Source organism: Impatiens glandulifera, chromosome 8 (assembly GCF_907164915.1).
Source record: "Impatiens glandulifera chromosome 8, dImpGla2.1, whole genome shotgun sequence".
Classification (NCBI taxonomy): Eukaryota; Viridiplantae; Streptophyta; class Magnoliopsida; order Ericales; family Balsaminaceae; genus Impatiens; species Impatiens glandulifera.
In genome coordinates, this window is record NC_061869.1 from 21,675,971 (window position 1) to 21,748,059 (window position 72,089).

Sequence of the window (72,089 nt, forward strand, 5' to 3'; positions counted from 1 at the left end):
CTCTAGGATTTTTGAGGAGCAATATGTAGAGAATTAAGGGTGAGACCCTTTTGCTCATGGTGGAAGATAGGCATGAGTTGTTTAGATCCATTAGTGTTTCCGCCATAATAACACATGATGGGTCTTTGTTTCCCTTTCGCATGTGGTATGCTGCCTCCAGGACTTTTGAGGAGGGTTTAACATTTGCTGGTATTAGGAAGAAGTGAGATAGTTGGAATGTCATCGTCATCATGGATGATCCTAGAGTTAAAGGAATTTCTCCATTCCTTATTTCCATCTTTATACATATTTGGAAGTCAATGTACGTCCTTGCAAGGATGGTATCGGATGTTACCTTAGAATATATGTACTCCTCCTGTAAGAACTTCCTTAAGGACATTGATTCTATAAATGGCTTCAAACGTAGAACATTCTTGTTGTCCATCTTGAGGATAGCTCGGAACTCCTCTATGGTTGAGCACATAGACCTTTCACCCAGGATTAAGCCCGTTTTACAAGGTTCTACCTTTGTTGCATTTCCATCATGAAAGTGGAGTTTACCTCGAAGTTTATGTATCTCATTATCAGAATGAGATCATAGGACCGATAATTCCACCCATTTGAGTGAAAATTATCAATCCATAAAACCAGCTCGATATCTATTAGCATGAACGTCGACTGTGATTGGAAATTCAAAACATTTACAAACATGTGTTTGTTTTGAAAAGAAGGAACATTCTTGAGATGCTCTCTTAGACTATACATGCGTACACATAATACATATATAGTATTCACATAAAGGATTATAGTGGCGAGGTTTTGGTTGTTTGGGCACGACAAATAATCGGTTTAGTGATAGTAACCAGGTTTTTTGTTCTAAGGGGAATCAAAAGAGAGTATCATTCACCGATAGTGGAGGGGGTAAAACACCGACATAAACCAGGGAATATCAACTCAATTGGGAATTTCCCTCACCTCCACAATGCCTACGTCTCGGACTACTCATCGCTAAAGGGTGGGGTCGATCCCGTGCATTGTATTTTATCCTCTCGCCACATCACTCGGTTTGTAACAAGTTGTCATTCCTCATTGACAATCTTTACACATAGGTGTAGAAGTACCGATCACGGTCGTGTACTTCTTTGCAAGTAAGTAGTGTCGTTCTTGAGATTTTTTTGGCCTTAGGCGAAAGCACGAAATTGGGGCCCTACGCATAAACTTCACTTGTGTTTCACCGTTGATCTTCAATAACTTTCCAATATCTACAAAGATGCAACATAAATTGTCAACGAAAGTGACTTCTTCTTGCATTTTTAGATGCAAAATCATTGATAATTGTAACGTAATCAATATATTCCAAAAAATCTTTTTCAATACATAAAATAGCAAGTCCATTCAATCTATCTTGAGACATCGAAGATCTTAGATAATTTTTCAATAATTTTAACTTAGAAAAACTTCTTTCAGCAGAAGCTACCGTAACAGGCAATGTTAGTAAAATTCGATATACAATAGAGACATTAGGATAACAATCTATTGACATTACAAAATCAAGAATTTCAGCAGTGGGCATATCCAAACTAGGTAAAGCAACTTGTAGTACTTTTAGTTTAGAAAACAAATCACTCAAATTAACATCACACGTACCTTCATGAGAAAATACATTACAAAATGTGCTACACTTTTCTTTCAATTTGCTTTCATTCAATGCCTTCAACTTTCTAGAATTCATAAGGAACCCAAATAAGTCATTAAACTCATTCAATTGTTCAAACTTATGTTTTAGGGATGCAAGAGACATATCAACCAATACTAAAAAATAGTTGATCCTAAAAGATTCTTCTGGCGATTATTGTTCAACATTAGAAGTATTATCATCAAAATATTTTCTAGGGATCTTCTTAACAGGTTTAGTCGAAAAAACAGGATCTATGTCCATTTCACATGAAATATCATTTGCAATAATTAAACTAGAGATAAACCCATCTATTCGAAACTTCTCAAAAAATGCAATTAAGCTTTCCAATTGATTAATGGCAGAATCAATACACATAGATGAGGACTGCATTTTCTTACTAACCATATTTATAGCAAACAAGATTTCATACCAAATAAGCACACAAATATCTTTACGGTTTAACCACACAATACACAATCTCAAAACAAAGCATAAAAATAAATAACAATCAAACCCTAATGTTGAATTTTCACTTTTAATGGTTAAACCGGTTTCGTTGTGAGTTTCGTTGTCGGTTTCGTTGTCGATGTAGGATATAGAGACTGATAGAGACAGACAGTGAGACAGACAGTAGAGTTTTCAATTTTTTGTTCTGATAGTGTTAGTTTGTTTCTCTATTTGGGCTATAGAGTCATGGGCCAAAAAGTCTAACATAATAAAAAAAATTAAAGAATAAGAAACTAAAAATCCTTACTAATACCTAGCATATATAAAAAAATGGGCCCCTTTTTGGTCTTAAGCTGCCTACCCCTCCGGTCAGGCCTGCAAGTAAGAAGAGGGTGATGTACCATTTACACATAAAGTCTTTTAAATATGGTAAAACCTTTGGGTCTTTTAAGTGTTGTACCTTTCAAGACAAACTTATTAAGTTAAAAACGTGATACAAATGTTTCAAAAGTCAAATTTATGTTTTTGAGTTCAACATTTAATCCTAACAGAGTCGCTAGAAAGTTGTATCCCCTGGAAAAACCCCTTTTGTAGTGGTTTCTGTAAAAAGCTCGAGGTTCAAGAATTAGAATCTCGGTTTGAATGTCAAGAATTTTCTTTTAAAATAAAATATTATTTAAAAGATTTTCTACTTTTGAAATTAATTTAAAATAATTAATTTCGGTGTTTAATTTTAAATAATTCAGAGATTTACGGTAATCAAATTACAATTTATTTTTTTTAGAAATCATTTGGATAAAATTAATTAAACATAATTTATTTAAAAGAATATTTATTTTGAAATAGAGTCGTCAATTGATTTTTGAAAATCAATAAAAATTGGCTTACGTGTATAAACGTATTGATCAGAGTTTTCTTTTAGTTTATAATTTGGTGATAATCGGGGAAGGGCTTTCGTGCTTCATCCTTCGTACATGTTTTTAAAACGGTCTCTACTTATAAATTTGCTTTTGAAAATCGGTTGTATAATGTTTGAGTTTTAACAAATTATTCTTTCGGTCCTAGTCATGCTTCTAGGTTTTAGCATTATTAAAAGTATTGAAATAACAATATTTAAATGTTGGTATATGTTGCTGATGATAACTATGGAGAATTATATTTGAAGAATATCAGTCATTTTTAAGGGTGTTAGGGTTTAGAAATAAACACCAAATAGGTCTTAGTCAAAATATTTTGTATGGAAATATCCCAAACATATTTTTAAATCAATAGGCCTTAGAACCGGAGTCTTAAGCCTCGGGTCCATTTTATCGATCGGGGTTTGGAGACCCTCAGTTTGGGTGCTATGGACTCTCGGTCATAGTCTGAGATTATCGGTCTGGGTGTATAAACCCATCAGCCTTGGATTAGCCTAAGGCTAAGCCCCTCGGTCGATGTGTATAAACCTCATAGTCCTGGGTTAGCTTTGGGCTAAGTCCCTCGGTCCCGTGTTTAGGAATTCTCGGTCTTGGATCGAGATTCCTCGATCCTAGGTTTGGACCTCTCGGTCCTAGGTTCTGGAATCCTCGATCTTGGATCGATATTCCTCAGTCCTAGGTTTGGACCTCTCGGTCCTAGGTTCTAGAATTCTCGATCCTATGTTTAGACCTCTCGGTCTTAGATTTTGAAATTCTCGATCCTAGGTTAGACCTCTCAGTCCAAAATGAAAATCCTCGATCGGATTTCTTGCTCCTAGCTCAAGAACATCGGTCAGACCTCTCGGTCTTGTTGAAATTCTCAGTCATAGGTCTCGGTCCTAAGTTTGAACTTCTCATTGCTAGGTTTCGGTTCGGACTGAGGATCCTTAGTTAGATCTCTCGGTCCTAGACTAACAACTCTCGGTCCTCAAGAACAGTAAGGTTTATTTTTTAAATTTCGGTTTTTTAGCTTGAATTCTTTGATCCAATGGTTCGGGTAGCTTCACAAAGCTCCTAGGAACATTTTGATTATTATCTCAAGGTATTAATCAACCTGGATGATGATCAATATGTTCAAAATAGTTTGTAATCAAAAATTGGGTTCTTGATTTTAAAATTGTTTTGAAAGGAAATGAGTTACCCAATAGCTTACTTATATCTCATATACTTGATTGGTACCAAAACATGAATATTGTCTGTTCGTTTTAACCAAATCAAGAACTTAAATCATTTTCATTTTAAATCAAAATCAAGAACATGATCCAAACAGTTTCCCAACATCATTACAATCATGTTAGGATGCTTTATAGGATGTGATTCAACATAATTAACCCAAGAACAGCAAAACCGATTTTTTGTTTTAAAAATTCAAATTTGGGTTTTTGTTTTTAAGACCGATTGATTATTTCTATCTTATCCAAATAGTTTTAAATGATTCTAGGATCCATATTCAACCATAAACATTAAGCATACAAGCTTATGTATTTGAAATATAAAATTTTCAAATTGTAAATAATATGAATTAGAGGGTGATTGGATCCTTACCAAGGATTGAAAAATACTCCTTAGACCTTAAGAAAGTTGATGGAATGCTTAGATTTAAGCTTTAAGGCCTTATCCAAGTTTTCAAACAATCGAAAAGTTTGAAGTTTTAATTGAGGATTTTTGAAAATTGATGATTGGAAGGTGGAGAGTGGATCTCTTGCCTTTGGATCGATTCAGGGGGCTATTTATAATTGCACAGGTCGGTTAAGGTTTCAATTGGATTGAATCAGCCAAAATCCATTTATGGTATTTTGGTTATTCCTCAAGTTGGCCGGAATAGGGATGAATCATCCTTATTCTTATAGGAGAAATGATCACCATCGTAGAGTGATCATTTCAGACTTTAAATTAGCCGAAATGGTTGACTAACGAGGGAATTTCAAAAAGAGGAGATCAAAGATGGGTCTTTGATCTTATCTGCTCTAGCGTCGCGTTGGAGACGAATGTGACACTCAAAACATCATTTTGAGCGCGTTTGGGCATTTCATCAGCGTCTAGGCATTTCTTAAGCATTTTGGCTAACGAGGCTAACGTTCAGTTAGTTTATAGGGTGTAGCATGGGCGCGCGTTCCCTCTCTTGCAGTGGGCTACGCGGGTGTGCTTGGGTCGTTGGATGAGTTCTTACGCTCATCTCATGACCCTACTTTCGGTTGTAGCTTTCTTCCTCCAGTTTCGGCTACACCCGATTGTGAATTTTTTATTTTAAAACTTTAAGGGTTTGTTTGAAATTAATTTTTTTTACTCTTTTAGCTTTATCGTTGATCTTTGTAAATACACATAATATTAAAATAAATGTGACAAATATTTTATCAATTTATTTTATTTTATTTTTCATATTTTATGGTTAAATAAATAATTTTGGGAGATAAATTATTTATTTTAATCTCTGATTTTTTTTTAAAATTATTTTAAGATAAATCAGTACAACATTTACCCCTAAATAATTTTATTTTTATTATTTTGATCATTCTCCTAAATTATTTAGACTTTAATTATTATAATAATTAGCCTAATTAATTATTTTAATTAGTTTTTGGCTATGGGGTTAATTATTTTGATTTTATTTATTCGAAATAAATTAAAATAATTAATTTTAATTTTATAAATTGGTGTGTAGATTTTTAGTGCTTATCTCGTTTGGGATTTATTTTTAAACCTAATGTTTTTAAAACTAGTATTTTTCAGGTATATTCCTCCCTAATCAACGTCATCAGCAACATGTATCATCATTAAAATATTGTTGTTACAATTTTAAATACACGAAAACGTGTGTATGTTTAGGACCGAAAGAATTATTGGTTAAAACAAAACGATATACAACCAATTTTCCAAAAGTCAAAATTTTACAAAGTAGAAACCGTTTTTAATACGAGTACGAAGGATGAAATATGAAAGCTTTTTTCTCGAGTATCACCAAACTACGAACTAAAATGATATTCTAGTTAAAAATACGTTTGTATACGTATGTCTTTTATTGATTTTAATCTAAAAATCAATTGGCGACTCTTTATTAAATAAATGATCTTTAAAATTAATTATTTTTAATTAATTTAAATATAAATTTCTGAAAATTAATTTTTAATTTAATTATTTCAAATTTAAAGGATTATTTGAAATTTGATCATAATTTAATTATTTTTAATTAATTTTAAAAGGTGGGTATATTTTTATAAAATCTTGTAAATAATATTTTATTTAAAAATATTCATAACACTCAAAGCGTTGTTAAAAAATTTCGAACTTCGAGCAATTTTTAGGACCATGATTATTATTTAAAAAAAATATATACATTAAGATGATTGTTACATATTGATCCATGAATCAATATGTATCTCCATTCAATTCATCACTATTAACTATTAATTAAATATTATTTAAGTATAAAACTTATTTAGTTTTATAAATAATCAAAATAACATATTTTTATTACTTATACAACCTAATTTAACCAAAAAGGATAAAAAAAACATAAAATTAAATTAAAATTAAAAAAAACATTCATGACATCATTCAAATATTTTTTTAGTACCATTGTTTAGGCATTATCTTTAAAATTGATACCTTGATTCTTAGAATCAATATCAAAATTTCAAGATAAAAAGAATCATGCATTCTTTCACATCATATGTTAAAACACAATTAAGAAATGTCTTAATCATCTCATCAAACTGCAATCTCTTTGTGTTAAAAGCCAAATGATTAGGTTAGATACTTATAACTTAGTGGTAAACCGAAATAACCCATGTCTTTGTTGTAATGAATTCAAATATTCACAACTGAACCATTTTAAAAAAAAGTTATCGAGGTCCTATAAATACTACATATAAAAAAACACAATCTCTTTTTTTCTCACCTTATTTTTTTTCACTAATCTATTTTCTTATTCTAAAATTACTTTAAATAATTATTATTCATAACTTAGTTGTAAAATGCAAGAACTCATGTCATCTACGTCATAGATTTAGATCTTTACACCCAAACAATTTAAAAAAACAAAAAGATGGAATCGTCTTAGAATAAACTAAATAGTTTAAATACTTTCGTCGTTTAACCGAATACTTAATTAAAACTCTAAAATTCATATTATAGATTTATTTTCAAAGATGTGTTCATTTTTCTTTTCCTTAATTTATGATTAAAAATTAGAACTATGTGACCACTCAAAACAAATATTTAATTGACTCATTTGTCTATTTTAAAATGAATTAGGTCAATCATATAAAAGAAATTTCAAACTATTTTGTAAAATAGTCCTTAATGGTTTGCTTGATTTTTTTCTTTTGTTTGTCATGGCACTAAATGTCAATCCTGATTACTTCATGCCAATTTAGAGGAAATAGTGTAGGAAGAGAAAACCCTAGTCGTATGGATTCCAGTCGCCAACCGCACTCTTCAGCAACTTCACCGGCAAGGCATGCATCGGCAGATATGGACGAGAAAGGGGAGCCAGTGATTATTGGAGGAATGGTGTTGGACATACACGCCACTCCCTCTGTTCCCGCAGACCTTTGTACCACTACTCCCGGCAAGGTGATATATTTCATTCTTCTATTTCTCGCTTTCATTAATCTTTTAACTCTTCTGAATTACTTGAAATGAAGTATGGAACCCGATCATATACTTGTAGCATCAGATCACACGTACTAACCCGTTTTTATGCATTTCCTTACTCGGGTATAAAGCTCGATGGTCTTCAATGTTGATGCTGCACTTAAAAAAGAAAGGGCATTTAACCATTTTAGTTGAAGTTAAGATTAGACCCAACGAAGTTTTAGTCCAGTGGTAAGAGTCGACTTAAGAGACCAAACACTTTGAGTTTAAATAGAGGAGCATGGCTGCGGGGTGATGTCAGTTCTCCTTTAATTTCAAAAAAAAAAAGATTAAAGAGTTTGGCTGCCAATATCTACTGTCTTAATTACAAGAAGAATGATAGCAATCAAAATAATGTTAAAATAGCTAAAATATGCTACTTTGCCTTTGTAACAGCCATAACCTTTCAAAGAATCTTTGGCATTTTTTTTATTAAGAAGAAAAAGGCTAGTTTAGATGGACTTTCAAGAAGGAAACATTGAATGTAACATTGCAAAATTATTCGCATGATTAGTTCTTCAAGTTTCTTTCAGCTTCTGAATTTCCTGTAACCAGGTGGAGTATATGCTTGGTGGTGTGGCAAGGAATATTGCTGAATGCATGTCAAAACTGCAGACAAAGCCTTATATGATCAGTGCTGTAGGGGTTGATGTGGCAGGTGAATATATTCATGTTAGAATTATGTGCTTATTGATAATCTCCTTGTTGTGTGGTCACAAGTTAGTCAAGAAATGCAGGGAGTTACGATAGACTTGGCCCTTGGGAAATTTATCCTATTTCATTAGGTTTCTCTATAGTTGTTATATGACCTGGCATAAGTTTGTTATGGCTGGGTTACTTAGAGGAGCAACACACTGATCATTTTTTAATTTTTTTTATAAGATCACTGTTCATTGGTTATGGCATGAATAGTGTGGAATTTGTATTCTCCTCCCTGTCAATCTAAGAAGTAAGATCTACCCTGATAACGAGTGGAATTGTTAGGGTATAAGGAAGGCTGAGCTGGCTGAAGTTGAGTAGTTACGAGGAAGGGAAGTTAATGGTAGAATAGTATGAATATAATCAATATATAATGAGTTGTTTAGTTTGATATGCTGAAAATTAGATGAAGTTCTATTTCCCTCCTTTTAGTTCTCTCTTTTCTCGTCTATATTTGATTTCCATGTTCAATCTATAATTCTATAACAAGGTGCATCAGAATGTTAATAAATTTCACTTGGGACCTGAGATGCCTATAGGGATATCATGCAGATTGTACTTGAGATTATCTTGGACATTATAAGCAATGACTATTGTAATTCCCAATCCAATGATTGAGCTTACATTGAGATATTTCACTCCGTTCCACCATACAAAGCCTTCACCCATTGTTTTATACAGTAAGTGTGGTGTTGTCTAGGATGGAGGTTTTCAACAGATGTCGCACAAAAGACATTGGCCAAAATTCGTTATATCATAAAATACTGAACTAAATTCTAACCTAGAAATTAAAAAGAACAATACTTTTGCATGTAAACTCATTTTCTAGTTCATATATTCCTTCCTACATACTCTAGCAAATTAGTGTAGAATTCCAAAATAAAATAAAAATTGTATTTGACCCTCTTTTCTGTTCTTGTCATTCAGAAAAGAACTTGATTAGTAAGGTAATATGTGGTATGCTTTTTGTTGATCAACATAAAATGGAAGCGTATAGAAGTATTTTGCTTAGCATATTCTCTATTTGGTTAATTAACAGATTTTGACAACTATAACAAGCTAGTAAAATATGTTGGGACTTATTCCTTACATCTGACATGTCTTTTTTTCCTTGTACCTATCCTAGGGAATATATTGCTGGACAACTGGAAATCTTCTGGTTTATCTATTGAAGGTAAACTTTATGGCCATCATATGCTTGATTTGTACAGTGGCGGGCCACCGGCTAGAATTGCGAGTTATGGCTATAATCAACTTGTTACATTAGTTAAATGTACTCACACTGACTAAAAACCTTAATTATTTGGAATGTATTTGGCATTGCTTATATAAGCCTTATTTACTTGGAATATATGCCTCAAAGAATGACTCATCCAATCATGTGCCAGTTTAGGTATCTAAAGAAATATATGTTTGTGTCCATTGGATATTCAATAAAGTTTGTTGAACACCTAGCTTAGTGCCTCATATTTAACAACTCTAGCAGGGTTTGGGACGAGAGTGGCGAGAATAATGCGAAAAAAACATAGATGTAAGGCATACTTTATATAAAATTCGAGATTCGGCAGAGAACCTAAATTATTGGGAATCGCAATTAGACCCTTGCAGTTATGGTGCTGCCTTCGTCCACTTCACTAGGCTCATGAGTCATGACCCTGAATTTTTTTCTACAGCACATGGAGAATACAATTAATTTTTTTCCCTTTTACAATTGGACTGTCTTAATATTCAACACATGGAAGAGTAAACTTCCTTCCAGTAGTAATATCTTAATAGCTTCCTTTCTCTGCCATCAAGAAGGCCCAACATTTATCTTGGATCAGGAATTCAAAGGTGTAAAAGTATTGGGACTGCTATTGTATCCAACACATTTGATGTTAAAGGAGAATTGGTTGTTGGTGTTGCTAGTCTGGAAGTAATTGTAAGTAATCATTACATTCTTCTTTATATGTGAAACTCTTTTAAAAAAACATGACCTTTCACTTAACGTCATTTGCAGGAGAAGTTTCTGACACCTGAGTGGATAAAACATTTTAATTCAAATATATGCTCTGCACCCATAATTATGGTGGATGCAAATTTGAGCCCTCGTGCACTAGAAATGTCTTGCCAAAGTATGTTCATGCTTTCAGATTTCTCCCTCCTCTTTTATAAACAATAAGAAGTTCAGGTCATGAATATTGATTACGAGAGGAATCTGTTGAAGTTGACTAAAAAGTTAATTACAGCCATCTAATGGTGTATAAAAATAAAAATGGAGTATAAATTGCATATTTATTGTATACGCAGAGAACTGAATGTCTGCCCTGTGCTTGTGTAACACTTTTACTTTTTCATATGTATCTTTAAGAAGTAAATATGGTCAACTGATGCAAATATCTTGTTCTTTTTCGTTGCTAAGACTAGAAATATTACTTATTTCTTCCAAGTCACTCTCATGCTAGTTTATGTACTTGATTTTTAGTGGCAGCAAAAGCTGGAGTTCATGTGTGGTTTGAACCTGTATCAGTGGTAAAATCTAGAAGAGTGGTCTCTGTTGCAAAGCATGTGAGTTGTTAATAATTATTGTATGTATAATATCTATATCTATTATCCCAAGTCCTTATAATCTCTTATTGACAGCCTTTCTTATTGCATATTTTAATCTCGTGTGCCTGAAATAGTGGGTTTGCTGAAGTTTTTTTTAATAACTCTAACCTCCTCTTCACTATTACAATTTGTAAAAGTCTTCATACTTCATATGTTACCTTATGATTGAAGTTCATCTTTCTCACTAATCAATGGTTCTTCATCAGCAACGATTACATCCTCAAGCTCATGTTCTTTAATGAGTGGTGTCACAAGACCTTGAATCTCTTCTTATTTGCAAGTTGTTTATAATATCGAGTGAACTACCCACCATTTCCACACTTCCAAATAGATTAACTATCTCAAACTATTATAGCTTCCCTGCTCCATTCTCCCTTTGTTTCATTGCTGGAAATTTCAACTGAAGGTGAATTAACCATATATGTATTTAACCAAGACAATGTTTAGCCTTTCTTTTCATTTTGTTTTTGAAAAAGACAATGCTTATCCTTTCAAATGTTTTGTAGCTGCCCTGCTCTATTCTCCCTTTGTTTCATTGCTGGAAATTTCAACTGAAGGTGAATTAACCATATATGTATTTAACCAAGACAATGTTTAGCCTTTCTTTTCATTTTGTTTTTGAAAAAGACAATGCTTATCCTTTCAAATGTATTGTAGCTATATAAACCCACAAACTAGGGTGCAACATGTGCCTTCTTGAGTGCATAAGAGAGATATTGTATTATTGTTCAACCCAACCTCAAACTAAGGCAATTGGTCTTAAATATAGGCTCAGCTATGTATATCTTATATTTTACTAAGTAGACAACAGGGCTATTATTTTTGTTATTCCTTTTACGTTGATCCAGTGCTAATATTGAAAGTGATTTGCAGATTTCTTTTGCTTCACCTAACGAACATGAACTAATTGCAATGGCAAATGCCTTGTCTCATGAAGAGATCTTTACACTAAATCCCCATGATTTCAATGGATCCCAGAATTCAGTGGAGTCTTTATTCCAGAAGCTTAAGCCAGCAATATGGGTTTTGTTGGAGAAAGGAATTGAAGCTGTTATTGTTACAGTAGGTTCGAATGGGGTTTTCCTATGTTCTAAAAGAGGTCGCAAATTCTGGAAAAGCAGTGATAAGCTCCACAATTTTGACAGTTCATTATATAAACTAGTGAATTCCAGTTGTGGTCGAGACCATTTCTTTGGTGCATCAAAGTTTGGGGGCGACTTTGGTTTTTTTGCTATGCACTTTCCAGCACTTCCTGCATCAGTTGTGAGAGTTTCAGGTGCTGGTGATTGTTTAGTTGGAGGGACACTTGCTGCCCTATCTACAGGTCTAAATATTATGCAAAGTATTTCTGTGGGTATTGCAGCAGCCAAAACTTCCATTGAAGTTGATGCTAATGTACCTTCAGAATTTTCACTAGCCAAAATCGCAGGTATGGGCGTGAACTTCTTTACTTCGTGCAATAAGTCGTAAACAAATAAATCATTAATCTAACAATGGGAATTCAAGGATAGTACTTGAAAGTTGTATTAAGTGAATGAACCAAAGATGAACAACAAATTGGTTGGGGTTCAACAACAGTATATTTACACATCTATAGATGTAGGTATACAAAAATAATGATGAAAAGATCTTGAGCATGAGATGAGATGAGTCTAAGGTGGTATATTCTAGTCAACTCGTGATTTTGGCCATTTATGATACATGATTCTAAATTGTCTTTGTTTAGTGATGCTTGTTGAAAGGATAAAAGGGATTTTCTTGGTCTTGAAATTTCAATGCACATATCTTAATCTCAACAATTCCTAATAATATGACAAGCAACAAACTGAAAGTTTGTTTTCATAACACTGCTTTGGTGCACCTCAATTCATGATTTCTTAATATTTGACTATTGGTACATTTTACATGCTTACTGACTGACTGCTGTAGTCTTAGCAAGGTTTCCCTCATTTAGCTAACTTGTGGCTCTTTTTTTTCTTTCTATTGACAGAAGATGCAAGAACAGTGTATTTTGCTGGTAAAGATATATTTTGTCAATCTATGTTGTAACTAGATGGTAAGGAAGCTACTAGGATTATGGGCAGGAATATGAGGTAAGTTATAGAAATCTCTTTTTAATATTTGTTACGTAAAAACATAACTGAGTAGAAGTGGGAGGCCATGGATGTGGGGGTGTTAGCTTCTTCCAGAAAATAAACCTTGATTTTAAAATAAAATAAAATTTTGTGTACTGTATAGACATGCAAAGGGTGCTAAAGCTTTCGCACTACATCCATCCTTCTCTCGAATTTTAAGTTTGAAACTCAATACAATCTCGCTCATTTTAATACTCTCTTTCTGTTAGGTTGAGAACTTATTTACCTTAATGCTCAAAGTATAAGTTAGGATTAAGGTTTTAGTGTTTAGGCATTTTTGAGAATCTTACAAAGGTAAGGAGGTTTATTATAGCACAATAGTAGTAGTTATATCTTACATACACGTTCATGGAGCTAAGTAAAATTAGGTCATAATAGGGGCAAGTAAAAATTTGGACATCCTATAAAAAGAAGCAATTCAATCTAATTAATAATTTAGTTTGATTTGACTCTATTGATTGCAATTCAAGTAACATTATATTCGTGAATCAAGCTTATCATTACAAATGATAGAAGTAAGATAAAACATTAAAATTGTAGAACAATTTTCCAGAGTCCCTTTACATGCTTGTTTAGCCACCCAATCTGCAGTTTAATTTGCTTCACGAAAACGTTAGAAATGTGATGAAGGAGCAGCCAGCTATGTTGCATGGATATGGTATCGTATCAAATATGATACGGATACGGTATTGTATCAAATATGATACGGATACGGCGATACAGCAAATTTTGAAAATATAGGATATGATACGTTTAAGATATGCACATTATTAAAAAATTATAAAAATATTATATATATAATATTTATGTTTGTACTTTCAAATTTCCAGACTTTGAACCTAACCTGATTTAAAGAGTTAGTTAAACAAACTATTAGTAAGGAGGTCCCAAATAATGATTTCAAGGACAACTCTGCTATAACTACTCAAGGCATAAAATTGATAGAACTGTCGGCCATCAATCTAATGAACATGGCCAAAACTTTTTCTCTCAAAAAGGAAGTTAAAATTTGTATAACACTTCCCAAAATGGTTATTTATTTATTTTCTGAAAACCCAAGTGGGTTTGATCTTCTTCTAAAACAAAATTTTCCAAGGCTGCCATGGTGGGATTGAACCACTTAAGCTTTATTAGCTACTTTAGCTTTTTGGGATTTTTTAGATATGTAAAAGGCTAAAAGACTTTCTAACTAAAATGGATGGCAAATAACACAGTTGAACAAGAAAATGGAATTAGCAGGAAATATTACGGGTTGGGTTAGGCAGTGAAGAAGGCAACCTAAATATTAGGTCAAAATATAAGTCTCTCAACAATTTAATTATTTTCAATTTGATAATAAAATTTTTATGTTTTGAAAATTTACCCAAAACATACCCAAAACCATATCTAAGCTGTATCCAAACTGTATCGAATTGGTTAATCCTACGAAAAGTCAACGATACCGATACCTATTCTGTCGTATTCGATACCGTGTTTTGTCGTATTGTATCTTATCTGATACTCCAATTTTTTTTAAGTATGCAGCCAGCTGACACATGTAAAAAATGGCTTATATCAACCAGATTGAGGAAAAATGGTTGGAATTGAAGTATATGGCATAATTTGGTTGACATGAAGAAGAAATGCAATCATAGTGAGTAGATGTCAATTTGTATGGGAGCTGAGAAGACCCCCTCACACATTTTACTTCATTGCAAGATTGTTTGGAAAATCTGAATTTTGTTATGTATAACCATTGAAATCTGAAGTGTGTTATGTATAACAATTGAAATCAAATGGGTCATGTCTGATCCTATAAGTCCATGAGACTTATAAAACACTTAACTTAACAAGAAATGGTTTTCCATTCCAATAATCTTCTGGTGAATAATATTAGATTGAAAAATGATTGGGAACACGACTTTGGGGAGCGACTCGTACAGCGAAAGTGACATCGCTGTTATACAAAAGAGACCTCATTGTTATAAAAAGGGGACAAGGTCACTTTAGTATAACAGCGAGGTCACTTTCGTTGTACGAGTCGCTCCTCCAAAGTCGTGCTCCCTATCATTCCTCTATTAGATTGAACGGAATGGGAGAATATTTACCAACAAGATGTGTGTTTGACTCGTTCAATAATGAGCTAATATTCATATCATATGTAGTAGATATTGTTGACTTAATTGATTAACTTAGAGTTTAGATAAAAAAAAAATTAATTTATCTATTATTTTTTTTTATTATTTTAAATCATGTTTTATATGTAGGAATGCCCTCATGTTGATTTAAGTTTGAGAGTTTTTTTTTTTTTTTTTTTTTTTTTTTTTTTTTTTTTTTTTTTTTTTTTTCATTATAGCAATAAAATTTTCCAAATAGTTTTCTCTCAAAACAAAATGAATGGGTTGGCTTATTAAATATATGTTCAGATCTATAAACACTATAATGAAAGTTGTTTATAAAGTGAAGGTTTGGTCCTCTCTAAGCTTGAAAGTTGAAGTTTCTTCAAGCTTCTTTAAAGATAATGATGATAAGAGAATGGGAAAGTTGCATTTTCATGAAATAGCTTAAAGAATCTTTTAATTCTTGATATGAGCATTTTCACTATAAAGTTTTCTAAATAAACCTTTTTCCCATTTTAAAATGTCTATAGTAATATATATATTATAAATATAAAAATATGATTCATAAAGGAGATAGCACTAATTATGATACATATTGGTGGAAGTAGGAGTGCCCAATTAAAAAGTACAAGACTTAGGATAGCACTACTAAAAAGTAAAGAGATTAACCAATGGTAGTGGAGCTGGCTACATGCATCTAATAATAATGTCTACTTTTTATTATATTACAATAAAGGTAAAATCTATTTAAGTGCTCAATTTGTTAAATGCCTTAATTTCACTAAAGAAATCTGCAATAGCTCCCCTTCACCTACCAACACCTTGTACTTAAGTAGCTTATTTGCTCCACAAATAAACCAATCTAATAATTAGAGCCATGGCAACAAGTGATGATCAACCTTTGCTCCCCACTTCACAAAGAAAGAACACTTCCCTTTTGAAGCCTACCCTCTTCATGGTTCTTTGCCTAACCGCCATCATCGCAACCCCACTTGCTATACTTGGTCCAAAACTAAAGTCCAAAGTTGTCTCCACCCATGATTACCTTTGCCGCCATGCCCAAGATCCGGCATCATGCTCCTCCAAGGTCCAAGAACTAATGATCAATCGCGGGGTAAGATTGAATGATCCTAAACATCTCCTAACAATGCTCTTGGAGCAATCCAAATGGGACCTCGAGCGAAGCTTGATCACTACACGTGATATCATTCATCAAATCAACTATGCTAGAGATCAATCAGCTGTGGCTGATTGCATCGAGCTCATGGACTTATCCGTAGACAGGCTTGACGACTCAATAGATGTGATCAAGAAAGCCACGATGTTACAAGACGCCCACTCGTGGCTTAGTGGGGTTCTTACCAATTATAGAACATGCTTTGATGGATTTCACGAGTCCCATGGCCATGCTAAAGAAGTAATGGAGCCCCATCTCAATGATCTAATCCAACAAGCGAGGACAAACCTAGCCATTTTCGTGGCGGTTGTCCCTTCGTTGCAAACAGAGGAAACAATCTGGCCTGGCCATTTGCGATCATCATTTCCTCCGTGGCTTAGTGAAGCTGATAGGAGAAGGTTGATGACCCGACTTCCTAAGGATCTAAAGGCGAATACGGTGGTGGCACAGGATGGAAGTGGGAACTTCAAGACGGTGAAAGAAGCTGTAGAATCTGTGCCCGATAAGGGTAAGGATCGATATGTGATTTACGTGAAGAAGGGGACCTATAAGGAGAATGTGGAGATTGGGAAGAAGAAGAAGAACGTGATGCTTGTTGGTGATGGAATGAATTCTACCATTATCACCGGAAGCTTGAACGTTGTTGATGGCTCCACCACCTTCAACTCAGCAACAGTAGGTAATTAACTAATTACCCAAAAATGCTTAAATATGAATAGGTTATATGTTAACATCAATGTTTATTAGAAAACAAGTATTTCATCCTTACCAACTCACTTTTAAAAAGAGGGTGATAGAATGAGGGAATTTGGTGAGGGAATGACTTCACGAATGACTTCACATTGGTTGGAAAATGTAAAAGTGGAAGGAAAGAGAGAAAATAGAGAAATTATTTGATTTTTCCAACGAATAAGATTATGTCAAGTCATTCCCTCACCTAATCATTTCTCTTTTAAAAATTGTCAAAATAAAAAATATAAATAATTTTATTTTCGTTTGGTACAAAGATTTGATTGAAATAGATGAAAATTTTTTTGGTCAATCTTTTTTTTAATATAGGAAATTAACATGAAATGATTCGCTTTAATTCTTATTTCTTGACACTTTATTATAAGTAAAAAGTATATAAAAAAAGTAACTTTTAAATCAAGTTCGAAAAGAAATATTCATCAATTGTTTTTCAAATATTATTAGTTTTAGTTTTGAATTTTGGAAGAAAGAAAAGTTATAGCAAATAAGCTTAATTGTTGTTATGTTTTTTTTCTTTATTTTATGAATTGTTATTATTATTTTATCTAAAAACTTTTCTCATTTCAGCCTATAAAAAACAAGTCATATTTATTATTATATGATATTCAAAATTGAGAATTATTTATAAACTTCTAAAATTTAGAGTTCAAATTTAAGAATCTTATTTTAAAACAATTTAAATTATTATTATTATTATTATTTATATATATAATTAATTATAAAATCAATTTAAAAATAATATGAAAAAATTACACTAAAAAGAAATAATGATTACAAAATCAAAATCAATTATAGAAGCTTATTTACTTTAACAAATAATAATTTGTTCTTGAATTTACAAATATAAATTCACTTAATTTTTGCAAACTTGTATAAAATCAAACTAATTAATTATAAACTAATAAAATTTTAAGATATTTAACTCTTTACATAAATATAGTAAATTCAATATACATCATGATTTTCATTTCATGTGAAATATATAACTAAATATTTTAAATTGATTTGTTTGCATGATGAATTAGCGGCTGTTGGTGACGGATTCATAGCACAAGACATATGGTTTCAAAACACAGCCGGTGCTCAAAAGCATCAAGCCGTGGCCTTGCGTGTTGGAGCAGACCAATCTGTAATAAATCGCTGCAAAATAGATGCTTACCAAGACACCCTATACGCCCACAACAATCGACAATTCTATCGCGATAGCTACATCACAGGCACGGTCGATTTCATCTTTGGGAATGCTGCCGTTGTGTTCCAAAACTGTCAAATTGTGGCTCGTAAGCCCATGAGTGGACAAAAGAATATGGTGACAGCCCAAGGAAGAGAGGATCCAAATCAGAACACTGGCACCTCAATCCAACAATGCAAAGTTGTAGCCAGCTCTGATCTCGAGCCCACCAAAGGATCGGTTAAAACCTTCTTAGGTCGCCCGTGGAAAGCATACTCAAGAACCGTCTATATGCAATCCAATATTGGTGATCATATCGATCCAGCAGGCTGGTTCGAGTGGGATGGAGAATTTGCCTTGAAGACTTTGTATTATGGAGAGTATATGAATAGTGGTCCAGGCGCGGGCACTGGCAATCGAGTCAAGTGGGGAGGTTATCGTGTCATAACTAGTGCATTAGAGGCTCAAAAGTTCACTGTGGCCCAGTTGATCCAAGGAGGACAATGGCTCAAAACTACGGGAGTTTCCTTCACTGAAGGCCTCTAGAACTTTTATGCTATCATATATGTAATTATGGGCATGTTAAGTAAGCCTTTGGACATGCTTTGCATTATGATTTATTTATGCTGGGTGGAATAATTAATTAAGCTAGGGCTGGTGGACATTATATAGTCTTGAAACTAGCATAATGTCATTGCGTTACAAAAATAAATAAAAATCACATTTACAAAGTTGAAATAAATAATACTTTGTGGTCGTCGTCGTCATCATCATCGTCTTGTTATCGGTTTCATCGCTTTTATTATCTTCTTCGTCGTCAACATCTATGGTATAAACATTAGGAGATATAATCCTCTTTTATGGGGATTCTTGTTCTCCCTCATAGGGAGGGAAATCATAATTCTTTTTTATAAAAAAGATAAAATGATTGTTTTGCCCCTTCCTACGAAACAGGCAACTCCGGTTGGAACATGAGGGGATTCAATGATTGGGACAACCTAGTGATTGTCTTCCTCCACTAATTCATTGTTGTTTTAGTTATTCATAAAAAAAGGATAATAAATTTGATAAGTAAACATTCAGTTAACCAACAATATTATTTCATATATAATAGACATATCATATTACTAATCTCGTGACATTACTTATGCACTCAACTATCTCAATAGTACAAACATATTTTACCATCACTTTTGGCAAACCGACCATCTCATCATATCACCAACCTCTTTACCCTCACTTTTTTGGTAAACCAATAAATTCATTCATATATTTAACCAACAATATTTTTTGTTTTTCAATAAACATCTCATTACTAATCCTGTGACCTCATTTCGAGTATTTTTTACCTTAACCATCTCATATCATTACCGCGACATCTTTATCCTCACTTCAGCAAACCAAGCACCAATTAAATCGACCTTCATCTCGTGACCTCACTTTTACACTTTGGTCAACCAACCATCTCAGTCACACATTTAACCATCAATATTTTCTTTTCCTAATGGACAACTCTCATTAGTAATATTGTGACCTCATGCACTTTTACACGTATTTTATCCCACGTTAAACCAACCACCAAAAACCCAATTGACCTATCCATCTCGTGACCTCACACTTTCAGACGTCTCTTATTTATCAAAAAATCAACCACCAATCTCAATAGATCTCTAATATCGTGATCTCACACTTCGGTCAATCAACATCTCATTCACATATATTTTTAACCACCAATCATAATCGACCCTTTAATCTCGTGATTTTACGATCCTTCTTACCGGTTTCTTATCTCTCAACAAACCAACCACCAATCTCAATCTTACCGACCTCTTATCGCTTGGGAAACGAGTTACTAATCCCATCGATCTCTTATCTTGTGGCCTCATATTTTCATATGCTTCTAATCCCTTGACAAACCAACTACTAATCACAATTGACCTCTAATCTTGTGACCTTACGATCCTTTATTATCGGTCTCTTATCCCTCGGTAAATCAACCACTAATTCCAATTGACCTCCCATCTCGTGATTCTGTTACTTTTACACGTTTCTTATCTCTCGTTGAACCAACCACCAATCCCAATGAATCTCTCAATTTCGTGACATCACACTTTTACACGCTTTTTATCCCTTGATAAATCAACCACCAACTACGAATCCTAATCACACTTTCACATGCCTCTTTTATCTCTTGGCAAACCAATCACCGACCTGAATTGATCTATTATCCCTCTGCAAACTAACCATCAATTACAATGTTACCGCCCTTTTATTCATTGATAAACCTCACACTTTCACATGTCTATGATCCCTCGATAAACCAACAATCAATCTCAAACGACCTTTAATCTCGTGACTTTACGATCATTTGTTACCGAACTCTTTATTCCTTGGCAAACCAACCACCAATCATAATGTTATCGGTCTCTTATCCCTCGACAATCTAATCACCAATCACAATCACACTTTCACACACCTTTTATCAATCGGCAACCCAATCACTAATCTCAATCACACTTTCGCACGCCTCTTATCCCTCGACAAATCAACCAACAATCTCAACTGATCTCTAATCTCATCATCTCATTATCCTTTGTTATTGGCCTCTTATCCCTTGACAAACCACATCTCAATCATACTTTCACAAGTTTTTTTATCCCTCGAAAAGCCGTTTTCACCAGCCTCTTATCTCTCGGCAAACCAACCATGATCTCAATCACACATTCACACGCCTCTTATCTCTCGATAAAATAACCACCAATCCCTATCATATTTTCACACGCCTCTTCTCCATTGGAAAACCAGCCACCAATCTTAATCACATTTTCACACACATCTTATCCCTCGGCAAACCTACCACCAATCTCAATCACACTTTTACATGCTTCTTATCCCTTAACAAACCAACTACCAAACTCAATTGACATCTAATCTTGTAACTTCGTGATCCTTTGTTACCGGCCACTTATCCTCGACAAACCACATCTCAATCACACTTTCACACGTCTATTATCCCTCGACAAACTAACCACCAATCTCAATCGACATTTAATTTTGTGACCTAACACTTTGGTCAATCAAATATTTGATTCATATTTTTTAAGCACTCTCATTTCTTATCGGCCTCTTATCCATCAACAAACCACATCCCAATTACACTTGGTCAAGGGTTATTCTTATTTTGTTAGGTTGCAAGTTCGAAACATACATATAACATTTTTAATTTTATTTTTAACCGTTTCAAGTTTATGGACGAGTCAATCCATGATCCGACCCAAGTATCAATTTACTCTCACATATATATCTAAATTAATCACATCTCTCGATCCAACAAACCAAACAAATTCAAATTAAACATTATATATATATATATATATATATTAGTTAGTTAGTTAAAAAGTTTAACTTATATTGTAATTGTTTTTGTTAGGTTGCAAGTTCGAAATGAGTAACGATAGGGAGCGGGAAAATCTTAACAAGAATGTGTAAGAAATGATGTGTCACATTTTAAGTGGATTGAAAATTTAATAGGAGATAGAATTTTCAAAATTTCAACACATTCTTGTCAAGATTTTTCCCGCTCTCTATCATTTCTCGTTCGAAATATACATATTTTATTTTTATTTTATTTTTAACCGTTTAAAGTTTTGAGTCGGTCAACCCACGATCCGACCTAAATATTCATTTTCTGTCATTTATATATCCAAATTAATCACAACTCTCGATCTGGGAAACCAAACAAATTCAAATTAAACATTATTATATATATATCAGTTAGTTAAAAACTTTAACTTATATTATTAGAAATATCTCAAGTTTATCATGTGTTGGATTTAAAATGAAAAGTCTTAGTAGCTTAATTAGTTAAAGGGTTGTATTTATCTTGTTAGGTTGTAAATTCGAAATAAACCTGTAATATTTTTAATTTTATTTTTAACCGTTTCAAATTTATGGGAGTCAACCCACGATTCGATTCAAGTATTCATTACTATCACATATATCCTTATTAACCACATCATATATATATATATAATGTTTATTTTGAATTTATTTGATATATCTAGTCGAGGGATGTGGTTAATAAGAATATTAGATAATGATCTAATATTATAATATTATACTCGTTTGTATGTGTTAATATAAATTGGGAATATTAGTGAGGGTGACCTTACTCTATAGAACAGGTGATATTATTTTTCAGCCTATTCTCGGTTCAAATAATTTTTAATTTAAGAAATTTAAATGCGGGTCACTATTTTTTCTGTTCCGGATACCAACCGGTCAACACTCTGATACCGAATTGGACTATGCATTTGATTATAACTAAAACAAATTGATTATATATATATTGTAAAATTATCTCTCTATCTTCCTTGGAAGGAAATATGAAAAGTCAAACGATTCCGAAAATGAAATGTTATCAGTAGCAAATCAATGAGACTATTGATTTGTTAATTGATTAAAGATTTGATGCTAGTTGTCAAATCAATTATAATTCATATAATTTTCTGTTTAAATAATTTAATTTCCTGCAAATGCAATTTTTATTATTTAATATTAGACTTCTTATGTACTGCTACTGATAATATTATATTCTCAGAATCGTTTGACTTTCTATATTTCCTTCTCAAGAAGATAGAGATATAATTAGACATATATTATCTTTTATTTATTTTTAATATTAAAATCTAATATAAACCTCTTTTTTCAAATTTCACATTTTTAAATTTTAAGATCATGCTAGCATTTTACATTAAAAAAGCCACATCTCTAAAGTCTAATCAATGTCCATGTGGATTATGAATAGTAATATCCATTGTCATGTTTAACTATTCAAACATTGAATAGTTACGGTAATATGATATTTTCATTTAAAAAATTGATTTTTACTTGAGTTCGAGCTCGATCTTAAACATGAAAACTTAATTTTTCGAGTCGAGCTTGAGCCTGTAAGTAAATAGTCGAGTTCGATCGCCTGTAAGTAAATAGTCTAGTCGAGCTTAAATTTATAAACTAGTTCGAGTTGAGCTAATATAAACTATATCAAACCGAGACTTGCCTAATTTGCAGCCCTATTACCAACCCAGTTTGACCCAATCATGTTCTTCACCTTCTCAACCAAGACTATTCCAATGATAAACCTTAAATTGAAAAACAATGAGTGAAAGGAAAAACAATCATTTATAATAACATTCCGATTAATCTTTACTCTTCCTTCATCAACATATAAAACTTGGCTCTTATCCTCATTGATTTGTAAAAAAGGAATATTATAAAAGGAGTGAAGGCATCTTTTAAACTTCTTAAAGAGTTGTTAGCTATTAAGTCTTGACCAATAAATAAAGAGAAATAATTTGAGTAACAAATTTATAACGAAAGTAAGGTCACTAATCCAACGTTGTCTACCACATGTACATAAAAGATAAAATTTAAAAAAGAATATAAAAAATAAAAATAAAATTATTTATTTTTAATTTTTTTAATCCTCTCCTCTTCGTATTCTTTTTTTTTTCCTTCCCCAATCTCTTCATTTTCTTTATTTTCGATTTCGACGTTTCCCCTCTTCGGCGACTCCGGTTTCCTTCTTCCACTACTTCAGACTTCGGCGATTTATTCCTTCTTCATTTTTCCGCGTCTCTTCTTTAGCAAGTTCAAAAATGGTAAGCCTTCAATGGCGAACAATAATGTTCCCAAGCAACATGATTTAATTTACCCTAAAATGACATTAACCCTATGTCATTTTACTTTTAATTTTCAGGATATCATATTCCTCCAACTGCATCCAAGTCTTACGAAAATACTAATAGAAGGTAAGTTTCCGAACATGATATTCCTGTAGTTAGGTTTATCCCAAACATGTCCATGTCCGGGAACTTGATTTATTGTTTGGAAACTTTTTTTTATTTCTGTTTTTGGTTTATGGATTTGTATCTATTTATAAAAACCTTAGTCGAGGGCTACTAAAACTACTTTTAGTCACACATTTAGAAGCGAAAACCTAAATATTAGAATAGAGCTACTGATACTATTAATATTGTGCTACACATTTTAAGCAAGTTAGATGTTTATTTTGGTAATTACAGGTTAATGATAGTAACTCTTAAACTATAGTAGAGAGTCTTAAATTAATTTGCAAATTTGGCCAAAGTTATATAAATTTGCAAATATGGCCAACGTTATCTTAAACTAGTTTGTTTCATTTTTAGATATATTCCCTAAATCATATTTCTTTTTATATTCTATTTTATCCAAGTTTTTTTAAACAACATAATAGTTGAAAATAATTTTAAGATAGACTTTGTAGTTTATGTTGTAAACAACTTTCTCCATAATCAACAATGCATGTGTATAGTTATTCCCAAAATTTACAGTCCAAAGCATAATTAATTTATATACACTTCTCTTACCCATTTTTGTATTTTACAGGTATAAAATCCTGAAATCTATACTTAATGACAATAATATCCGAAAGTTGAACTGGTGTCAATTCACAATTAATGGCTTAGTTGATGACTGCAAGAAGTGGAAGATCAATGAAAAAAGTGATTTCTACGGACCGCGGACATTTCTCATTGTAAGTAATCTTTGTAGTGGTGTAAACAAAACTGAAATAACCGAACTCATATAATACCGACTGAAATAATTTCATGTACCGACCATGACCAATTCGGTTAATAGTTTATATAATAAAACTGACGGTTTAACCGACCGATCGTATATATATAGGTGTTTTGACATATTTATAAATGTATGTCCATCTAGCTTAGTGATAAATGATGAACCTAATATTTTTTTTAGGATTCGAATCTTGACACGCACATATATATTATTTTGTATATTTGATGTTTTTTTTCTTAAACTCATTTTAATTTAATTAATATTTTAATATATTTTCTTTTAAGTTAAATAATTATTTTATTACCTAATTTATTATAATATAATTTTATTATAAAACTCAACTAGTTTTTTTTTATTCTTTAAATTATTATATTATATCATATATATTTATTATTTTTTTTACAAAACTCAACTAATTTTTTCATTCTTTAGTTTATTATATTATATATATTTTTTATTTTTCAAATGATTAAACTGATAAATCAACCAAACCGATTTTATAACCGACCTATAACCGTCAACCGAAGGAAGAAGATTTTGAAAAACCGACACCAACGGTTGGGATAAAATTTTCGGTGAAAAAACTGACCAAACTAAACTACTTATATCCCTAAATCTTTTTCAGTACTTTAATTTAGTGGTTTATTCAAATATATATATAAATGTAAATGTTCTAACATATTGATTATTATTTCAGTTGTGCTACATAGATAGGTTGTGAACCCTGAACTCCAACTCCAACTCCAATTACCTTATAAACGTCAATTTCCAATATTGTCATGTTGGCATGACAATAAGCTGAAAAGTATGATAAAAATGGAATTCAAATGAGGAGGATTCAAATTTAGAAAGGATGTTGGACGTCTTCCACTTCCAAGAACCTTCCATCGTCACTACGGTTAATTATAGGTGACTTAGTTCAGTTTAAAGAGGGAAGGAGCGATCTCATTGAATCTCATTGAATGATAGAGGGTCTTGGGTATCTGGGCCCACAAGGATGAGCTGACAGATGAGGTGGAGGAGCCTGAATTGGTGCCTCATATTATAGAGGACTAGCCTTAGATGGTAGAGGATGAGCCTTAGGCCGCGTTGATATTAACCTTCTCCGTTGTTAAAAATGAATTAGACACTATTGCTATATCTACAAAGAACATGACTCCATATGCACATAATATGACAAAGGCCACATAAGTGTTGACAGATGTAGCATCATCAACACAACAACAGAAAATAAACTCATTTATCATATTTGATTCTTCGATCCATGTCTTGTACGAGGCTTTGGACTCAAATAATTTCATAGGGATGTCATGCACAAATATTTCACAAAGACAACCCCGTAGAAAAATCTCAACCCGCAAAGGTTCAAGTTGAAATACCACCCGAAGTGGTGACGGTTGTTGCCATAGAACCTCAACTCGCAAAGGTTGGAATTGAAACACCACCTGAAGTGGTGGTTGGGGTAGAAAAATATGCCCCAAAGAGAACACATTCGAAGAGGAAGTTTATGTTGAATCACCACCGAAGTGGTGGTTGGGATAGGAAAAGATGCCTTAAAGAGAACACAACCGAAGAGGAAGATTAAGAAACTACAGGCGACGGTTCGAGTTAAAACACCACCCCAAAGTGGTGGTGGTTGACATAGATCCTCAATCCATAGAACACCACACGAAGTGTTGGCGACTATTGTCATAGAACCTCAACCCGTAGAGGTTGGAGTAACAAAAGAAGCCCCAATCAGAACACAACCTAATAAGATTAAAAACTTGCATCGACTCTTTAATCTCCATACATGGCAACAACTTCGAATAAATATGCCAAATTCTTCGAAACGGTCAAAATGACTAACAAAGAAAATTTGATGTGGAGTAATTTTTGCAGATTTGGAATTAATGTAACATCTTTAGAACTCTTCATAGTCATTATAATGTTTTCTAATTCTTATCAGAATATATATTTTTTATTTGTCTTTGTAGAGAAGTTTTATTACGAAGCGACATAGTCATGCTAACTAGAGTCCATATGTTTTTATTAAAAATTGAAACCTATGTGGATTGTGGAATAATTAATGCTTGGGCCGAAATTATCAATTTCAAGAGTAGGAGAGATCCCAACAGTATTCGGAGAATTTGTTTCTCTACATTAACATATGTAATATTTTTTTATCTGATTATTATCTTGTTTTTTAATATGATATTCATTTGAAGAGTACACATCCTTATGAAGATTGTTTTCTCAATTCAATTCAAGACGAAATGAAATTTTCATATATCATCTGAAGACTTAAAGATGACTAACATTATAAGTAACATCTCTAATATTTTAAAACATTCTCATTTTTCGGCTGCCTAACCATATGACATCTTAAATAAAATGGTCCTTTTTACAGATCTTCTTCCTTATTTTAGAACATTCTCATTTTTATGTTTTCTACATCAACATGGAAAAAGGGAAATCCAAATAATTGACAATCTTCCATTTGTAGAAGGTTTACATTGAGAGGAAAAATATCACACACCTTAGGCCTTAGTAATAAATTGAATTTCTCTATCTAAAAGTGTTTATATTTCACATCTATGTATATATTTTCTCTTGCCTTGGTAAAACAGAAACGTTCTTTTGTGGACTTCATGAAGAGCGTTGACTCAGGTATCGCCGCTTCAATAGCAGAATTCATGTTCTACATTTTCAAATTTCCTTGGAAAAATCCGAATAATAAAACAGATTATGGAATATATTGTATGTGAAAAATTGAGACATATATAGGAAATGAAACAAGATTGAATTATCCTATCAACAAAGAAAATGTAAGTTATATAGTTTTAACATGCTGATTGTTTAACATTTTGATTGTTTGAGAATTCTTTGTACTAACCTGCTGAAACTTGTTTATTTTAAGTTCAATGGAATAATTGATGCGGCTGAGGATAAAATATAGCGCGGTGATTCTGATGTCAATGGTGAACAATGTTAGAAATGAATTGTCTAAAAAAATATGTTTTATTGACCAAAAATTTAGAGACAATGTAAATATATGAACACAAATTGTAACATTATATATGAAATAAATTAAAAATTACATTGTTTGATTGCTACATTATATATGAAATAAATTGGAAATTAATACCATTTGTTTATACTTTACATTGTTTGGTTGCTACATTGATTTTTCAACCAGGTGTGAATGTCACTTTGTATAAGACCTCTCCAAAGTCCTATCCGTTGATAGGCATAGTGGATCATTATTATGATTTAAAGCCCTATTTAAATAGGAATCTATATAGGTCATTATTGTAACATATTCCCTCAGAGTGATTGTTATCACTCTTCCCCACAGTAAGTCATGTCTTATGATAGGCTCCATGGAAGTCATTATTATGACTATTCTTTAAACGACAAGTTCCATCTTTTGATAGACATAGTGTGATTATTAACACTATTCCCTATGAGAGAGTATTTTTCATGAGATTATATTTATTCCCCAGTCAAGCCTTGTCTATTGATAGGAATTACTAATCATTATGATATGATTATTCTAATGATCCATCCCCAACCAAAGTCATGAGTACTCCCCAACATTGGTAAGACTATTGCGATAGTGTATCTCCAAACAAGATTCAACTAACAAATATTGTGTAGTTGTCCCCACCTATGAGTCATTGTTATGATTCATCCTAACATCTGTAGTCATTCAAATTTTATCCTTCTACCTTATTATAAGTTAGGGTACAAATTTTAAGATGTTCAAATCTCGAACCCACATTTTTCAAAAACAAAATTTGTTTTATTCAAATTTAGTTCGAGAGGGCATTCTGTAAACATAAAAATTTGACATACCGTATTTATAAATAATATTATTAATTTATAGTAATATTAAATAATATTTTGAATTTTAAAATAAAAATAATATTTTAAAATTTTAAATTCAAAATAACCCAAAAAGAGATTAAAGATCAAATTAAGGTTAGTTATTGTGATAATTAAACCCTAATTAAAAAAATTAATTAAAAATCCAAAAATAATTTGAGGTTAAAATATTGTATTTATTTTATCCAAATTAAACCCAAAAAGGGGTTTAAATTAGTTAATTATGATTTTAAACATAAATTATACATAATTTATGGTTTAAAATAATTAAATAAATACCCCCAAAATACCCAAAAAAAATAATGAACATAATTTTTATTATGTTTTTAAAAATATTTTTTTGTGCAATTTGGTGAAGAAAAACGTAAGAAAGGATTAAAAATTTGATTTTAAATAATCCTTTTATTAAAAATATAAATTGATGATCCAGTGTGGTTGAAAATAAAAAATTTAATTGCATCAGGATTCAGGACCATCGGATCAACGCTAAATTTTCATCTAGCGCTCAAGAAGATGCCACGCCTATCGGTTGTAGCCAAACGCGCGCGCTCGGGTTCACACGGATCAACTAATGGGACGTTTACCCCGTTAGCTCGATCACCCAAACGCTAACGGATCTCTAACGGAATGCTAACGAATCATTCAAGTAAACGAAACGACGTTGTTTCGTTCTTCTTCTTCGCAAACTCCGGAGGCTCGCGACGAACGCCGACGACCTTCCAAAAGAGTTATCTCTTCCAATACTTGACATTGTCCCTTCGTTTTTTCACCCATGTGTACGTCTTCTCCCCGTCTTCAATTCTTCTAGCCTTTGAAGTTAAGATCTATGCTCTAGCTAGGTTGTCAAAGACGAACAAGAATTTAAGGATAAGATTTTATAAGCCAAATTGAAATCGAATTTGACTTTAATAACCGACCTAGTTGAGTATAAATACTCTCTAAGTATTCTTCTTTCAATCCATCAAACAATAATCATATATTATGGTCTAACTTGAAGAATCAAGAAATCCGGTGAAACTGGATTTTTGTAAAAATCCTCTTCGGCGATCAAAGCTTCGATCTAGGCTTTGGAAAGCTTCCCACACATCATTGGAGTGTTCTCAAATTGTAGGTAAGCTTCTAGATCGATTGTAATTCAAATTGTGATTGAAAATTGAATTTTTTAAGTTCGATCGGGTTGATCATTTTCAAGGCTCAATTTCGTATTTTCTTAGTTTAGAATCACTCCTTAGATTATTTATGAACTTTCTGTTAAAAGAGATTTGATCAAATCAACTTAAAATAAAATTTGGTTTCAAAATCTGGATTTTTTAATTTGATGTTATTGAGCTTTTAAGCTGGAATTTTGGTTCAATTAGTTGCCTAACATGTTTGTAAACATGTTGGGATGATTTCCAAATTATAATATGAACATCCCGATCATGATTGAGCTAACTGAAATTTTGAAAAAATAAATTTGAATTTTGGTTTTAAAAATTATTACAGAGCTTGAATGATTTTATTGTTTTAGTTGTGTCCGACTATGTTCATTATTTCAAAGCTGTTGGAGCAAGAATTAGGCCATGAGATGGCCTAATTCAAAAGATCCCAATTTTTCCCCTAAAAAAGGTTTTAAGAAATTGATCCTTGTAATGATTGTTTGATCGGGATTAGGGTTATGGTTTTAATCTCCATAATCATATGAATCATTTACAACTTTATTTTTTTTTTGGGAAAACGACTTAACGTCATTTCATTAAAAATTCCCAAAAACGGGAAAAAAAAACCACGAGTTTAAGAGATCATTCTAGACAGGCCTAGAATGATTTTGAAGTCGTAACATTCTGAATAAAAGCTAAAAACGTAAATGAATTATCTGTTTACAATGCTTTCAATTCTAGTGAGTTTAAAAAACGGTAAATTCCAGTTCCTGCAGATATTCCAGTTCTGCTCCGTGCTTGGAATTCCTCTCCACGTTCCCGCGAGGGCGCTGCAATCCGATACAATATCTTAAATCATTTACAACTTACAGATCATGTTTTCATGATCTGTATCAAAAGATATGGCACCTCAATTTTTGACTAATTCAAGAACACTCGGTCCTCTTGGACCAAGGCAAATTACCGAGGTTCTTAGCCTAGGACCGAGAACGAGGAACCTGGGTTAGGCCGAGACCAAGAAAAATGACCGAGAAATCTAACATGGGTTCAAGATCAAGGAGCGATGTTCTTGAGTACCGAGACCAATGACCGATGTTCTTGAGTTAGGACCAAACCCGAGGATCGAAGTTCTTAGCCTAGGACCGAGTTTTCTAACATAAGACCGAGTTTTCTAACTTGAGATTGAGCACTCCCTTTAGCCTAGGATCAATTTTTCTAACCTAAGACTAAGTTCCCTTTTATCCTAGGACCGAGGACCACTTAACCTATGACCGAAGAACTAGAATGGTAAACTTAGCTTGGGACCGAGCCTCCCAAACTCAAGATTGAGTATTCCAAGTTCGAGACCGAGCCCTCCAAATCCATGGACCCACACTCCCGAGCCTTAATCCAGATCACCCCGGTCTAGATCGAGCTCGTTCGAGCCCAAATCGGTATAACCGGACTCAAACTCTAGAACTCCAGTCATAAGGCCTGTTTGGTTCTACTTTTCAAAATCCAAGATTATTTTTGTAATTTTGGAATCCCAATCCATTTTTAAATCATCCCGAAAGGTCAAAAAATGATTTTTAAATATTTTCGGGATATTTCCCAAACAAATATTTTGACTAAGGCCCCGTTTGAAATTTATGTTTAAACTCTAATACTTTTTTGATATTTTCCAAGGTTTATTAATCAATCTTATATCAACGCAATCGCGGGTATGCCATTCTAAATAATTGTGTCCAATTATTTACGTAATTTAAACATATTCTTGTTTATTCTTGTTTAGGACCCTAGAATACTTATTGAATAATAAATGTTATAAATAGATTTTTTAAATAGCCAGACTTTTATAATAAAAAAAATAAAACCATCCTCTAACGGCTGGAAGGACATAGCGCGAAAGTCCTTGCCTGAGCGTAACCAAAAAACGAACCCCTTATAGAAACTCTAGTAAAAATACGTTTATACACGTATCTTTTACTGATTTTTCTAAAATCATTTGACGACTCTGTTATCAAATAAAATAATTTCTTAAATTATTTATGTCTGATTAATTTAAACTGGATTTCAAATCAAATTATTGTCCAATTACCACAAATCCCGAATAAAATTAATTACTTTTACATAATTAATTTTAAAAAACTCCTAAATATTCTCAAAATCTTTTTTAAAATAATGTTTTTCTTTAAAAAAATGTATAACACGCAAATCAAGGTTGAAACACATCAAACATCGAGTCACTCTGCGATTCTCCCGTATAGTCACGTGTCATTCAAATAAATGCTAAGCTGCGAGAGGACCATATCCCGGAAGTTATATATATTTAAAAAAATTCAAAATAATATAAATAAATTAATTCAAAATAATATAGTACAAATATATTTTAAATTATTTATTTTATAAATTAAATAATTATCAGTTTCTTTTTTTAAAATAATAAATTATATTGATTCAATTATTGTTAAAAAATTAATATTTAAATAATTATTTGTATAAAACCGCTAGACTTTTTGTTTAAAGGAGACTTGTTTTAAAATTTAGACAAGGTAAAGAAAAAAATATTGACATTCAAAAAAAATATATTGACACTAATATATATATATATATATATATATATCAGTGTATAACATGATATAAAATTAACTAGTTATTTTGTTTCTTTCACCATTACAACAAATTAATCCAACATTATTTTTTTCAGTTCACTTTAATAAATATTACATGATTTAAATTAGTATTTTTTTAGTTCTTAATAAATATAATATTTAACTCTTTAACTAATTTATAAGAATAATAATAACAAAGACTCTATAACTAGATCTAAGACATCTAACCGTGGCATTTCTAATTTTTGGGTAGGCTTGATATTTAACTTATACTCCGCATATTATATTTGGTTTATTCAGCTTATATTTAGTATCTTTGATAGGTTAATTATGCTCAGCTTATTTATTAGATTAGATAGAGTAAATATTTAAAGAAAAAATTGTGTTTAAAGTTTGATTAAATTTTTGCAAGCATATTACGTAAAATAATTATAACAGATTATTAGGTAAATGTTAAACGCAAAAATTATAAGTATCAAACAAGCCATTTTTTTATTATTATTATGAAATTGGAATGGGTTAAAATTTGAATTTTGTAAAATTTTAAATTATTTAAAAAATAATTATTATTTGTTATATTGAGAATATAAAGAATTTATTTTAATAAAAAAAAATTAAGATATCTATATATATATAATGATGCTTAATTTTTAAAGTGTCCGGATTGGCGGGTCGAGAGCTGTGGTTAATTTGGATACTTGGGTCGGATTGTGGGTTGACCCGTTTTTAAATTTAAAACGGTTAAAAATAAAATTAAAAATGCTAGAGGTATGTTTCGAACTTGCAACCTAACAAAACAAGTACAACTCTTTAACCAACTAGGCTACAAAGACTTTATATTTTAAATTCAACACCAAATTTGATAAACGCGGGACATTTTAATATTAATATAAGTTCAACTTTTTAACTAACTAATCTATATAGGTGTTGAGTAAATGGATACTTGGGTCGAATTGTGGGTTGACCCACCCATAAACTTAAAACGGTTAAAAAAAAATAAAAAATGTTATCCGTAATTTTTTTTCACGGTTTTATATTAATATTACTCGTGCAAATGCACGGGCTAAATGCTAGTTAATAAATAATGATAAATAAAATTAATAATTTTAAATAATGAATATTTTAGTATTTTAATTAGGAAAGTATTTTGAAAAAATAAATAAATAATTCAAATTGTAACTATCCCTTGCATAGGTCACACCGTCCCCCAAAGAGACACATGTTAACTTTCTTTCCCTTTTCGATTCTCATCCATCTATCATTGCCCTCTTTCATTGTGACCTTAAATATCATCACCAGACTTCTACGACTTGTAGAAGACAACGGACAACCCATTGATTCTTACAGTTGATTTAGGGCGGAATTTGAAGAAGACATTCAAGTTTGGGTCACCAAATCAAGTTAACTCGCGCAAGATCAAACTTTAGAGTTTGAAGGTAATAACCCACATAGAATCTTGAAGAAACATTATAATCTTTATCAAAAAAAAAGGAGAAGAACGATCTTTTTCCAACTGAGACATGGATCATTCTCGTTCAGCTTCTGGAATTGGTGAAGATGGTATTGGCATACAAGATGATCTGCGTTGTAAGCGTTCTGATGGGAAACAATGGCGATGTACGGCCATGTCTATGCCAGATAAGACAGTGTGTGAAAAACATTACTATCAAGCAAAGAAAAGGGCTGCAAATTCTGCAATGAGGGCCAGTTTAAAGAAAGCGAAAAGGAAAAGTCTTGGTGAAAGTGATGTATACATGGAGAGTAAAAGTGATGATATGGATACAACTCTTGTCAATGCAGAAGTTGAAGAAGTTGATCAATACCTTCCAACTTCAGGTAAGAAATTTAAGGAGAAATTGTTTAAATGTGAGCCATAATATTCACCTGAACCATTTGCAGATAGGAGTTTGCTAGTAAGTAATAATCTTGAACTGCCTGATGATCTGGAAAGAGATGGTGTCCACTATGAAGAAAATCACAAGGTGTACAAACTAAAGCACCCTTCTACAGATCCTTCTAAGAATAGATCTGACCTGTCTCTTGATGTTAGTACCTTGGTGTGTCAAACTGACAACACTCTTTTTACTTCTCCTTTTCTATTTTTCTTAATGCTCACATGGAATTCATCAAACATTTGCAACCTTGATTATCCAAAAAACTTTACTGTTAACTTGAATGACCATATTCTAATGGAATCCCATACTGAACTTGAGGATGCCAATTTTATTTACAACATTATTTTGTTGATCAAAATCACTTCAGATCTCAATTTGGAGGCCAAACTGAGGACTATGTAATCATTTTATGGATTGTGTAATTATGAATCTTGACATGGACCTGCTATCTGCTAACTTTGTTGTCTTTAATGGGAATAGCCCTTAAATATCTCCTATAGGCCTTATATAATATAAATAACTCATGACACATCCACGGATCATGTGGAAAGTACGAAACTCTAGGACTGGAGAAGGAAATGAAAAAAAAAGAACAGTAATGTTGAACCTGTAAGATAATAAAATCATAGGATATTGGATTTGCTAAGTGGCCATGGTGTTAAATTTAGAAAATATATTTGGGCTTATAAGATTTTAAAGTTATATGGTAGTGTCATTGCTTCTTAGTTGTCGTTTTCTTGTGGTTGCCTAAAGCATTGCTTGCTTCTTTTTTCATCTAATTAATTTATTTTCAGGACACCTCTGATGGAAGCTCAAATTCCAATGATGGAAGTGACGATCTTGATGGCAGTGGGGACCAAGCTTGCCATCAGTGCCAACGGAATGACAGGGTTAAAGTTTTCTGGTGCCTCAAATGTGATAAGAGAGGATATTGTGGTAGTTGTATCTCAACCTGGTAAGATAGAATTTGCAGGAGAAAGGCTTAGTTCACAAGCTATACTAATTCATTGACTATGCTTATTTCATATGTTAGGTATTCTGATATTCACCCGGAAGAAATTGAAAGGATATGTCCTGCATGTAGGGGAATTTGTAATTGTAAAGTCTGCATGAGGCGAGATAATCTGATAAAGGTATCATTAATAATCTTTGTTGTTATTGACCTTTTTATGCAAGTGAAAGATATATTTGCATGGTCTTATGATAGTCTTGAATCATTTGACAGGCAAGGATAAGGGAGATATCAGTACAGGATAAGCTGCAGTATCTTCACTGCCTTTTGTCTTCAGTTCTTCCTGTTATTAAGAACATCCATCATCAACAGTGTTTTGAAGTGGAACTGGAAAGGAAGCTTCGAGGTGAGGTTTATCATGTCTATTTTTCATGTTAAGGTTGGCGATTTATCTTTTTATCGATTTTATTTTCTCATATATCATATCAAGGTCTATTATGACATGACATTCATTTTGGCCAGGAAATGAAATAGATCTACCCAGGAGAAAGCTTAATGCAGATGAGCAGATGTGCTGGTATTCACAAAATTATTATTTTCTGTTTGATGTAATGCTATGAATAATATAGTTGTTCACAGATCTTTCATAGTGATTATGCAAAACTCAATAACAATCATCGGGTTTACATGTGAAGCTTTTGTTTTATCAAGAAAATTGATGAATGAGATTTATATAGCTTTTTCTACCTCTGAATCAGGGATCATGAAAATTATCTCTTGAATTATAGTTTCAAAGTCTTCTAGTTAACCACAGTTTCTTTCTGCAGTGACTGTTGTAGAATGCCTATCATTGATTATCACCGGCATTGTGCAAATTGCTCTTACGACTTGTGCCTGAGATGTTGCCAGGATCTTAGGGAGGCTTCAGTAACTCAAATTGCTGCAAGATCTGATTCTAATAAGACCTTGTTGAGAGAAGTTACATCTTCTAAGAGTAGGTTGAACTTATCTTTTAGATTTCCTAATTGGATATCCAACATCAATGGCAGTATTCCTTGTCCACCTAAGGAACACGGTGGCTGCGCTTGCTTATCGTTGACACTAAAACGCATCTTTAAGATGAACTGGATTGCGAAGTTGGTAAAGAATGCTGAGGAAATGGTTAGTGGCTGTAAGGTCAATGGAAATGGAAATGAATGTTTAGATGAAACTGGTTCGGGCAGCAGGCTTTGCCAATTTGCCTGCAGAGACTATAGCAATGATAATTTCTTATACTGCCCTTCTTCCGAAGATATCAGAGTTTGTGGAATTGGAGATTTCAGGAAGCACTGGGCCCAAGGAAAACCTGTTATCATTCAGGAAGTTTGTGATAGCTCATCAGTTTCAAGTTGGAATCCCATGGTTATCTGGGAAGGAACAGAGAAAATAAAAGATGATCACCGAGTGGTTAAGGCTACAGATTGTTTAGACTGGTCTGAGGTGAGATACAACTTTATATCTCACTTTCTTTTCTATAAATATTTCATGTATATTGTTATTAGATGTCTAACTTGAACCTCGTTGTCTTGGGCAGGTTAAAATCGAGCTTGGTCATTTTATGAAGGGATATTCAGAAGGTCGAATTCATGAAGATGGCTGGCCAGAAATGTTGAAACTAAAAGATTGGCCGTCCCCAAGTGCTTCTGAGGATTTCCTGTTATACCATCAACCTGAATTTGTTACTAAACTACCATTGCTTGAATATATTCATTCCAAATGGGGATTATTAAATGTTGCAGCAAAACTGCCTCATTATTCCTTGCAGAATGATGTAGGCCCTAAGATTTTGATTTCATATGGGATGTATGAGGAGCTTGGTAAAGGTGATTCAGTGGATAAACTTCACTTTGTCATGCGGGATATGGTGAGTTATTTGTTTTCAATCTCTTAGACCAATGTATGTCATTTAAATTAGGCTATCTTCTGGATTTGATCTCACAACTACTATTTACAAATTTATGATAAGCATCATTAAACTATTTATAACACCTGGCTAGAGTTGGGTCTAAGCCACCAGTTTTCATTGCCCAACATGAAGAGTGCTCTCTCTACTCTAGGTGAACATGATGCTTAGTTGAGAACACAACATTTATCTACTTTTTGTCTGAAATCTAAATGAATATGCATTATGAATATTTTATGTGGATGGAATATGATGTAGTTCTATAATGTCTTCATGAAGCTGTAGTGATATATAATATCGATTTCTGTTTCTTGCTGAATCTCTAGGTATACCTTTTGGTGCATACATGCAAGATAGAGCTAAATGGTTGGCCAAGGGCTGGTGAAGATAGTTCAAAGTCTGAACCAGGAGCATTTTGGGATGTGTTCCGCAAACAGGATATTCCAAAATTGATTGAATATTGTAGAGTTCATTCAGAGGAACTTGGGAGTCTTGAGCATTTGACAAATGAAAGTGTATGCACATCATCATGATCTATTATTAATGATTTAGTCCTAGTCTTCGTATTGCTGATTTTAAGCTTGATCTCAGGAAGAACGCCTTTTACATGATGGGGTGGTATACTTGAACATGCATCACAAAAGAACATTGAAGGAAGAATTTGGTGAGGGCAAATGATTTTTGTTACTTCAAGTGAATTGAACTATTGAAAGTTTGCTAAGAAATTGTTGCAAAATGTCTTGATTTATGGTGGATGCATCCTAGGAATATGTATTAATTATTACCATAATCTTTGTTTGGTGAGGAATTGTTGTTTTATTGTTAGTCCTAGTAATAGCTGTGTTGCTGCTCAACAGGAGCTTATCTACGTCATGATTTATCTTGCTTGTACTTATAACATGAAGGGGTTTCCTTGCTAAATGCCTGGATAATTTCTCTTATTGAGTAAGAAGGTCGGGTGATTATGGTTCTGGAGTGCTGGGTATTTAATAATTAAATTGTTAGTTGTGTCATAGCAATAGGATTTCATTCTGAATGACCTTGAGAAGAGATGGTTTATGTTATCTTTCTGACCTGATTTTAGAGAAAAGACAAGTATGTCTGCAGGTTGTTGGAGGGTTAGATACTTAGATTACCGGAGTAACAACCAAAGGCCAAGTATACTAGGATTGTTAATAAGTTGAACTGCAATTTACTGTTTACTAATTTATTGTAAATTATATGGTTGATCCTGGAATCAATTAATTTTCTCCCCTTTCTTAGGAGTTGAACCATGGTCCTTTGAACAGCGATTGGGGCAAGCAATTTTCATTCCTGCTGGATGTCCTTTCCAAATGAGGAATACTCAGGTAGCCTATACTAAATCAATTAAATCAAAATAACTTTACGTGGATATTGCTTTATCTATTGTGTTGGTCAAATGCCTTGATCTATGTCTGTTGGGTCACTTGTCAACAAGTAGCTGAAGGCCCTATATGTATTGACATACCAGTAAATCCTTTAAGATCTTCTGGAGCTATTTCCATTCTAGGTGTTATAGGGTAAATCTTTGATGATAAAGAGCTTTTCTTGGTGTGTAAGATCTATGATGAAACTTGTTGCAGTTTGGGATACATAGAAATTTGCAGGAGAATGTTAGTAAATAGAAGAGTGATGATGATTCACTACAAATGTTGTCTAAATTTCTTTCCCTTGTGAGTTTTCATTGCAGTCCACAGTTCAACTGGCACTTGACTTTTTGTCCCCTGAAAGCCTGGGTGAGGCTGTAAAGTTGGCAGAAGAAATACGCACCTTTCCAAATGATCACAATGCAAAACTTCAAATGTTGGAGGTCAGGCAAAGATACAGCACTTTTTTCCAATCAATTGCTCCTCTTGTGTCTTCTTCACAAGTTTATTTGATATTGAACTTGTTCTTATTCACTTTGTTGTCTTATATGCAGGTCGGTAAGATATCAATATATGCTGCGAGTTCAGCAATCAAAGAAGTCCGGAAGCTGGTTCTAGATCCTAGGTAGGATATTAGCTTCCATAATATAGATTGACAATGATGTTAGGCAGGCTAGGCTATATGACAATTATAGCTTCACCAAAAAAATCATATAAATGACAATTAGTTTCACTTGTTTTAAATTTTCAAAATTCCCATGTTCTTTTTTTTCCCCCTTGAATTTGTCTCATCTCTTGCAGGCTTGGGTCTGAACTACTATTCGAGGATCCTAATCTCACTGCACTTGTTTCCGAAAACTTGGAGGAGATGGTCAAGTGGAGAAAGGTAACTTGTAGTTCATCATAACTTTACACTGGACGAGATGTGTTTGATGATGATCAGTTGGTGATGATGTGTTCTTGAGGTCTTCTATTGCTTCCTGTAAAAATAACAAAACAAAAGAAAGGAAGCTACTATCTTTCCCATGACTGAAATTTAATTTCTGTTTACTATAGTTTCAAACCTCTTTTAGTTTTCTTATATAGTCTTATTTATTTGAGATGCATGAAGTGTTTTTTTATTAAGTATTTGATAATAATTGATTGTCACTTTTTTTTTAATCAAAATTTGTTCCTTGGAGAATGTTAATTGACCTCCCACATTTAAATCAAATCTAGTGAGAATTGATTCTGAAATTTTTATTTTCTTAAATAACTCTTTCTACTTGGACTGACTTAAAATTTGACTTCAAACCTAAGTTTTTATGTGTTTTTTCTTGTTGGTTCTCCTATTTTGATTATCATTTTTAACTCAAAACAATGTTTTGTTGTACCTTTCTTATAGAAATCAAAATATAAAGTTTAAAGATGTTAAATTTGTTTAATTACCTCATTATTTTTATCAAATTAAACCATATACTAAGCCTACTGTCATAATGATAAAAATTAAAAGAAACTTGGGTTCATAAAAAAGCAAGTAAATTATAAGAAACTTGGGTTCATAAAAAAGCAAGTACATGTAAGGTTCTGAAAACTATATCAATTTTTTTTTGGGTGAAGGGTTGAACCATCGGTCAAACTAATTTTTAATTTAATAATGATTGCATTAAGTTAGTTAACAAATCAATTTGACAATTTCTATCCGAAAGTTGGAAATCCAAAATCCTCACAAATCCATTCATTAAAAATATCAATTAAATAATAAAAATTCAAAATTTTCATATATGGTCATGTTGTGAGAGTATCTATTTATGAAAGATTAAATCAAATAATTTAATATAAAAAATGTAAAAACACTCTAGATCCAATAATTTTGTCTCTTCTACCGTTAAAAGGCGACGGCACATCCTCAAAAAATGATCATTAATACAATAAGAAGGTATAATCATCAAACAACCCATCAACAATTGAGAGTATTATGTGGATAAAGAATTTTAATTTGTTTTATTTGTTATAACATATTTTAAAGAGAAATTATTAGGAGAAGGAATTTGAAAAGAAAAAATGAAAGAATGACGTGATTCAATTTGATTGGCTGAGAAAATAAAATATTTTTTCTTTCTTCTTTTTTTCTTAGGATACTACGTTATTTCATTCTCTTTCCAAAATTTTCTTTCTTATCACTCCTTCTCTATTTTTAAATAGTAGGTAAATTAAAAAAAATAATAATAATAAGTGAGAATTTAGGGAAGTGAATGATGTATTATCACCTCATTAGTTAGAAAAATGAAAAAATGTGAAAAAATAGTTATTTATCCACTAAAGGTAGCATCAACCTAACTTGAGAAAAGAGAAAAATTATTTTATTTTTTTACCCAATCAAATCAAATTGCGTCATGTGATTCTCTCGCTCAAATTCGTTACAACTATTATTTCTCTTAAAATAAATATTATATTCTATCTCATCGCATCTTCTTAATTAAATCTTTACCTTTCAATCTTTTCCATGAAAGGGGTTTAAAGTAATAAAATATTTAAATTAAACTCAATTTTTGCACTTTCCAACCACACAAATTCATATTCATTAGTATTTGTATTTATATTAATAAGAATTTTCTTTCTTTTATACTCCCTTCATCTCATTCAAAACTTTACGGTTATTTTCACATTGAATTAATAAATAATGTATTATATGTGTAGCGGGTAGTTGGAATGTGTAAGAAAAGGATAAAAAAAAACTACAATACCTCTAAGTCTTGTATGCTTATAAAAAATAAATAAAACTAATTAACTTCTTTAATTATATGTTACAGTGCTGTTTACGGGAAATGATCAGTGAGGGAAATTTAAACACTACAATATTTCCCTTCAACTTTTTACATCAAAATATATAACAGTATAATATTTCTCTCCCTCTACAATGCTTTAAATACTTCATTACAAGACATTTACTATACATTCAATTACCAAAACAATATTAAATAAAAAACATAACATTAGTGATGATCAAAGAAATTATGTTGCAAAGTTGTTAAATTAAAGAGAGAAAGAGAGAAAAATTGTATTGAATTGTTATTCATGGTTACATAGATTATGTATATTATATATATAGACATTATAATTGACATATAAGAAAACTAAATAATATAATATTGATATTATCACAATTTATAATATCTTACAAATATATTATATTATACTTTAACATCCCCACTCAAACTCACGATGCAACTATAATAAGCATTGAGAGTTTGACAATTAGAAAACGAAAGCGTGAATAATAAGAAGTTACGCATCATTCTTAATCTTCTTTTCTTCCTTTATTTCTCTCTCCTGTCCGATCCATTGTCCATCCACCAACAACTCTTCTTTGATTCAAACCAATCAAAATTAACAACTAAAACTAATCAAACCAAGTTTCACAAACATAGAGAAAACTCAAACCAAATTCAACTCCCTATTTTCAATAACAACCAAACCAAGACCAATCAAACCAAGTTTCACACAAACATAGAGACAAACCAAACCAAATTCAACTTATATTCTCAACAACAACAACCAAATCAATCAAACAAAGACCAACCAAACCAAGAAAAATTAACCAAGTTTCAAAAACTCACTTCCGATTTTCTCTCCTCCAAGACTAATAATAAAACCAACCTTCTTATAAACCATCAAATTCAACCAAATTAACCGTCGATCTATCCAAGTTACCCTCCTCACTCAAGAACAAAAATAACCAAACTTATTTCCACCAAGCTACCAAAATCCCCAATCCAACTAGACGAAAACAAATCCACTCAAATGAAATCCAAAATTCAAGATAATCTGCTTAAGACCACCAACAAAAAAAAATATTAATAATAAATGATTAGGGCCCTCCATCAATGGCTAAGGTAACCATTGATGGAGGCAGTGGAAGACAATCATTTGATTGATTCAAGAACAATAACAAGACTCTAATACCATGTTAAACTAAAGAGAGAAAGAGAGAAAGAGAGAAAGATTGTATTGAATTGTTATTCATGGTTACATAGATTAAGTCTATTATATAGATATTATAATTGACATATAAGAAAAAACTAAATAATTATTATATATTACAAATATATTATATTATATTTTAACAACAGTAAATAAAAATAATTAACTTACTTAATTAAAATCAGTGAGGGAAATTTAAACACTACAATATTTCCCTTCAATATTTTACATCAAAATTTATAACAGTATAATATTTCTCTCCCTCTACAATACTTTAAAACTCCATTACAAGGCATTTACTAAATATTCAACCACCAAAATAATGTCAAATAAAAAACCTATCATTAGTGATGATCAAAGAAATTCCGTTGCACAGTATATTTTTTAGAGTTTCATTAATAGCGCACCACCTAAAGGAAAACTCACAGAGATAGAAAGAATTTTCGGCTACAGTCGTCAAACAATCAGTGTTATATGGAAGACAACAGTAATCAAAATTCAATCAGATAATCCCATTAATGTCATCAATAGAAAAATAGTTAAAACACAATAAAAAAAAATAGAATTTGATTCAGAAAAACTAAAGCAAATTCAAGTATCAAAAGGAGGAACATTTAGAAGCATAGACAATGAGATGGAGGTGAGCAAAAATACCGTTAAGAGTTGGTTCAAATAGGGATTGATCAAGGCTCATACAAATGCAATCAAGTCATAATTAACTGACAAAAATAAGTACAATAGACTGAAATTCTATTATCATTAAATGTTGATAATGATCAGAAAATTATCAAGTTCAAAAGTATGCAACTAACAGTTCATATTAATGAGAAGTGGTTCAATCTCACAAGAACCAATGAGAGATACTATCTTATCCCTAGGGAAGAAGAACCATATAGGACTTGTCAAAGCAAAAGGTTCATAACTAATGTTATGTTCCTTTGTGCAGTGGCAAAACCTGTATAGGGGATTAATGGTGAGTGCTTATTTGATAGTAAGATTGAGATATTTACATTCATATAATATGTACCCGTTCAAAGAAATTAAAAAACAAGTCAGCAGATACAGTGGAAATAAAAGCACTGGAATCAGACATTTTATGAAAAAAGAAGCTCAACTTAAGGCACACTTTACCACATATTCTAGTAGTGGATAAGTACTTAGTGAAAGAATGTATAGACTACTTGGTAAAATTAAATGAAGCTGATGGACTTGAGGAGTTGATAACAAAGATGAATTAACTAGAAGGAGACTATTGAAGATGGCATAAGTCAATTTTTGTGTTGAAGGAAAGAATATATCAATTTTTGTTGATGAAGATAGAGATATTTAGGTCAATTTTTGTATGTTTACTACTATTAACCATCTCCACAGTGGGGAATTTGTTTATGCAGTAAACATTGCATAACTTCTGATGTAATTAAGGGTTCCAACTATCAAAAAAATGATCATCATAGAGTATTTGAAGCCTAAGTCTCCTAACAATTCAATATGTGGTGACTAAATGTTTTAATTTATATAATTTTCAGTCAAATTTAAGTAACCATAGATCTATTAACATGGATCGTCAAAAATAAAAATAAAACAATAACACTTGTTGGAATTCAAGAAGTGTCATCGCAAGAGGACAAAGAATAGCAAGCATAGCCAAAAACTCAGCTCTCCTCTCCATTTCAGTCGCCGTCTCATTTTTCGTCTTCCCGACCTCTTAGGCAACATTTGACAACCAAAGAGTCCGCCGACGGTGAAAATAGGCTTCCAAATCCTTCTAGAATCGAATCCAGCCACACTGGCTACCAAAAATACAGTATCGATTTAGGGACCCATGAATCCTTTAGAAAATATACCGATTATGGCTGATTTCTATCCGGAGAATTGGAAAAAGGGAAGGACATAATCGGATAGCGAGGCAAGATATGGAGGGTCAAATGTTGTGAGAAGAGAGAGACAGCGATGAGAGAAGAGAGAGACAGCAGTGAGAGAAGAGAGAGACAAAGAGAGGTAGATAATAGGATTAGAGTTGCATAATGGAAAAATCTAGAGAACTTTAATTGAGTTGGCGAGTTATAGGGTATAGATGGGACGAATTAATAGAGTTGTGTAGGATTAGTGTGTGTTAATTGAGTGTCATATAAGTAAAAAGTGGGGATAGTTGTAATAAATAAGGACCATACTTTTCATTTTTGGAAAGGTAAAATTTGAGTGGGACGCCCAAAATGACAAGTGTAAAGCTTTGAATGATATGGAGGGAGCTTTGAGTTGGACGCCCAAAATGGCAATGTGTAAAACTTTGAATGGCAAAGCGTATCACTATTAGCAATATATCTAAATTTTGGATCATTATATGCTATATGAGGTCTAACAGTGTCTTGTTGAATTGTGATATCCATATAAAATTTGGTCATTTAACCTTTATTGTTAGGATAACCTGTAATAATATCACTAAATAAGACTGTTATCATTACAGTCTTATTTTGGAGACTTGTTATAACTACTCTAATATTATATTTAATACATGAGAGAGTTGAAATTTGTTACCTTGTTGATCAAACATTGTTTTGTGATCTCTTTAGTGACTGATTCTAGTGTTTTTATTTCCATTATACCTGCTGGCATGTTTTTTTATTTTCTTTGAGTTGGTACATATTGTATTATTGAAAATATCTCAATTTTACCATCAAACAAATACTAACCATTAATCTCATATACGGGTCTTGCCACTACACAAAAGAACATAACCTTGGTTATGAACCTTTTTGCTTTGACAAGTCCTATATGTTTTTTTTTCCAGGGACAATATAGTATCTCTCATTGATTTTTGTAAGATTGAACCACTTCTCATAACTGTTAATTGCATATTTTTGAATTTGATGATTTTCTGATCATTATCAACCTTTAATGATAATAAGCTAAACTTCAGTCTACTGTACATATTTTTGTCAGTTAATGTTGACTTGATTGCATTTATATGAGTTTTGATCGGTCCCTCTTTGAACCACCAACCAGAAGTACTTTTGCTCACCTCCATCTCTTTGGTTATGTTTCTAAATATTCCTCTTTTTGATATTTGAACTTTTTTAGTTTTTCTGGATCAAATACTATTCTTTTTTTAATATGTTCTAACTATTTTTCTATTGATGACATTAATGTGATTACCTAATTGAATTTGGATCACTACTGTCACTGATTACTTAACAACTGTAGCTGAACTTTCTTGTTGCCTTTGTGAGCTTTCCTTTAAGTGGTACACCATTAATGCAGCTCTCAAAAAAATATTGTGCAACATAATTTTTTTGATCATCACTAATATTAGGTTTTTTATTTGACGTTGTTGTGGTGGTTAAATGTGTAATTAATGCCTTGTAATGGAATATTTAAAGCATTGTAGAATAAGGGAAATATTGTACTGTTATAAATTTTCCTCACCTGATCATTTTCTGGAAACAGCAATTTAACAATAAATTAATTATCTTTATTTACATTTTATAAGCGTACAAGACTTAAAAGTATTGCAGTCTTGTAACCGTAAAATTTTTGAATAGGACAAATATAAAAAAATATTAAATAATCTAAGGTGTATTAATAATATCAGATGTACTTTAAAAATCAGCTATTAATAAATCATATGTGACACAATCTTGAAATCTTTTCAAGCTTTAATAAAGCCTCATTCCATTTGGTTTTTTCGTGCTTAAAAACAATTTTTTTCAAAAAAATAGTATTCCATCTGTGCTTTTTTGGGAGGGTTTCTTTTGGATTATTTACTCATTCACCCATGGAAGTTGAGAATAATTACAGTCTTGTCATCCTTTTATAGATAGTTTTCACCATATTCCCCCTCTCTCTCTCTTCCGTCATGTCCGTGCGACGACCACCGCCACTCGGGAGGTCAGTCGCTCCAGACACCGGTTCTTCGACGTCAATTCCAGTCGGAAATTTCAGATTCGAAAAGGGTATGTTCATCAAACCCTAATCGAACCCTACTACTTGTAGATCCGTGTTTTTAGAGGTTAAAAATCGACAAATCTGGAGTTAACCCACCTGTTTCAGTAATCTTACAACTCATGTACAAGTGCAGCTGCCATGTCCAGTGGGAGGGACTCGCACCGACACGATGCAGCTCAATGGGAGGGTCATCCACAACGTTGTACGTTCTTCCTCGAGGTCTTAGCCGAGGAGAAAAGTGAGGGTCGTATGCCACAAGACTACCTCACAAATATGCTTTACCGAAAATTGGCTGATCGTTTTTTCGACAAATTCCAAGTATGGCACGATAAAGGCCAGTTCCGTAATCACTATAATTCGAGGAGAGATCAGTGGAGATTGGTGAAGGAGCTACAAATACTCCAAACGGAGGAGGAAGTCTTTTGAGGAGGCAATTGACATTTTATATTTTTTAAAATACTCCAAATTAATTTTTTGAAGTGAGAAAATGAGTAGATTATTGAGGAAATTGGGAAAAAAGTGTTTTAAATTTGTTGAAAATTTTATAAAAAAGTAAAGGGTAAAATAGAAAAGAAGGAGGAGCAATGTTGGAGAGAGAAAAGTGATGTGATTGATTTTAGTGTTTTTTGAAAAACATAAAAAAAAAAAAAAACGAAATGGAATGAGGCCTAAGTCCATCAGCTTATCATGATTAATTTAAAAGTTTTACTTAGAAAATAAACTTGGTTTGTTATACTTTAGAATTTTATTTTTATTTTGGTTTCATTCTAAGGTACTTCGGCTCATTGTGACACCTCCTTCAAAGGAATAAGCCTAAATGTTAGAGATTGTCATTTATAACATGAATCAGGTTCCAATGGAAGAGGATGTATGAATCATTTGATTTTGGTTTCATTCTAAGGTACTTGCGCTCTTCGCGACACCTCCTTCAAAAGAAGGAGCCTAAATGGGCAGAGATTGGCATTTGTAACATGAAATAGGTTCCAATGAAAGAGGATGTCTGAAAAGGAAATTTCATTCCCCTATTGAACATGGAAACATGAGTTGTATGAAACCATGGAGGGTTAAAAAGTGGGATATTCAAAGTTCCTAAATCTTCATCTATAAATAATAGTGTATTGAATATTGATTCTACCTAAAAGAGGTCCCAATCCATGAAAGATCGCTCATACTATTAATCAAGTAAAACTAACACAAGAAAAATCTTGTATGAAGCAATTTTGTTTCTTTAAAATAAAATAAAATAGAGAATATGATTTTTGTTACCAAAAGAGGAGTATGAAGTATGAACAGTTTTGACTTCTGAGTCTATGCCTATAGTTGGAGAGTATTCACAAAAATAAAGACAAGTTAACCTGGATCTTCCTCCTCAGCTCCAGACATGACGTTCATCTGGTTTTCTTTAGGTTATTATCAATGCTGGAAATCTGGATGTTTGTTCAAAATAAATCTATCAGATAACAACAAAATAGCATAAATTATAAAATAAAAATAATATCTAAGTTTTGCCATCATATGGACACACTTACAATGTGTGATTTCCATTCAACTTTGGAATTCCCTTGACAGACAACAGTGGAGTGATTCCGAACATGGTAGAATATGTGAATGAGCACAACCGCATCCATGGCAGCATATTCTAACTACAAATTTCAAAAAAACTTTTATGTAACAAAACAGTTGCCAACATTGAAGTTATAAGATTTGAACAAGAAAAATTGGTGCATTTCCATCAAAATCATTTTTATCTTTCTTTTTTTTTTTCTTTCATTTTTGTCGGTATCTCAAGAGTAGAAGTTTGATATACATAATTATTACGAGATCAACAATGAAAATGCTTACTTGATTCTGATGCAAAGGACGCTGCTCCCAGTTGCTGTTCCTTCTTGTCTTGTTCAAACCAGCTCCCAATATTTTCTACTTGATGGCAAACCAAAGGAAAAAAATATGGGCTTTGTCAGTATTGAATGTGTCCATTGTGCTAAGAGAATACACTATTTTGTCATCATCTCTTTAATTTAGCCATGACCATAGAATATATATAAGACTGCATGATTCTATTGCAGCTAGGGAAGAATAATGGCGGTTTGGTCAGAAATAAAATAGTAAAGACTAAGGTTTAGAACACTTTAGGGATGAGAGACAGAATATCTATTTCAGGGAATAAAATATGCATTTTCATTTCTTGTTAAGGACAGCTATACAAAAGTCTAATAAGAAATGAGCTGGATGAACCAAACTCTTACATAATAAAAGAAAATGAACAATTACTAAAACTAAAGATAGTTGAAGGATTATAAAGATAAGGTGTCTTTCGAATGTCCAAACTATCTCTCTGTCCTTTTGGTGAGACATAACTAACAACCATAACTCTATTAACACGCAACAGACTCCACTTATCTTAATTCGGCCATCACTTGTGAATACAAAATCCTAACTCTATGGAATTATTTTGTAGAAAATTCAGGTTATGGTTCACAAAATGAAGGAAAACTTTAGAGGAAAAAATTACTGAAAAAAAAAAGATCATTGCACTTTGACTTTGTAGAGGACTTGTATAAAATGAAGAGAACAGAGGTGGTTATTTCATGATTAAAAACAAGAAAAAGAATAAGGCATGATCAAATTTCATAAATTGACTAGAGGGAAGCTAAAAAGGAAAATCAAATAACAAAAGTGGACTAAAATAAGCTTCAAAGTCCAATCCTAGAAGTTGAGATTGGTTTCTTACAACCTCCTTGGGATCTTTTCCAAACCATGGCCTTATTTGGAATTTTCTTTTAATGGATACGACAGAGAAACTGCCCATGAAATTTTTATCTAGTTCAGACTAAGTTCATATTACACTATGTTTGTAACCATGAACGCATCTTACATTCTTCTTTAATATAAAAAGTTAGACCTATTTCAAGAAAAACAAATTAATAAAAATTGGTCTTCATGAACGAGGTTCTTCACACGACTTGATTTATCTTGACACCTCCATTTGTTCTCTTTATTATATAATCCTAGTTGAGCACTTTATTCAACAATATTCTTAAAGTAACCCTGTCTTACCCTTTATTTTTTATAGGAAAGATTATATTTTTTATCAAGTGAACAAAATATCACAATACAAAATCTAGGTTATTAACTCGTGGGTCACAAACAACAGAAAGGTATAAGCCCAGTGATATTTTCTGCAATTATTCAAGTTGCATATTGCATGTGAAGTAAATTTCTTAACAAAAGAGTGTATTAGATGAACCAAAGAGAGGGGAAGAGAGAATACTATAGAAGATAAAAACAGCAGTAGATAGAGAACGAAAGGATACTTATTAGTTATTTACCTGCGCAAGCCCAGACAAACCACCACTGGGTTCTTTAAATACATTTTGGATATCTAGCAGCATATCATAGTGCTTGAAACATCCAAACCCTCCATACGAACGAGACAACTGCTTCATGTCACATTGAAAATTGTATCCTACAAAAATACATCCAATATAATGATATTCCGATGACAAAGTCCAATAATAATTATCCATAGACAAGATGAGATAATTAAGCAGACAATCCTCTAATATTTATATAATGTTATCTGCAATGCAACAATAAGGCACACCCTCAAGTCTACTCTTTGGGATTGAACTCAATAATCCGGGCAAAAATTTAAAGCATCTTCTCTGTGGGGAATGCTAGTAAATTTTGACATCGATTGAGTTCGTCCAAGGGAGAGACTCAACGGCGTCTATTTATTGTGAATTGATGGACAAAGAGTAGACGTGAGGGTGCCTTATTTGAGATTGAGAATATTGAGTTCAATCCCAAAGAGTCGAGACATGTTGTCAACTTGAGAGAAGATATGCTAAATATTTCCAGGATCGAGGGGGTAGTGAAGGAGTGTTTCGGCTGCCAGCAAGTTACGGGGATGGTGAACATGTAAAATCGTGGTGAAGGTGTAAAAGGTCGTGGACTCGGTGTAAAGGCATGATAATCCTATGTTCGCCACAATGATTGTGATGCTGATCATTGTGGAACTCATGATGTGCAAGCGAATTCTCTCCAGCACCACTATCCGCACGTCCTTTCTCATTCTCGCTGAGTTCCAACAAACGCTTCATCATACACGCCAGTTGTGAATCATGATTACCAAGTCGTTCTTCCTAGTTCTTGCACAATCATTGTGATTAGTCAGACTGGACCGCAATTTGATTCGCAGGGGCATCAACCGAGGAATTCAAAGCATTGAGCCGACTGTTGCCTTGTTTATCCCATCACATGTGCCAGAAAAGAGTCTCTGATACCAATGAAACAAGTAGCTAGAAGAAGAGATATGAGGAAGAGAAATGAGGAAGAGACTAAGAGAGAATATTAGGAGAGATAAGGAGAATTGGAGAAGAGAGAAATTCAAATTTCATTTCACAGCTGATTGCAATGGAATTACTATTATGTTGGACCTATTAATTGGGCTTTCTATTTAACTTAGTAACTAAGACTTACAGCCTAACCCACCCCACCATCTATTAAAAGAACCCTATAATTTCCTAGTAACACACCAAGAGCAAGAGAACCACCCAAGATCGGAAAGAATATGGGTCGAAAAGATTGTGCCTTTGTTAAACTCACTGCTTTGACACCATGACATATTCTGTAAATCTGAAGAGTAAGAAGAAATCCATTTACTTCTGAATGAATTAAAACAAAGTACAAGCCTCTATGTACACACTTTACAACCAATATTTAATGAAATAGTATAGTCTAAATAGTAAAAACGTGCTAATAAATTAGATCTTCCTAATTTCATATCATACTTTCCTAAGTTGATTTCTAAGAGAACAATTCTACAATAAGAACTTAATTTGAATGAGAACTTAATTTGAATGAGAACTTAATGCCTCGGTATCAATAGGCCAAACAAAGATAATTGTGAGAGAATGTAAATTAAACCAAATCCTTGCTAATCTAATGAGATCACATAACCTAATATTCTAATTGAGTTCTTCCTCATTCTGAGCAAATATAAATTTCCTCAACAGAATGTATCATATAGCTTGTGAGAGTGATCCTCTCAAAACGTAAACTGATCATACTTACCTAGTTTTAGAATTCTAGGAGACTGGAAAATACGAGTTAGGCAGTGATCTAGAGTATCAGGTACATCTTCAGCCAGTTTTATTAAATCAAATATGAAAACTTCCTTTTCAGTAGCTAATTGCATGATTGAAACCTACAAAAGAATTGAACATTTATATGTGAGTTTTTTCCACAATCAAACAAGAATACAAGAGCTTTATGATAAGTTATAAAATGCAGAAACCAAGATACAGGAAAGAGTTATTGATTCAACATTGCAGGGTATGTGCATGACAATGGAGTAGGAAAAAGAAAACAATATGTTATAGTTGTAAATAGTAGGATAGGGTTAAGGCTTCTTGTAAGCATAGTAAATGGTATTATTGTAAATAGTAGTAGAGGCTATATATATTAATAGGCAATATCTTTTTACTAGGGGTTATGTTGAATGAAATGCAAATTTGAAGTTCTCTCTTCTAAGGGCTTCGGCCATTCTTCTCTTCTCATCTTTTATGGCTTTTACCCTATCTTCAACCCCAGATTTCTAGTTACTTTGTAACATTGGTATCAGAGCCAAGTTCCTTGCACCTGTAATGAAAAAAGTTGCTGCCATATAATGACATTGTTTCTTTAGTAAGGGCTCCCCAATTAATCACAAATGGTTTTCATTAACTCGTGAGTTCAGTTTTAGAATGTCGTATTTTGGTTATTGATGAACAACCTTTCTTCAGCTAGTTACGTGCCATGAAAAGATAATATCATTAATTAATCCAAATTTCATACTTGAGGCTCAAGCACAAGAGCTAGCATCTAGGTCTCATTGCCATTGACCAATCAGGCAATCACCAAGTCATCCAGACTGAAGCTTTTGTTGTGTTTCACGTTGCGTTCTTGGTCTTCACGAACTAACTCGTTGCAACCGAAACCTGACATAAGTAACATATTAAATCTTCACAAACTAACTCGTCGTGTCATTGGCCTTCATGAATTAATCCAAATTGTGCATCTGCTCATGGTTGTTATATGTTGTCACTAGGCATTTCTCATGGTTGTTATATGTTGTCACTAGGCATTTCTCTTACTCTCTATCAAGATGTTAAAACAAGATATTGGAAGGAAACAAACCAAGCTTAGAACTTGGGCCACCTCACTTGAGGCCAAATTCAGTAACCCATTGCAAAATCCAGCAATGCAGTAATGGTCTGAGTTTGGAAGCCTGCATATCTGGTATAGGCAGACTCCGCAGATTTCACACTAGACCCAAATCATCGGTGGGCTCAGCCGCTCCATCATAGACAGATTCTTGTTGACAGCATCTTTGTGTGAGCGGATGTTATTCTAGCTAGGTCTTGCTCAGTTCAATCTGATCAAGATGATCTCAATCCGTCCGGTTAGAAAACATCTATTGCTAAGCTTGAGGAGGAATATAGAAAATATCAAGCTACGTTTATTATGTGTAATTGACTGTGTACCATATTAATTTATAGAAGTTTACTATATTTAGTTAACATACTTATGTGTGATTGATTAGTGGTTAATTAGAAGATAATTAGGTGATAATCAATACCTATTTAGAGATATGCAATCCCTCAATCAGGATTACTTCAGTATATAAATAGTTTGTAGTTTCAGTATTGAACAAGAAATAACCCACTAGGGTAGCTCAAGTGGCAACTATCGGTGCCTAAAAGATCAAAGGTCACGGGTTTGATTCTCATCTAGAACGCCTTAAGTTGAAGTGGGGGTCGTGCTAGCTTCCTAAAATAAAATAAAAAAATAAAAATAAAAAAAAGAGTATTGAACAAGAAATAAAGACTGAAATTTCTTCACCTAAATAACAGAGTTCAAAGCATTCCAGTTAGATCCACAAGCATCCAATTAGGCAGCATAAGAAATACCTTGTTAGGAGTACCTCCCTTTATGTAATTAGGCTTCCACTCACAATCAATTCCTACAACATTGCATCCCTCAATACGACAAGTTGCATCGAGTAAACCATTGGCTTTGTCAACCCAAATGATATCATCTGAAACCAATTCATTGAACTGTAAATAGTTCATGCGCAGAAGGCTTGCATCGGAGTCTGTACAATACCATAAAAGGATGATTAGTACATGTGTGTGCACACTCAACTTCCTAGAACTATGTACTATTTCATCTATAGTTTCTCCAACTAAAATGTACTTTTTTTTGGAAGGTTCAATGTACCATGTTAAATAAATACAAATTCAAACAGCTAGAAGGAAAAATGCAATGCAAAAGGAAAAAGACATATACTGGACATCCAAAAGTGAGGCAAAAATTGACCATTTCGAGGATTTAGTGCTAGACAATGGTGGTTAGTTTATGAGATATTTCATGTTGATGCCTGAATTAAGTTACACCCATAAATATGACCCTGTAATTTTCTCAATTACAATTGATACCATTCAATTTGCAAAATTACAGAAAATTATCTCAGATGTATCAACTACAGACCAATCTTTTTCCAGCAACATCTATCATGCGTAGCTACCAAATCAACTGGGGAAAATAAAAATTCACTATATTTTAAATATATTTAATCAAACTATAATTATGAAACATCTCAACATGTACCTTAACTGATGAAATGTTTAGAGCTCAGCCCAAAAAGGATTATTCAATATTTAAGTCTGTAACCATTGTTGTAGCTCACCATATGTATCACATGCCCTATTATCCATGTGTAGCTACTTACTATGGTACACAGCAGTCATTGCTTATGAAATTCTAGTTCAGTTACAGCTTCATATATTGAAACATACTATAAAAAACTAGCCATATAGTTACTCATTAAACAATGCTTATACAATATTGAAAGCTAAATGAATACATCTCCTTTTTTCAAAACGAATAAATATATCTCATCAAAATGCTCCTGAAGAAGGTTACAATTCATTCTACAAACGGATGCTATCATCAAAAAAATGTGAAACATCAGATGATAAAAGCTGCAAAGGATACCTATCGAGCTCACAAAACCTTGGATAGAGTAGCGATCACAAAGTTCATCAACCTTCTCTGTGTATCCAGCTTCCATTGCCAGGTAAACCTTTGACAGTAAATCAATTAATTAGTTATTTATTTATATATTGAAAGAGGTCAACTTTTTAATAAATAATTCTTGTTCGAAATTACTTTCTACAGAGAGATAACAACATAAGAAAGAAAATACAGAGCTAAATCCCTATTAAGTCGATGTAGTCACATCTGATGCATACGCCCCTTTTCCTAATGGAAGAAAATGTGTGAAGGAGAAAGCCTTTAATCCTTTCTTTCCCGAAGCTCTTCCCTTGAAAAGTTAATTAGTTGATTATTAATGATAATTAAACCAGATAATTTTAGGAGAGTGTAGCTGCTAAACATATTTTCAATAGATGGAAATGGCTTGTTTAGGGATGAGAAAATTTGGCCCATAATGATGCTCAATGAGAATCTTGGATTTGTGTGGCAGACCTCAAATACTTGGGGAAAATGACTTACTTAAACAACAACAAATAAAGAGTCCCTTACTATATTCCCAATCTGGTTGACAGTGCAACATAAATCTAAATGTCAAATTGCTCCCGCAAGGTTACCAAACATTCAAGAATAAAAAAACATAAAGGAAGCAATGAGTACTAAATAATGGATTCTACCAAGATTCTCACACAATGATATTCTTCGCTTAAAAAATGACTTCAGAAGTATATAGCTAATTTTCCCTGCCAGTTTGGTGGTGGAGGCCTAAATGAACTAGTTAATTTGTTCTTTGACATTAACAATAGACATACTTGATAATTAATCCTCAAGGGAAATCACAAAGTTAAAAGGAACCTACTCCTGGAGACAGTAGAAATAGCTTCTCATGACATCAACGTGAGTGGTTATTTGATTTATGGACTTAAAACCCACTACAAATCCTTTATTTTGTTTATCCTCCTTGATATATGCAAATTCGATGATCTGGAAAGAAAGAAACAGAAGAGCCTTTTGCTCCTGCTTTTTGTCTTTTGCTTCCCTTCCCCACCCCCCAAAAAACAATATATATCTATATATATTGAGAAACCCTATCACATATTAGATGAAAAGGGGAAATACATGAATGATTCAGAACAAACTTTTCAATGTAAGTCAAATATTTTACCTACCATATACTGAATAAGTTGTTTGTCACCTTTTGCCTTTGCCTCAGCAACATCCCAACATCCTTTTTCAGCAAGATTCTTCAGTGAGCTAAATATTAATATCTTATTATTTTATTCCAAGATATCAAAGTATATATATATATTATGGATGACTGTAGTACAAGATAATAAAAATACCTCTCTTTACCCTGATGATATACTCCTGGAAAATCCTGTTTTAGGTTGTTTTTCTTAATTGTCTCGTAAGCATGCTTACACAGATTCCTCTTGACATATTCCTCGACTAGTACACATAACATATGTTTCCCTCTATGTGTAGCCCACTTTTCTGCAGCTCTATAATCATTATTATTCATCATTTTGAGCAAAAAAGATTCCCCAGATAGGTCTATAGAGAAGCGCTCTAATAAAGTTACAGCTGTCATGAATGACTGTGCTTCAACTAAACTGAAAATATAATCTTCAACAAGAGTGCGTGCAGCATCAGTATTACCAATATGAATCACGTCCTCCTTTCCCATGACATTTTCAATGTCTATCAGTTGGATATCAAATGCCTCAAGTAGTTTTATCAGAATCCTTTCCTCGTGCATTATGCTTCCACCAACAATATCAATAAACATGCGAGCAGCAAAAAGCTTTGCCTCAACTAGGTCATGAGGAGTTCCATCACATTTGATAAAACGGCAGAAGGAAGATAGAAGTAAGTGACTAAAGCCTTCGGAATATATTCCTAAGATAGGCAAGATGCGGAGGCAGTGAATAACAAAAACTGCTGGTCCAGGTTGAGGTGCATTATACAGACTTTGATGGACTTGATGTTGAAGAACACGGAACTTCTTTGTTGCCTTGCATGCACCTATAAGTAGTGAAATTTCTGTGAGCAAAATCTGCAACAAGATAAAGAAAGGCACTGCCTAAAGTGATCAAAGAGACATGAACTAAGATAATTTATTTTCGCACATTGCTTATCATAGAGAATAATGGTGTTTCTTCATAATCAAACAAGGTTTTACATGGTGAAAATAACAGAGCAGCATATGAAATACTGGCCAAAGTTTTGACCCATTATCATTGTGAAGCAACTCGAAAAAATAAATTAGGGTTCAGAACAAGAACAGAGAATTGTAGGTGAGAAGTTCAAGATTTCAATAAATTTTCTGGGGTATATTTCTGATAATTATTTCCCTATATATACTCTATTTTTTTTAATGTTCATATCAATTGAAATATCATCAAATGCAATTTAAAAAATACAAGCTAAAGTCATTTTCGTAGCTAGTTCGGGTTTCAATTGCTCTAGACTATAAGTAGATTTAATCCTTGGAAGCTATATTATTTTAGAGGTCATCATTTTCCTTTACTTCCATTTCTTTCTTTTGAATCATTTGCTTGTAACAATTGTAAGCATTTAGCAAAAAATCATATTAATGCAAACTTCAACTTTTAAAAAACCATATGCTAGGTTCAATAGACGAGTCAAGAAAATAGAATACTAACCATTAGAATAGCATTCTTTTAATAGGTAGACAAAGACGACGGGAGAAACATTAGATAAATCAGCATAAGCATGCAAGCTTAAAGCTTTTTGTAGGCAAGTTTTCTCATCTAACTTTGAATATTTCCCATCCAATCCCATGATTAATGCAGCAGAAGATCCTACACCAATGCAAAAATGATCAACTTATTAAAAAGGAGAAACTGAAAAAGAACATTGGGAAGCTAGAGCTCCAGAAATTCAATTTGACAAAGATCATGATGTATATGACAAAGCAATCTATAAGCTGAATAGCATATAAATAGCCCATAATGTAAACATGTACAAAGCAATCTGCCTATATTGTTGTCCTTATGCCTATATTGATAAAAAAAACACCTAGGGAATTGATTACATGGAATTGTATTGACAGGTGAGGAGAGAACTTAACTGCTATGAAGAATTACACTTAGAGAAGAAGAGAGATCTCAAGAAGGGAAATTAGAATTCTACAACAACATTCATCGTACTACACCAATCCGGTCATTATCTATTTATATTATTCTACCACTAACCTCGTCATAACAGCCACCACTATGCATCCCAACTACAATATTTCCACCTTAGGGTCACTAGTCCTAGCCCTATCTCTTGTAACAGTACTCCCTTTGTCAAAACTTCCTTTTCCTCAAGAAAGGTATAACAAAATACAGAATGATCACTCTAAACATCAGGATGTTCCTCGAACCATAGGAATCGCATGAAGCATGTAATAAGTGCAAGTCAATAATTACTCCTCACATCATCAAGAGGTTCTTCAAATCCACAAAATCTGTTACCGCTCATTCATTCTTGGTATCAAGCACCAAAAAAAATTTATAATAAGATTTTCAACGTCGGGTGGTTCCTTGAACAAACAAAGTGCCCCGAATTTGTCCTTGAATCATGACATGACTGAAACATAGGATCGATGGCTAAGATTCGGCCGTCGAGACTTCCGAAAGCATCAACTGCCAAAATGAAGGGAGCTATTGTATATCCTTCTGGTATAGAAATGTTATTATTAAGTAAACCATCTGGCCAATATTAATTCATACGCTAGAGGCCAATCAATAACCCAAAATTTAGATGATCACTTATTTATTTCCTATAGGTGACTCTAATGGTGAAGGGGGGTTGCTCTTTACTTAACAACAAAAATCCATATCCATAAGGAAAACAATATAGGCAGATATGAATCTTATGTTGTAAACACCATGTTGTTTAGCACATGAAAAAGAACTACCAAAAAGAATTAAGAGAAAAATGAGGAAAAAGTAAGTTCACGCAGTTGCAGTAGCATTTCCTAGCAACAACTGCATTTTTATATCCCCACTTATGAGATCTTACTTTAATTTTATGAGAAATAATTGACAAAAATTTCATGTGAGCTCTAGCCATTGGTTAATATCTGAAACTAATAAGGAACAGCAGCCAATTCAATATAGTGCAGCATTGCCCTTACACTGTATTATGGAACTCTAGTTAAGAATATGGGAATGTTGTGTTATTTAATATGGTGAACAGAAGTTAATATAGGTGGTGTTTCTTTTTGGTGCAGCATTGAGTAATGCAGTGGCATCAGTGGCTAAATCAAAGTGTTTTTGACGGTGTTGATGAATATGCATATTGACTCGGGGCCTATTGTCTAATGAAATCGTACTTCATGGAAATGATGAGCAGCTGTGAGGTATTTTCTAGTTGAAATTGACATATAGAAATGGTTATGTACTTACATACCCATCCTAAACATACAATCTCATGTCTCTGCCCAACTCCACCACAATATCTACATCATCACATGCATCACTACTGCTACCAATTACAGCATCTTTTACATTCTACATGCACTTGATTTAAAAGACCGTGTAGTGACTTATGACCATTTGCATGTCCTAGATTTGGCACATTTTGAAGGAATTTATATAGCAAATATAACTAGTATATAGTAAAGGAAACTGAGTGAGAAACTGTCTCACAACACAATTTTCTATATTTAACTCACTGGATAAAGATATTTAACAAGAACAGAAAACACAACGTTAAACCCAAAGAATTCGGCAATGTAAGATGATAGTGTAGTAAGAACAAACCTCAGCTTTTTCCGTCAAACTTTTACAGGATTGAAATGAAGCTCGGGCCCTTTCACGCTTTAGAAATCGCCTCTGCTTCTCTTCTACACCTTTTCAAATCTCCTGATGACAAGAATGATCTCACCTGCACTTCTTTGTACGATGCGTCTCCGTCACAACCAGAGCTAGGGATTCAAATGTAGGGTGAGCAAGCAAGTTTGTCAAAGGAGTACCTTAGAGCTCGTTTGATCTTCTTATTTGAGATTAATTGGTTGTTTTGAAAGCTTCATAGTTATATTCATTTTATCTTACAAATTATTTATAAAAATCTAAAAAATCTAAATAAATAAATAAAAAGATAGGTAAAATAAATGCTTATTTAAAATAATTTTATATTTTTTCGTTTAAAAATGAAGCAAAAAAGAATTGAAAAAAATCCATTTCAAACAAGTTTTAAGGTTGTAAAATTGTCGGAATCTACTAGAGTACAGCAAATCACAACCATCCAATGAGCGCTCAAACTTCATCCAACGCCCAACAGTCAGCCGCGTCGTCCACTGCAATGAAAGAAGCACGTGTTCGCGAAGCAGCAGAACAATTAACGCAAGCAAAAAAGAATTGAAAAAAAATCAATTTCAAACAAGTTTTAAGGCCGTAAAATTGACGGAATCTACTAAAGCCGAAATCAAGAGAAATCAGTACATCAAATCACAACCATTCAATGAGCGCTCAGACTTCATCCAACGCTCAACAGTCAGCCGCGTCGCCCGCTGCAACGAAAGAAGCACGCATTCGCGAAGCAGCGGAACAACTAACGCACATCTTAGTGTCGTTAGCCCAAACGCTTACAGAACGCCCGGGCACAATGGAGCGTTGACGGAACGCCTAGGCATTCGCATTTCGGCCCGAAACTATGTTGTTTCCCCTCTGGTTTGTTTTTCTTCCTTGCGACGAACAACCATCATCATCAAGCAAAAATTTGAATTTTCAAAAGTGTAACTCGATCGATACTCAACCAAATCGGTTGATTTGAAATTTAAAATTATCACCCTAACATGCTGATTTTTCACCTACGATCATAGGCTTCTTCATCGCCTATATCGATCAATTGAATGAAAACAGACAAAAGTCATTAATGACGTTTTGTCTGAAATTCGATCCATTTAGTCGATCAACCGACCTTATGAGACTATAAATATTTCATTTGGGTAAATCGAATGCAATGAATACAATCTCAAGCCTCAATCACTTTCAAAAGAAATTCATCATTAAAATTTTCAAACTTTTCATGAATATTTTGAAATATGTATAAGGCTGTAAGGCTTGATTATGGGTAATCACAAAGTTGTTAAAGAGTTCAAAAGTGTTTTCCAATTCACAATAAACTTTTCAATCATGTTGTAATTCAAATTGAAATTTTTATATTTCAGTTCGATTGGTTTTATATATTGCTTGCTTGTTCAATTTATTGATTGGAAAACGATCATGAGATCATTTACAAATTTTCTGTGAAACTAATCTGAATCAATTGATCTAATTCAAAAGCAGATTATAATGTGACTGTATCAGTAGCTGAGTCAATCGAAAGAAGGGCTTTTGAATTAGCTGAGGGAACCGCCCAGCGATTCCTCTATATCAAGAGTGGGCTCTGCCGTAGGGACAGCCTTGAAGGCCTTGCTATGTTATGGTCCATAAGAAGCAAGACTAATCATCTAAAGAAAAAGCGCTAAAATAAAAGATCATTGCATGGAGTGGCACATTAGCAAAACCGATAGAAAGCCCAATTCTAAAGTAAAGCAGCTATATAGTTGATTGACTAGCTTAGTAATTTTAAACTTAAAAGGTCCAAAAACAACTCGGAACCTAAAGAAAAGAGACATATCCGACGTATATGTAAGATCTACGATCAGAAGAAAAAATATACCTTAAATACCGTAACGTAAAAGGGTTTAAGTCATTTATTTTTTAACACCATCTACTGACATCCACTCATTCCAATCTTTAAGGAAGAGATCGACGATCCCAAGTTCTTTTACTCCATTCATCAAGTCTTATGTTCTCATACTGGTGAAGTTTGGTCCCGATAACTTTCACACTTTTATTTACTTTACAGGCTTAGACTTTGCTCTTCTATCGCGGAGATCGAGTCAATACAAAACCAAACAAAGAGGAATAAACTAAAAGTAAATGCATGCATAAATAAGATGAGAATCCGGGTTTTTCCTAGCTAATAAAAGATATCATCTTACAACCAAAAGGACGAGAAGGCGCTCTCATAGAGAAATATCATATTCTAACTAAAACTAGTAGAGTAGGACTAGCGGCGCCTTTCATGCTTCAATCAATCATTTTTATCGTTTCTCATAATCGTATTGTCCATCTTTAGAAGCCAACTCCCCTATTTCGTACTTTCTTGTTTTTTACACAAGTAGAATCTTTGTTGAATTAGGCTTTTACCATGTCTCCCAAACAATCTCAATACATATGGCGCAAGACGATTTCACATATCGAGGTCGGAATGGGATTACACATCTCACTGTAGTGCCCGATTTGTCTTGATTTCCTATTTTGGAATAAGAAGGAAAATGGAACTATTGGATTTTGTGACTCGCCCCCGACTTTGTGTCTTTTGGACCCTTTGCCTACCCTAACCCAAGCTAGCCCTATGTAGGTTGGGGGAAAAGGGCATTTCCATCGCAAATGATTCAATCCAGTCACAGGTTCCCTACGGCTACCTTGTTAAGACTTCACCCTAGTCGAAGACTCCACCGTGGTATGCGCCAATAAGATCACCATAAGCCTTTAAGTACAACGATTGAGACCGACGAAGATACTGTACTTGATCGATCATACTAGATAGTATAAGATAAACAATAAACCTAAGCAACTCCTCGATCCATTTAAACGATAGGAATCACTTTAACTCAAGAAGAACGAGTCTAACAGCCAATATGGCTTTTTGGTCCAAAGATCACATCTTCTAAAGGAAAGGAATGCCCCAAAGACGGTCGGTGTTGTGGTACTTGGATCACATCTCAATGTCTCATTAAAGGGGAAACTAACAGTCCCAGAATTCTCTATAAGCCGATAATTCCAAAATAAGAGGTTAATCATCAAAACCGTTCAGGCTGGGATGATGGCTCATCGGCCAGGTCCTCCATCTTGAGTTGGACGATGATAGTGGAACTACGTCAACATCATAATGTCGTGTAGGCATATTAACCAATACTTTGGCCTTTCGTTTTTTATCCGGCATAGAACAATGATTGCTCAATTAGAGGTAGGCTAAAAGGGAACTAGCACTTTTCAATATATCAAGGGCAAGGAAAGCGAGGCAATGTCAACTTCAACTGAATAGAAGGAAACTACAACTAGAACTCCAACTAACTCTTCTTACTCCAGCCTTTTGGTGTGCCCTACGCATGATAGAGGTTCCAAACTGGTTAGGGCTTCATTTTTAGTTATCTTATGGCCTCACCTCTAGTTTGAGTCAAGTTCATTTAGAAGCCCAATCATAGATTCATGGAGGTATAGTATAAAATACCTTCATTTACCTTATTCTCAGGAGAAGGGAGTGTCTCAGCCCACATGGCTCGATTATCACTTGGGAGGACATACCAAACCAGTTTCAGTCCTATTTCTCGAGGGCTTTTTCCCTTCGGCGATCCGAGGGAAAATAAAGGAGACCAAAGACGAATCTTTATGATCATCATCCGTTGGCTACCATTTATCGATGACATAAAAGATTGTTGACAACGGGAGAATTCATCCAGATAAATAGGCATTTTGCCCTTAGCCTTTCTAACAGTAATATTAGTTAATCTATCAAGCTGAAACTAGTAAGTCTAGGACTTCAAGCTCCCTTTTAGGCTAATTTTATGCATGCCATTTGTCGCCCCACGTTAGAACTCTCTTTAATTGGCTTCTTTATGGCTAACCCCTTTTTTTAACACCAATTTAATTGTAAACTTCATCCTCAACTTCTGGATGGATTTTAGTGACAAATTTAAGGCAATTTTATGAGTTTGAATTAAAAAGCAAATGCATCAATACGTTCTTTTATTCAACATTACCGGTAAAAGCATTGATTCTAAACCTTTCCTCGGTCGACAAAAGAAAATATATTTTTTATTATGGTAGGAGAAAGTCAGTAATCGATTGGGGATTTCCTTCTATAAAGAACTCTTTGAACGAATCATTTGGGTCAGGGCTTTGATGTCCTCCCGATGAGGTTCGACATCAAAGTTAAACCTTGTCATAAGTACTCAAATTTGATTTTGAAAATTTTCAAAATCAGGTTTATGTTCTTTAGTTATAACTCATAAATAGTGACCCAAAAACATTCCCAATACGTTTCTAATGATGTTAAGAGTATAACTAGACCAATTCCAAACAATCTCAATCATGTTTGAGCAAAAACTAAAAGAATTATAAAAAATAAAAATTTCAATTCTTGAATTGATTAAAACAAACAATCATTGTTCATTTTTTATTTCATTCGATCATATGAGGTATGAGGAAGCTATTAGAAAATTCCTTACACTTTATTAAACCTTAAAAATTAAAAACATGGTTTTTGCTTCAAAACTATTTGAATTGAATAGAACAACATCTCGATCGAATGATGCATCAGGATGATAATATAAATGATCTTTGAGACTAGACGAAGCTCCTCATGCCTTTGGATTGAAGGATTATGGTCCTAGTCAAAATCATCAAAATTGCATTTTGATGTTCTTAATGTTCGACCGAGGACCCGATCTGAATTCGATTTCCAACTGAGAAAATTGAACTCTCCCTTACACCCGATCGAGAAACCTCACACCCGACCGATAAAGTTTTAGCTTGGGCTTCATTTTTTACCGAGAAAACAAGCTTGGCATGGTTTTTGACTAAGGATTTACAATTCCGACTGAGAACTCCTCGCACCTAGAACTAAGAATTTCTAGCCCCGACCGAGAACTTCCCACACCTCGACTGAGAGCTCCACGCACCCAACCGAGGATTTATGGCCTCGACCAAGAAAATTCCCGCACCTCGACCGAGAGCTTCTCGCACCCGACTGCAGATTTTTAGCCCCGATCGAGAGCTCCCTACACCTCGACCGAGATCTCCCTACACCCGACTGAGAGGTCTTAGCCCAAGACCGATGGGTTTTAGCCCAAGACCGAGAGGTTTTAGCCCGAGACTAAGGAATCGACACCCTCGATTGAGAGGATAGGTCCTATGATCCGTTTGTTTAAGATTTTTAGTTTTTAAAATTATTATTTTAAAATTTGAAGTCCCAAACCATTTTCTAAAAATATGAAAAATATAAAAACAATTTTAAAATATTTTTGGAATATTTTTTACAAAAATATATTTTGATAAAGGTCTATTTAGAATTTATTTATAAATTATAATAACTTAAACTGATATTTTTTAGGTACTTTCCTCAACAATCGTCGATATCAATCGAATGTACTAATATTTAAATATTATTTTATAATTTTAAATATAAGAAAAATATGTGCATATTTATGACCTGAAGAATAATTGGTTAAATAAAACATATATTTGTTTTTTAAAGTTAAGATTTTATAAAGTAGCGACCGTTTTTTAACGGGTACAGATAATATATTGCGAAGTCCTTTCTCGAGTAACATTAAACACTGAATTTTAAAAAAATATCTTTGGTCAAATATACATTTGCTTACATGTACAAAATATTTTATTGATTTTTAAATTAAAAATTAATTGATGACTCTTTCGTCAAATAAATAATATTTTAAATTAATTTAAAATATAATATTTATTTTGATCAAATTGTGATTTATTATTTTAAAATCTAAAAGTTTATTTTAAATTGATCTTAAAAATTAATTATGGTTATAAATAAATTTTAAAATATCAATTTTTTAAATAAAATTTTTAAATATTTTATTAAAAGATTTTTAACACACTAAACGAGATTGAAATATATCAAATCTCGGACTTAGACAAGAAGAGTTTCCAGGATTACAAATTCAAAAATAAAATCATACTTATAATTTACTCAAAATTTCATTAACATATCCAACATTTAAATATTACAATTTCTCAAACTTTTATTAGTTGAAATTTAAATAATTGTTTATTTAAATAAATTTAGATAACTGTTTATTTAAAAAAACATTGATGGACGTATTGGAGATGTATATTTTCTTTTAAATAAAAAAACATAAATGTATTAATATATAATATATATATATATATTTTAAAATACTATTTTAATATTTTTATTAATAAATTAAATAATTTAATTAACGAGAAATCGAAAGAAGTGATGTATGGTTATTATTAATTTAAAAAATAATCCTAGTCATAAAGAAACTCTTAACTTTGAAAGATATTTTAGTGGGATTCCGTCCTTCCATTCTTCCAATTTACCATAGGGGGAGGTTTAAGCATATTGATTCATCTCTATCTCAAATTAAGTGACTTATTGATAACTTTAAGGGTGTGTTTGATAATCATGGAAATGACATTGGAAACTTATTGATAACTTTAAGGGTGTGTTTGATAATCATGGAAATGACATTGGAATTGAAATTGAAATTGGAATTGAAGGGTCCAATTTCAATTCTTATGTTTGTGTTACGCTTTAAACTATAACCGAGTCTTTCGAGTTCTTTAATTCAAGAAACTGGTTCTTGATGATCGGGGCCGATGGTGGAATTCAACACTCAAGCACAGCAGACATAGAATGAGAAGAGAATTCGAGGTTAAGGAGAGAAGAGCCGAAGGTGAGAAGAGAAATACTACTAGATTACACCTAGTAGTCCAAGATAGGGGTCCAAGACCGGGAGAATAACTTAGAGTCAACTTTTAAAAGATTCAATTCATAGCCCAAAAAGTGGGGTGGACATCAGCATTTAAAGAGGCTGAATTACCCAAGAGTCGGTTACAAACTTATTACAACAACTTCCAAAATAACAGAATTCGGTTTTAAAAAAATATAAGAGAAGATAAAAGATGAATTATTAAACAAAACATAAAGCTGACCCAATTGTTCCATAAGACCGAGGAGGGGATCGAGGAGGGTGCACTTTCTTATTCGTGGATCGTAACATCATCTCCCCCATCAGAAGTTCGTCGACCCCGACGAAGAGAATGTTGTCTTGTTTGCCTCCTTGCTGCTAGCATCTCTGGGCATTGAATACTTATAACTTCTGCATCTTTCCAAGTTTGGTCTTCTGTTTGGGCCCCATCCCAATTGACTAGCAGCTGTTTTTTCATTTTCCTATGCACCATTATGTCTTGTTCACCCACAATTTTTCCGGTCATGTTTGGTTGTGTTCTAAGTTGGGGAATATTTTCAACAGCAGTAGGGGTACCTTGGAATGATTTTAATTGCAAAACATGGAAGACATTGTGTATCCTGTTGTCGGTCCCGAGTTCCAGCTTGTAAGCAACTTCCCCAATCCTTTCCAACACTTCAAATGGCCCAAAATACTTTGGTGAGAGCTTGTGAAATAACTTCTGGACCAAACGTTGTCTATATGGCTGTAACTTCATAATGCCCAGCTACCCACTTGCAATGTGACATCTTTTTTCTTCTTGTCCTGCTGCTGCTTCATACGATTCTGGGCTCTTTTCAAACGGAATTTTATGAGTTGGAGTGAGACTTCCCTGACCGTAAGCGATACATCCACTTCTTCCACTCTCGAGTCTCCTACTACATATGGTGTGTGGTCCGGGGGTATCCATATATGGCTTCGAAAGGAGTTGTTTGTATTGCTGTATGGAAATTAGTATTATACCACCATTCAGCCAAAGGCAACCAGTGTACCCAATCTTTCGGAGTTTGGCCAACCATGCAGCGTAGATAAGTGACCAAGCATTTGTTGACTATCTCGGTCTGGCCATCCGTCTGGGGGTGATAGGCTGAAGATAAAGCTTGTTTTACTCCTTGTATACTTAAAAATTCCCGCCAAAAGGTGCTTAAGAACACTTTGCCCCGATCACTAATGATGGTTGCTGGCATTCCGCGGAGCTTAGAAACGTTGTCCATAAATAATTCAGTTACTGTTCGGGCAGAAAAGAGGTGTTGCAGACTCATAAAGTGGGCCATCTTCGATAGTCTGTCAACTACAACAAATATAACACTTTTACCTTTTGACTTAGGCAAGCTTTCAATAAAATCCATGGAGACCGTTTCCCAAAATCGATTGGGAATTGCTAAGGGCTGAAGCAAACCCCTATATGTTGAGTTATCAGGTTTATTTTTTTGGCAAACTTCACAAGTTCGGACAAATTCTCTAATATCTTTAAGAATCCCTGGCCAAGAGTAAACAAGCTGCATTTTCTTCTGGGTAACCAGAGTCCCCGAATGCCCCCTTCTACTCCCAAGTGCATGGCATTAAGGTATTTCTGAGATCGTTATTCTTTCCCACCACTAGCCGGTCCCTTTTTCTTAACAACCCGTGGTCATATGAGCATTCTGGGTGAGAATCAGCATTAGTAAGAATTTCACGAATGACTTTGGCTAAGTTGGGATCTTCTTCATAGCTTTCATGAATTTGTTTTTGGACAGCAGTGTGATAGACCGAAATTCCTGCACATTGGACACCTGCTAGCCGCCTGGATAAAGCATCTGCCATCAAGTTTTCTTTTCCCCTTTTATATTGAACAACAAAGTCATATCCCACCAATTTATAGAGCCATTTTTCTTGTGTCGGGGTTTGAACTCTTTGTTCCAGCAAATATTTAAGAGCTTCATGATCGGTCTTCACAATGAATTGCTTGTACCTAAGGTAAGATCTCCACTTCTCCACCGCAAATGTCAAGGCCATCAGCTCTTTTTCATACGTGGATGATGGTAACTTCTCTGGTTCAATTGCCTTGCTTATGAATGAAATGGGTCGACCTTCTTGCATTAGTACTGCCCCTATACCAACTCCGCTTGCATTGGTCTCTACTACAAAGGGAATATTGAAATTTGGAAGCGCTAGGACCGGAGGGGAAAGCATACACTGCTTCAACAATATGAATGCATCTTCAGCTTCTTTATTCTATTCAAACTGACCCTTTTTCAACAGGGCCGTGAGGGGTCGTGCTATGGAGCCGTAACCATTTATAAATCTTCTATAGTATCCGGTCAGACCAAGGAACCCTTTCAATTGCTTAGGAGATTCTGGAACTGTCCATGTGCTCATTGCTTCTAACTTTGCTGGATCCGTGGCTACACCATTCTTGTCAAGGATATGGCCAAGATAGGAAATTTGCTTGCACCCAAAATTACATTTCCCCCTGTTAAGGAATAACTCGTTATGTTGTAATATTGAGAGTACCTTATGTAGGTGCTGGATATGTTCCTTCCATCTCGGGCTGTATAGTAGGATGTCATCAAAAATTACTAGCATAAACTTCCTTAAGAATGGTTTCATGGTAGCGTTCATTAAACTTTGGAAGGAGGACGGTGCATTGGTTAGGCCGAAGGGCATCACCAAAAACTCATATAGGCCTTCGTGAGTCCGGAATGCTGTTTTGTGGCAGTCACCTGGGTGCATCCTTATCTGGTGGAACCCTGAGCACAAATCGAGCTTGGAAAAGAACTTGGACCCATGCAATTCTTCCATTAACTCTTCAATGACCGGAATAGAAATTTATCCTTAATGGTTGCTGAGTTGAGCCGCCTATAATCAATACACATTCTCTAGGATAAGTCTTTCTTTCGGACCAACACCATAGGGGTGGCAAAAGAGCTGTGGCTTCTTCTTATGACTCCCCTATCTAGCATATCGTTGACCAAATGTTCAATTTTTGTCTTCTGCAGGGCGGGATATCGGTAGGGACGCATGCATACATCTTTCGCGCCTTCCTTTAATGGGATGCGGTGATCTTGTTCCCTGGCGGGTGGTAATTCCTCAGGTTGTTGGAATATTGGGCTGAAGTCATTTAGCATTTGCTGAAAGTCTTCAGGAATATCATCTAGTGGCCTTGCAGAGAGCGAAAAAAATTGTGCTTCGTTTTCACTTCGTATTTAGATCATGGCAGCAACATTGCCTTTCTTTAATAACTTCTCTAGGTGATCACCCTTCATTAAATTGATTTGTGTATGGGGTATGCCTTGCAAGACCGTGGTTATCCCTTCCCTTTTAAAAGAGAGTGTTAATTTTTCAAAGTCTCATTTTGAAGGGCCTAGAGTAATCAGCCATTCGATTCCCAGCACAATATCATACCCTGTCATTGTCAATACCTTCATATTTTCTTGATAAAGCTTACCTTCCATAGACCATTTCAGATCTTGGCAGAAGCTAAAGCATAGAATGTTAGAGTCGTCTGCCACTCAGACCGATATCACTTGGGTGGGAAGTATGTCATGGCTAATGTTCTTCATTATCCTGCTATTAATGAAATTATGAGTGCTTCTTGTATCAATTAGGATCACAACCGGTAGGTTCCCAACTTTACCAAGAATCTGGAGCGTTTGAAAGGTTTTAGAACCCGTCAATGCATGTAAGAATATGGCTAGTTCTTCCGCTGCATTAGGCTGCAAAGGAGAATCATCAAGGTCTACCTCCGGAGCAGGATCTTGGAGACTTGGGGCGACTTCTTGATCATTGGTCGAGACCATGAATAACTTTGATTTACACCTGTGGTTTGGTTGCCATTTTTCATCGCAAGTGTAGCATAGGCCCTTCTTTCTCTTTTCATCCATTGAGATCGGGTCTAATTGCTTAATATGGCCCTGATTTGCACTCGAAGAGGACCCATATGATGAGCTCGGCTTGATGTATGAGGTTCTGTTCGTGCTTTGCCAACTTGGTTTGACGTTGCTCGGATTGGGCAGTAGTGGTGGCTTGGCGCTGTACAAATTCCCATTGCTCATTAAACACCGATGCGTTGCTTCTTGGACTTTAGCCATGGCCATGGCTTCGTTTAGAGAATCCGGGAATCGCAACCTGATACAGTTTGCAATTTCCTCCCTTAGACCGGACAAGTAGCAATCTGTGACGTATTCCATTGGCATATTGTAGAGTTTTTGAGAGATCGACATATATTGCAGATTATATTCTTGAACCGACCCAGCCTGTTTCAGATTCATCAACTGTCTCATTGGAGTGTCGTGTATAGAGGGCCCGAATTGCGTCATAAGATCTCTCTTGAACACGTCCCAAGATAGGGCCTCTATATGGTCTCGATTCTGGAGATAAGATCCATACCACATTCTTGTTTCGCTAGAAAAGTGAATGTGCAATTTCTAGTTTCGTGGCATCCTTAGTTTTGTCCACCCTGAAAAACTGCTCGGCAGATATTAGCTAGCCCTCGACATCCGACCCATCAAACCGAGGAAAATCGACCTTGGTTAGCCGAGTGGGAGGAACATAGTGTTGGTCGCGGTTCTGGCCAGGGTGCTGGGGCCTAAATGGAGAAGGACCGTGGCAAGAATTATCATCATAGGGTTTGTGGCGGGGTTCTTGCACATTTCCAGATGCCCCGCTCTCAAAGACTGTCATTCGTTCTTCAGCCGCATCAAATCTTCGGTCTATGGCAGCTTGCATTGCAGCTATTTGTTAGGACAGATTTTCAATAAGGGCCTTGAGCGCATCCATTTCTGATTGCTGGCGAGTTTCTACCATATTGAGAATCGACAAGCTCTGATACCAATATATTATGTTTTAAACTATAACCGAGCCTTTCGAGTTCTTTAATTCAAGAAACGGGTTCTTGATGATCGGGGCCGATGGTGGAATTCAACACTCAAGCGTAGCGGACATAAAATGAGAAGAGAATTCGAGGTTAAGGAGAGAAGAGCCGAAGGTGAGAAGAAAAATACTACTAGATTACACCTAGTAGTCCAAGATAGGGGTCCAAGACCGGGAGAATAACTTAGAGCCAACTTTTAAAATATTCAATTCATAGCCCAAAAAGTGGGGTGGACATCAGCATTTAAAGAGGCTGAATTACCCAAGAGTTGGTTACAAACTTGTTACAACAACTTCCAAAATAACAGAATCCGGTTTTAAAGAAATATAAGAGAAGATAAAAGATGAATTATTAAACAGAACATAAAGCTGGCCCAATTGTTCCATAGGACCGAGGAGGGTGCACTTTCTTATTCGTGGATCGTAACAGTTTGTTAGACACTTTAATTAGGAATTGGAATTAGAATTCCAATGGAATTCAATATAGTGTAATTTGAGAGTTCTCAATTCCAATCTTTTTAGGTCGGAATTATAATTCCAAATTAATATGTTTTTCACGTTTTTGACATGTTTAACACGTTTTTCACACATTAAACATGTTTAACACGTTTACACACATTTTCATGTTTTTGGCACGTTTAACACGTTTTTGGCACGTTTAACGCGTTTTTGGCACGTTTTTGACACATTTAACATGTTTTTCACGTCTTTGACACAATTAACACATTTTTCACACGATTTTCATATTTTTAACACATTTAACACGTTTTTCACATTTTGGCACATTTAGCACGTTTTGGCACGTTTAACAAGTTTATCACATATTTAGCATGTTTAACACGTTTTTGACACGTTTAACACGTTTTCATATTTTTGACACGTTTAACATGTTTTTAATACATTAAACACATTTTAACACATTAAACACGTTTATCATATTTTTGGCACGTTTAATGCATTTTCGACACATTTAACACGTGTTTAGCACATTAAACACGTTTATCATGTTTTTGGCAT

General features: G+C 33.6%; 6 protein-coding genes across 12 annotated transcripts; 4 read left to right on the top strand and 2 right to left on the bottom strand.

Moving 5' to 3' along the window:
* The first annotated feature begins 7,372 nt into the window (after positions 1-7,372).
* Positions 7,373-14,847, top strand: LOC124912670 (pseudouridine kinase). Of its 4 annotated transcripts, none has more exons than XM_047453315.1 (9): positions 7,373-7,635; positions 8,251-8,353; positions 9,521-9,568; positions 10,218-10,315; positions 10,394-10,508; positions 10,859-10,941; positions 11,857-12,412; positions 12,974-13,076; positions 14,636-14,847. In XM_047453315.1, exons 1-8 carry the CDS (start codon positions 7,405-7,407, stop codon positions 13,030-13,032), a joined length of 1,293 nt encoding a protein of 430 aa, XP_047309271.1. In that variant the 5' UTR covers positions 7,373-7,404; the 3' UTR covers positions 13,033-13,076; positions 14,636-14,847. The 4 variants fall into 4 exon arrangements, with proteins under 4 accessions (XP_047309271.1, XP_047309274.1, XP_047309275.1 ...); XM_047453318.1 differs by having other exon boundaries at positions 14,643-14,847; XM_047453319.1 differs by having other exon boundaries at positions 14,681-14,845.
* Positions 14,848-16,028: 1,181 nt separating this feature from the next.
* On the top strand, positions 16,029-18,980 carry LOC124912254 (pectinesterase-like). The gene is made up of 2 exons (XM_047452822.1): positions 16,029-17,073; positions 18,170-18,980. Exons 1-2 carry the CDS (start codon positions 16,095-16,097, stop codon positions 18,859-18,861), a joined length of 1,671 nt encoding a protein of 556 aa, XP_047308778.1. The 5' UTR covers positions 16,029-16,094; the 3' UTR covers positions 18,862-18,980.
* Positions 18,981-33,773: 14,793 nt separating this feature from the next.
* LOC124911439 (lysine-specific demethylase JMJ25) lies at positions 33,774-39,807 on the top strand. Of its 2 annotated transcripts, none has more exons than XM_047451922.1 (14): positions 33,774-34,366; positions 34,430-34,587; positions 35,220-35,380; positions 35,459-35,558; positions 35,651-35,783; positions 35,900-35,954; positions 36,205-36,856; positions 36,951-37,280; positions 37,646-37,834; positions 37,911-37,983; positions 38,583-38,668; positions 39,031-39,150; positions 39,262-39,332; positions 39,509-39,807. In XM_047451922.1, the coding sequence occupies exons 1-14, from the start codon at positions 34,051-34,053 to the stop codon at positions 39,612-39,614; spliced, it is 2,550 nt and encodes an 849-aa protein (XP_047307878.1). In that variant the 5' UTR covers positions 33,774-34,050; the 3' UTR covers positions 39,615-39,807. The 2 variants fall into 2 exon arrangements, with proteins under 2 accessions (XP_047307878.1, XP_047307879.1); XM_047451923.1 differs by having other exon boundaries at positions 33,775-34,366; positions 34,430-34,512.
* A 6,712-nt stretch (positions 39,808-46,519) lies between these two features.
* Positions 46,520-47,283, top strand: LOC124912463. The gene is made up of 2 exons (XM_047453089.1): positions 46,520-46,620; positions 46,740-47,283. Exons 1-2 carry the CDS (start codon positions 46,524-46,526, stop codon positions 47,036-47,038), a joined length of 396 nt encoding a protein of 131 aa, XP_047309045.1. The 5' UTR covers positions 46,520-46,523; the 3' UTR covers positions 47,039-47,283.
* A 534-nt stretch (positions 47,284-47,817) lies between these two features.
* Positions 47,818-59,652, bottom strand: LOC124912354. Of its 3 annotated transcripts, none has more exons than XM_047452962.1 (11): positions 59,425-59,651; positions 57,316-57,474; positions 55,993-56,674; positions 55,819-55,903; positions 54,653-54,740; positions 53,566-53,750; positions 51,689-51,821; positions 49,942-50,078; positions 48,455-48,529; positions 48,142-48,255; positions 47,818-48,039 (listed from the first exon to the last, which is right to left on the bottom strand). In XM_047452962.1, the coding sequence occupies exons 2-11, from the start codon at positions 57,452-57,454 to the stop codon at positions 48,001-48,003; spliced, it is 1,677 nt and encodes a 558-aa protein (XP_047308918.1). In that variant the 5' UTR covers positions 57,455-57,474; positions 59,425-59,651; the 3' UTR covers positions 47,818-48,000. The 3 variants fall into 3 exon arrangements, 2 of the variants coding, with proteins under 2 accessions (XP_047308918.1, XP_047308919.1); XM_047452963.1 differs by lacking the exon at positions 59,425-59,651 and adding an exon at positions 57,868-58,002; XR_007096653.1 differs by lacking the exon at positions 47,818-48,039 and having other exon boundaries at positions 48,239-48,255; positions 48,455-48,532; positions 59,425-59,652.
* Positions 59,653-66,474: 6,822 nt separating this feature from the next.
* On the bottom strand, positions 66,475-66,939 carry LOC124913169. Its single transcript, XM_047453778.1, has one exon. It carries the CDS (start codon positions 66,937-66,939, stop codon positions 66,475-66,477), a length of 465 nt encoding a protein of 154 aa, XP_047309734.1.
* Positions 66,940-72,089: the final 5,150 nt, after the last annotated feature.

What these genes read in the sequence shown, in the direction of transcription:
- LOC124912463 (XM_047453089.1), top strand. Translation starts at nt 46,524, where the DNA reads ATGTCCGTGCGACGACCACCGCCACTCGGGAGGTCAGTCGCTCCAGAC. An exon ending in AAATTTCAGATTCGAAAAGG is followed by an intron (nt 46,621 to 46,739) that starts GTATGTTCATCA and finishes ACTCATGTACAA; the next exon opens with GTGCAGCTGCCATGTCCAGT.
- LOC124911439 (XM_047451922.1), top strand. Translation starts at nt 34,051, where the DNA reads ATGGATCATTCTCGTTCAGCTTCTGGAATTGGTGAAGATGGTATTGGC. An exon ending in GCAGATGAGCAGATGTGCTG is followed by an intron (nt 35,955 to 36,204) that starts GTATTCACAAAA and finishes TTCTTTCTGCAG; the next exon opens with TGACTGTTGTAGAATGCCTA. An exon ending in AACATTGAAGGAAGAATTTG is followed by an intron (nt 37,984 to 38,582) that starts GTGAGGGCAAAT and finishes CCCCTTTCTTAG; the next exon opens with GAGTTGAACCATGGTCCTTT.
- LOC124912254 (XM_047452822.1), top strand. Translation starts at nt 16,095, where the DNA reads ATGGCAACAAGTGATGATCAACCTTTGCTCCCCACTTCACAAAGAAAG. An exon ending in CTTCAACTCAGCAACAGTAG is followed by an intron (nt 17,074 to 18,169) that starts GTAATTAACTAA and finishes ATGATGAATTAG; the next exon opens with CGGCTGTTGGTGACGGATTC.
- LOC124912354 (XM_047452962.1), bottom strand. Translation starts at nt 57,454, where the DNA reads ATGGGATTGGATGGGAAATATTCAAAGTTAGATGAGAAAACTTGCCTA. An exon ending in TCCTAGAATTCTAAAACTAG is followed by an intron (nt 50,079 to 51,688) that starts GTAAGTATGATC and finishes GTATTTTTGTAG; the next exon opens with GATACAATTTTCAATGTGAC. An exon ending in TTGAATGGAAATCACACATT is followed by an intron (nt 48,040 to 48,141) that starts GTAAGTGTGTCC and finishes ACAAACATCCAG; the next exon opens with ATTTCCAGCATTGATAATAA.
- LOC124913169 (XM_047453778.1), bottom strand. Translation starts at nt 66,939, where the DNA reads ATGAAGTTACAGCCATATAGACAACGTTTGGTCCAGAAGTTATTTCAC.
- LOC124912670 (XM_047453315.1), top strand. Translation starts at nt 7,405, where the DNA reads ATGTCAATCCTGATTACTTCATGCCAATTTAGAGGAAATAGTGTAGGA. An exon ending in TGGTCTCTGTTGCAAAGCAT is followed by an intron (nt 10,942 to 11,856) that starts GTGAGTTGTTAA and finishes AGTGATTTGCAG; the next exon opens with ATTTCTTTTGCTTCACCTAA. An exon ending in TTCACTAGCCAAAATCGCAG is followed by an intron (nt 12,413 to 12,973) that starts GTATGGGCGTGA and finishes TTCTATTGACAG; the next exon opens with AAGATGCAAGAACAGTGTAT.